The 72,089-nt window shown below is 44.5% G+C and overlaps 2 protein-coding genes across 2 annotated transcripts; both read left to right on the plus strand.

Annotated features, from left to right (window-relative positions):
* Positions 1-10,335: 10,335 nt before the first annotated feature.
* LOC139367759 (nuclear factor 7, brain-like) lies at positions 10,336-17,015 on the plus strand. The gene is made up of 3 exons (XM_071106082.1): positions 10,336-10,609; positions 10,877-11,500; positions 15,341-17,015. Exons 1-3 carry the CDS (start codon positions 10,358-10,360, stop codon positions 15,527-15,529), a joined length of 1,065 nt encoding a protein of 354 aa, XP_070962183.1. The 5' UTR covers positions 10,336-10,357; the 3' UTR covers positions 15,530-17,015.
* Positions 17,016-28,995: 11,980 nt separating this feature from the next.
* LOC139368963 (perforin-1-like) lies at positions 28,996-32,377 on the plus strand. Its single transcript, XM_071108495.1, has 3 exons — positions 28,996-29,084; positions 29,385-29,941; positions 30,854-32,377. Exons 2-3 carry the CDS (start codon positions 29,409-29,411, stop codon positions 31,893-31,895), a joined length of 1,575 nt encoding a protein of 524 aa, XP_070964596.1. The 5' UTR covers positions 28,996-29,084; positions 29,385-29,408; the 3' UTR covers positions 31,896-32,377.
* The last annotated feature ends 39,712 nt before the right edge of the window (positions 32,378-72,089 follow it).

Genomic DNA, 72,089 nt, shown 5'->3' on the forward strand with positions numbered 1-72,089 from the left:
GCCTTGTTCAGGGGCAGAACGACAGATTTTCACCTTGTCAGCTCAGGGGTTCCAATCTTGCAACCACACAGTTAACTAGTCCAACGCTCTAACCATTGCACTCCACGAGTAGCCTGCCTGTTACGCGGATGTAGTAGATGCCAAGGTAAATTGCTAGCTAGCATTAAACGTATCTTATAACTACTGATCCAGTTTAGCAGGCAATATTAACCAGGTGAAATTGTGTCACTTCTCTTGCGTTCATTGCACGCAGAGTCAGGGTATATGCAACAGTTTGGAATGCCTGGCTCAATGCGAACGAATTTGCCAGAATTTTATGTAATTATGACATAACATTGAAGGTTGTGCAATGTAACAAGAATATTTAGACTTAGGGATGCCACCCGTTAGATAAAATACCGAACGGTTCAGTATTTCACTGAAATAATAAACGTTTTGTTTTCGAAATGATAGTTTCCGGATTCGATCATATTAATGACCAAAGGCTCGTATTTCTGTGTGTTATTATGTTATAATTAAGTCTGATTTGATAGAGCAGTCTGACTGAGCAGCAGCAGCAAGCACAGCGCTGTTCATGACTTCAAGCCTATCAGCCTAATGGCTGGTGTAACCAATGTGAAATGGCTAGCTAGTTAGCTGGGTGTGCGCTAATACTGTATCAAACATCACTCGCTTTTAGATTTTGAGTAGTTATTCCCCTTGCTCTGCAAGGGCCGCGGCTTTTGTGGAGCGATGGGTAACGATGCTTCGAGTGTGGCTGTTGTCGATGTGTTCCTGGTTCGAGCCCAGGTAGGGGCGAGGAGGGGGACGGAAGCTATACTGTTACACTGGCAATACTATAGTGCCTATAAGAACATCCAATAGTCAAAGGTATATGAAATACAAATGGTATAGAGAGAAATAGTCCTATAAATACTATATTAACTACAACCTAAAACCTCTTACCTTGGAATATTGAAGTCTCATGTTAAAAGGAACCACCAACTTTCATATGTTCTCATGTTCTGAGCAAGGAACTGAAACGTTAGCTTTTTTACATGGCACATATTACTTTCTTCTCCAACACTTTGTTTTTACATTATTTAAACCAAATTGAACATGTTTCATTATTTATTTGAGGCTAAATTGATGTTATTGATGTTTTATATTAAGTTAAAATAAGTGTTAATTCAGTATTGTTGTAATTGTCATCATTACAAAGAAAAATTTTATAAAAATCGGCCGATTAATCGGTATCGGCTTTTTTGGTCCTCCAATAATCGGTAACGGTATTGAAAAATCATACTCGTTTGACCTCTAATATAGACCCTGTAGTAGGCTACAGAACCTAGGCTACAGACCATAAGATACAGACCCTAGGCTACAGACCCTAGGCTACAGACCCTAGGCTACAGACCCTAGGCTACAGACCCTAGGCTACAGACCCTAGGCTACAACTTTGTATCACAGATATGTGTTGAGTTAGATAGTGGTGCATGGTGTATGACTCACCTTCCACGAGTAAGTATGAGGTTGATATTTTAAGAGGGTTGATATTTAGGCTATTATTCATTGAGCCCGCCTTATAGAGCCCCATAGTGAAGGTGCCATAACACCCATAAAACCTAGTGGTCAAACTGGGAAATGGTTGCAATCATTTTCCCACTATGTAAATACGGGGGAATATGTTGATAAAAGTCACCTTGCCCGAGAGAGATTTACATGATTATCAAAACGTCACACCAGGGTAAACCTACATGAAACACAGCCCTTATTTTAAGTGTTTCTAAAATCCCCTATGGGAAAAATGAATGGTGGAAAAACGATTGGAAAACCAGTTCCTTATGAGTACTTATAGGTATCATGACTCATAGTCTATCTAGGCCTATATCACATGTTTTTGGAATAGTTTAGAACGGGTGCACAGTGCCTCCACACACAGTGACGTTTAGCGACTGCATGCATGTATTGTTGTAATACTTTCATGTTGATCTACATCAAATGAAGCCACACAAGAGACGCAGGTGTCAGTCACTATTTCACCGTGTTTAACCGGAGTTAATGCAATAACATGAAACTATGTTGCGCGCGGGAAATAAGTTGTTTGCGCGAATGCGTAGACAAATGAGGCGAACAGAACCGAAAATCCAGTAGCCTATGTATCAAAAACGTCTAGCCATATATATATATATATATATATATATATAAATAGCCTACATATTGCGCGCTCAAATAGCAGATATGTAGCCTACTATAAACTGACAGTGGGACCAAATAATCCCCGCGGCAGTGGCACTATTATAACGGACTAATAATAACCTACACGTTCGTTTGTAAAACGAGGTAGATAAATTAAGCCATCAGGTTGTTTAGTGTTGTCCTATATACATTTCCGTTTCGTTTTACTCCATTGTATTCCTCAGTGTGACGCCTCAACACACCCTCACGATGGGCAAATCCATGCGCTGAGAACCAAGACATCATGAGAGTAAATGCTCTCATACATAGTAACAGTGTTACATGTCAGTGTTCCCATCAAAGACTGGTTGAACACCCAGCTGGCCAGACCCATCTAATGGTATAACGGTCAATAACATTAATAATAATAATAATAATAATGATAATGATCAAACCGTTTTTTAAATGTTTTTTTATTAGGACTATTGACATAAAAACACCAGGAAATCAACTCAAAGTGATTTTAATCTAGGAAATCTGTTCCCAAGTATTCCCACGCATAGAGAGACGTTTAGTATGTGATTTTATCCGCATGTAATCAAGGTTCGAAATGATTCTCTGGTTTAACTATGTTCCTAGTCCCCCGACCATCCTTTCAAGGAAACATAGTCCAAAGGTTGTAATGTAATTGGGGAACCCTGCTGTAATAACTAACTATACACATAATGCCTTTGTATTGCAGCCGATGGATTAAAGGGAGCAGGTTTGTAAGGGATTAAATAGACTACAGACAGATGTTGATGCAGCACAACGACCCTTTTGTCTATTTATCAACCGTCTTTGAGCCAGATGTGACTGATTAACAACAGTGATTTAAGGAGTTTATCATTCGTGATAAAGATGTAAACTGTGTGGACCTGAGAGTGAATATTTCATTCATGTGTAGGCGTAAAACATGTGCTCGACTGGGTAACGCCACGGCATCCACGTTGCCATTAGGCTACAGTAGTGACAGCCATAGACCGCGAGCATAATGATGATGCTGGCCATCGGGATACAGAACTCCTTGAGAGCATCCATAAACCATAAATACAGAGCATCCATGTACGGAACTGGAAACACTGATGTGTCAGATACAAAATGTAAGATACTTACATGTTAATGTTCTTTTAGGTACCCAACCGTTGTCTCTCGACCTTGATGCCTTCGAGTGGATGAAGTCATGATTCAAATTTCTACGGAAATGTACAATGACATGGAACGTCGTTCGTAATTTGTTGGTCCTCGCAGTTATTCTAGGTCTATGGCGGCAGCGTCGTGTGGCCGCTAAACGCTGCTTGATCCGCACATTCAAAGAGGCTGATGTCGCCCAATGATATCCGCCCCCCTATGGCGCTATCGCGTCTGGACCAATTGGCGTGATGCAGGATCTCGCGAATGAGAGGTGTCGATATGAGTGAGTTGTGGCTTCATGGTGACTTTTTTTTTTTTTTTAACAATATTATGTGGAATTATGAGTCTAGGCTACATGGAGATGTCGTTCATTTCAACAGTGTACATGATGCAATGTTAAATGGGAGAACGTGTAGACTAGAAGAATGAGAATGATTTTGGAGAAGCTTCTACTGTAGCCTACCAATATGTTTAGGGTTTTCCATATTTACAAGTTTACATTTTTCTTTCACTGCTGTTGTGTTGTAGGCTAAGAAGTAGGCTAGTCTGCAACCCTGTCTGGGTGTAATTAAATCCATGTCACGTTTGGGTTGTCATGTTGAGGCCATCTGAGGGTTGCAGTTTGCAGTAGCACCTTCTTCTTCAGGAAGTGATGTTCCCCCGGATGTTAGGCTCTCCTTAGTGGCTGTAGGGTGCGTGTCAGAGGCAGAGCAAGTGCATCCCAGTCTCATACCGCTCGCGTTGCGTGCGCGAGCATTGCAAAATAAATTTAGAAATGCGTTGCCAAGGGCTAAAAAATAGAAGTCATTCCTATTTCTGACAGATTGCGCTGCAAGTCCTGCCTCTCAAATCTCCTCATTGGTTTATAGAAGCAGGTACCCACGTGCCATCTCCTCATTGGTTATACCCACATTGATTGAAAGTTTAGATGCCAATCACCATATAAGCTAAAAGATGAAAAAGCCTGGAAGGAGAGATGACTACAAACGATTCGGTTGACCGTTTTTATGTGTGGATTTGTCGGAGTAGAGGACCTTGTGCATTTCAGGTAAAATAACAACCTAATGTTTATATCTCAGGACAAATTAGCTAGCAACAGCAAGCTAGCTAAATAGGACTAATTAGCTAGCAAGTGTAAGTTAACTAGCTAAATTGTCCCCAAATTAATGTAATTGGTTCAGAGTTTGTTTTGATATTTTAACCTGCGTGTCGTGATCGTGTTTGGTGTAGGGGGACAAAATACATTTATGCACGATGTCGCACCCGCGCAGCCGGTTTGGGTTCCGTGTCAGAGGTTTGTCTGTTTTTGTGGTCAGATGAGAAGTTTTGTTTTCTGCTATAGTTGAGTTCACAAGCAATGCATTTAAAGTTTCTGTTGTTGATGCAATTAAAATATGTGTGCAGAGTCTCTCTCTCTCACTGTCATGTTAATTATCTCTCCCTTATCAGTCATGTTATTTATTGTAACGCTCGTCTGATGAAGAGTGAGGAGTGGACCAAAGCGCAGCGTGGTATGCGTTCATGATTTTGTATTAACTCAGAACACTTTGAACAAAAATAACAAAGAGACAAACCAACAGTTCTGTAAGGTAAACAAACTAAACAAAAAACTACCCACAAAACACAGGTGGGAAAAGGCAAACCTAAGTATGGCTCCCAATCAGAGACAATGATAGACACCTGTCCCTGATTGAGAACCATACCCGGCCAAAACAAAGAAATACAAAACATAGAAATAAAGAAACTAGAATGCCCACCCAAGTCACTCCCTGGCCTAACCAAAATAGAGAATAAAAACCTCTATGGCCAGGGCGTGACACTTCTCTACTTTTATCACTGTCATGTAAATGATCTCTTCCCTTATCACGGTCACGCTCGTCATAACGAGGAGACCAAGGCGCAGTGTGATAAGAATACATACTTCTTTTAATGAAGAATTAACACTGAACAAACTATACAAAACAAAACGAACGTGAAGCTATGAGACACGAGTACTGACAGGCAACTACACATAGACAATAACCCACGAAATACCCAAGGAATATGGCTACCGAAATATGGTCCCCAATCAGAGACAACGATAAACAGCTGCCTCTGATTGGGAACCAATCTAGGCAAGCATAGACGTATAAACACCTAGACATAGAAAAACCCCCAAAACGATACAAAAACTACACAAACCACCCTCGTCACACCCTGTCCTAACCAAAATAAAGAAAACAAAGATAACTAAGGTCAGGGCGTGACAGTACTGTACCCCCCCCCCCCCCCCCCCCAAAGGTGCGGACTCCCGGCCTCAAACCTAAACCTATATGGGAGGGTCTGGGTGGGCATCTAACCTCGGTGGCGGCTCGGTTTCTGGATGCCGCCCCCGTTCTTCACATTGAGTCCTCGCCGTAGGCCCCGGGCTGGGGACCCCCTGCTGCGTGGATCGTAGCCGGATGTTCAGGACTGGGGACCCTCGCTGGAGACCCCGGGCTGGGGACCCTCGCTGCGTGGCCCGTCGCCGGAGACCCTCGCTGCGAGGCCCCGGTCTGTGGCCCCGGTCTGTGGCCCGTCGCCGGAGGCCCCGGACTGTGGCCCCGGTCTGTGGCCCGTCGCCGGAGGCCCCGGACTGTGGCCCGTCGCCGGAGGCCCCGGTCTGTGGCCCGTCGCCGGAGGCCCCGGTCTGTGGCCCGTCGCCGGAGGCCCCGGACTGTGGCCCGTCGCCGGAGGCCCCGGACTGTGGCCCGTCGCCGGAGGCCCCGGTCTGTGGCCCGTCGCCGGAGGCCCCGGACTGTGGCCCGTCGCCGGAGGCCCCGGTCTGTGGCCCGTCGCCGGAGGCCCCGGTCTGTGGCCCGTCGCCGGAGGCCCCGGACTGTGGCCCGTCGCCGGAGGCCCCGGACTGTGGCCCGTCGCCGGAGGCCCCGGTCTGTGGCCCGTCGCCGGAGGCCCCGGACTGTGGCCCGTCGCCGGAGGCCCCGGTCTGTGGCCCGTCGCCGGAGGCCCCGGACTGTGGCCCGTCGCCGGAGGCCCCGGTCTGTGGCCCGTCGCCGGAGGCCCCGGTCTGTGGCCCGTCGCCGGAGGCCCCGGTCTGTGGCCCGTCGCCGGAGGCCCCGGACTGTGGCCCGTCGCCGGAGGCCCCGGTCTGTGGCCCGTCGCCGGAGGCCCCGGTCTGTGGCCCGTCGCCGGAGGCCCCGGACTGTGGCCCGTCGCCGGAGGCCCCGGACTGTGGCCCGTCGCCGGAGGCCCCGGACTGTGGCCCGTCGCCGGAGGCCCCGGACTGTGTCCCGTCGCCGGAGGCCCCGGACTGTGGCCCGTCGCCGGAGGCCCCGGTCTGTGGCCCGTCGCCGGAGGCCCCGGACTGTGGCCCGTCGCCGGAGGCCCCGGTCTGTGGCCCGTCGCCGGAGGCCCCGGACTGTGGCCCGTCGCCGGAGGCCCCGGTCTGTGGCCCGTCGCCGGAGGCCCCGGTCTGTGGCCCGTCGCCGGAGGCCCCGGTCTGTGGCCCGTCGCCGGAGGCCCCGGTCTGTGGCCCGTCGCCGGAGGCCCCGGACTGTGGCCCGTCGCCGGAGGCCCCGGTCTGTGGCCCGTCGCCGGAGGCCCCGGTCTGTGGCCCGTCGCCGGAGGCCCCGGACTGTGGCCCGTCGCCGGAGGCCCCGGACTGTGGCCCGTCGCCGGAGGCCCCGGACTGTGGCCCGTCGCCGGAGGCCCCGGTCTGTGGCCCGTCGCCGGAGGCCCCGGACTGTGGCCCGTCGCCGGAGGCCCCGGACTGTGGCCCGTCGCCGGACGCTCCGGACTGTGGCCCGTCGCCGGACGCTCCGGACTGGGTACCGTCGCCGGACGCTCTGGACTGCCGAGGCGCACTGTAGGCCTGGTGCGTGGTGCCGGAACTGGTGGTACCGGGTTGGGGACACGCACCTCAGGGCGAGTGCGGGGAGGAGGCACAGGATACACTGGACCGTGGAGACGCATTGGAGATCCAGAACATAGAGCTGGCTCAATTATCACAGTGCCATCCGTTTTGTTACTAAAGCACCTTATACCACCCACCACTGTGACCTGTATGCTCTAGTCGGCTGGCCCTCGCTACATATTCGTCACCAGACCCAGGTCATCAGGTCCAGGTCATCTACAAGTCCATGCTAGGTAAAGCTCCACCTTATCTCAGTTCACTGGTCACGATGGCAACACCCACCCATAGCACGCGCTCCAGCAGGTGTATCTCACTGATCATCCCTAAAGCCAACACCTCATTTGGCCGCCTTTCCTTCCAGTTCTCTGCTGCCTGTGACTGGAACAAATTGCAAAAATCGCTGAAGTTGGAGACTTTTATCTCCCTCACCAACTTCAAACATCTGCTATCTGAGCAGCTAACCGATCGCTGCAGCTGTACATAGTCTATCAGTAAATAGCCCACCCAATTGACCTACCTCATCCCCATACTGTTTATATTTATTTACTTTTCTGCTCTTTTGCACACCAGTATCTCTACCTGTACATGACCATCTGATCGTTTATCACTCCAGTGTTAATCTGCAAAATTGTAATTATTCACCTACCTTCTCATGCCTTTTGCACACAATGTATATAGACTTTTTTTCTTTTTTTCTACTGTGTTATTGACTTGTTAATTGTTTACTCCATGTGGAACTCTGTGTTGTCTGTTCACACTGCTATGCTTTATCTTGGCCAGGTCGCAGTTGTAAATGAGAACTTGTTCTCAACTAGCCTACCTGGTTAAATAAAGGTGAAATAAAACAATTACAAATAAAATACGTCCTGGCTGGATGCCCATTCTAGCCCGACAAATGCGAGGAGCATAGAGTGCTTTCGCTGCCTCTATCCCCTCAGGATGGCGATACTCTCCCGGTTGTGTCCAGGGTCCTGCTCCATCTAATATCTCCTCCCAGGTTCATTTCCCCATTAAGCGCAGTTCCTCCTTTTCATGCTGCTTGGTCCTGGTTTGGTGGGTTATTCTGTCACATTCGTCATAACGAGGAGACCAAGGCGCAGCGTGATAAGAATGCATACTTCTTTTAATGAAGAATTAAAACTGAACAAACTAAACAAAACGACCGTGAAGCTATGCGACACGAGTACTGAGGCAACTACACATAGACAATAACCCACAAAATACCCAAGGAATGTGGCTACCGAAATATGGTCCCCAATCAGAGACAATGATAAACAGCTGCCTCTGATTGGGAACCAATCTAGGCAACCATAGACATTTAAACACCTAGACATAGAAGAAACTACACAAACCACCCCCGTCACACCCTGACCTAACCAAAATAATAAAGAAAACAAAGATAACTAAGGTCAGGGCGTGACATCATGTAAATTATCTCTCCCTTATCACTGTCATGTTAATTATCTCTCCCTTACCACTGTCATGTTAATTATCTTTCCCTTACCACTGTCATGTTAATTATCTCCCCCTTACCACTGTCATGTTAGTTATCTCTCACTTACCACTGTCATGTCAGTTAGGTAGGTTAACACATGAAAGGAACACAGTGGTATAAAGGATATTGGGGCCAAAACAACATCTTAGCTTGTACTCCTGTAAGTGTGCTGTGTAACACAGCCTCTGTTTGAAGTGTAGACATTAACCCCAAGGTCCGAAGCCTAGACATTAACACCAAGGTCCGAAGCCTAGACATTAACACCAAGGTCTGAAGCCTAGACATTAACACCAAGGTCCGAAGCCTAGACATTAACACCAAGGTCTGAAGCCTAGACATTAACACCAAGGTCCGAAGCCTAGACATTAACCCCAAGGTCTGAAGCCTAGACATTAACACCAAGGTCTGAAGCCTAGACATTAACAACAAGGTTCGAAGCCTAGACATTAACACCAAGGTCTGAAGCCTAGACATTAACCCCAAGGTGCGAAGCCTAGACATTAACCCCAAGGTTCGAAGCCTAGACATTAACACCTAGGTCTGAAGCCTAGACATTAACACCAAGGTCTGAAGCCTAGACATTAACACCAAGGTCTGAAGCCTAGACATTAACACCAAGGTCTGAAGCCTAGACATTAACACCAAGGTTCGAAGCCTAGACATTAACCCCAAGGTCCAAAGCCTAGACATTAACACCAAGGTCTGAAGCCTAGACATTAACACCTAGGTCTGAAGCCTAGACATTAACCCCAAGGTGCGAAGCCTAGACATTAACACCAAGGTCTGAAGCCTAGACATTAACCCCAAGGTCCGAAGCCTAGACATTAACCCCAAGGTCCGAAGCCTAGACATTAACACCAAGGTCTGAAGCCTAGACATTAACCCCAAGGTCCGAAGCCTAGACATTAACACCAAGGTTTGAAGCCTAGACATTAACACCAAGGTCTGAAGCCTAGACATTAACACCAAGGTACGAAGCCTAGACATTAACCCCAAGGTCCGAAGCCTAGGTATTAACACCAAGGTCTGAAGCCTAGACATTAACACCTAGGTCTGAAGCCTAGACATTAACCCCAAGGTGCGAAGCCTAGACATTAACACCAAGGTCTGAAGCCTAGACATTAACCCCAAGGTCCGAAGCCTAGACATTAACACCAAGGTCTGAAGCCTAGACATTAACCCCAAGGTCCGAAGCCTAGACATTAACATCAAGGTCCGAAGCCTAGACATTAACCCCAAGGTGCGAAGCCTAGACATTAACCCCAAGGTGTGAAGCCTAGGCATTAACACCAAGGTCTGAAGAGAATCTCATATCTCTTCACTGATTAACCAGTAGGGTGTGATGTTGGACTTCTTTACTTTGTTGCTACTTTCAGGTACCTGAAGAATTTCTGGCTGTGCATCAAAGCCGTGATGTACCATGGGTAAATTGTGACCGACTGACTGATCTACAAATAATATTGAGTAGTTATTTATGATGCAAGGTGATTTGTAGATTAGTCAGTCTCTGTGTCTGTAGAGCTGAATGTACACGTAGAGAGGGTGTGGTTAAAGTGTTTCACAACCACGATGAATAGATGTGAAACTAAAAGCTGTTTCCTCATTTTTACACAGGATTAGGTAAGGATAAGGTGTGAGAGATGGCGTCTACAGCGTACGTAGAGGAACTAACCTGTTCTGTGTGTCTCCCTCTCTTCACTGATCCAGTCAGCCTCTCCTGTGGTCACTCATTTTGTCGACAATGTTTTACAAACTTTCGGAGAACACAGAATCTGTGTCCTCATTGCCGGGCTAGAATCTCAACAGCTGAGGGAAATCTCTCAACCAATCACATTCTGAAGAGCTTGGCCGACAAAGCTAAAGAGGAACCAGTACGCGACGAGAAGACAAGGGTGAGTTTTTTACATTTCACATTTTAGCAGATGCTTTTATCCATAGAAACTTACAGGAGCAATTAGGGTTAAATGCCTTGCTTAAGGGCACATGGACATACTTTTCACCTAGTCGGCCCGAGGATTTGAACCAGCAACCTTTACGGAAAATATATTACAAGTCAGCATTTTTGCACATTTCATTAACTACCTGTGTTTTGTATGCTTTATCTGGGATGTTATAGAGAAAATAATAATAATAATTCATTCCACTTATTTTTTTCTAAGGGGACAGAGTGGTTGTGTCCAGACCATGACGAGAAACTGAAACTATTCTGTGAGACAGACCAACAGTTGGTTTGCGTCATATGCCGGGACGGAGAGAAGCATGACGGGCATAAGTTTAAACCTATCAAAGAGGCAGCCTCAGCTAGGAGGAGGGAACTAGATGAGGCCCTTCAGTTCCTCACTAGTGACAACAGCTCCGTGGAGCACCTGGCCAAACAACAGGAAAAAGAGATGACAAAAACCAAGACTAAGTCCTGTCAGCTGAGGACTCAAATCAGCAGCCAGTTTGAAGAGATGCACCAGTTTCTGAAGAAGAGGGAAGATCAGATAAAGAATGAGTTGCAGGAGAAAGAAGAGAAGACCTTGACGAAGATGAGAGGGAATTTAGAGAGTATGGAGTTGATACTGTCAGAGAGGAAAGTGAAGGAGGTGATGATGAAATCTGCTCAGAACATCCCGGACAGTGAGGGTTTCCTACAGTGGTGGAATGAACAGGGCCTGTCTGAGGTGGAGGCACTAAAGAACAGGGACATGCCACCACCAGAACTTCATGGGGAGGACACGACTGAGACGCAAGGAGCCACCAAGGAGCGTCCATACAAGTCCAGGGTGGATGACCTAAAGGTGACACCTGTCTCCGTCTCTCTGGGGCCCTATGAGTCTGACCTAAAGGTGACACCTGTCTCCCTCTCTCTGGGGCCCTATGAGTCTGACCTAAAGGTGACACCTGTCTCCATCTCTCTGGGGCCCTATGAGTCTGACCTAAAGGTGACACCTGTCTCCCTCTCTCTGGGGCCCTATGAGTCTGACCTAAAGGTGACACCTGTCTCCCTCTCTCTGGGGCCCTATGAGTCTGACCTAAAGGTCACACCTGTCTCCGTCTCTCTGGGGCCCTATGAGTCTGACCTAAAGGTGACACCTGTCTCCCTCTCTCTGGGGCCCTATGAGTCTGACCTAAAGGTGACACCTGTCTCCCTCTCTCTGGGGCCCTATGAGTCTGACCTAAAGGTGACACCTGTCTCCCTCTCTCTGGGGCCCTATGAGTCTGACCTAAAGGTGACACCTGTCTCCCTCTCTCTGGGGCCCTATGAGTCTGACCTAAAGGTGACACCTGTCTCCCTCTCTCTGGGGCCCTATGAGTCTGACCTAAAGGTGACACCTGTCTCCGTCTCTCTGGGGCCCTATGAGTCTGACCTAAAGGTGACACCTGTCTCTGTATCTCTGGGGCCCTATGAGTCTGACCTAAAGGTGACACCTGTCTCCCTCTCTCTGGGGCCCTATGAGTCTGACCTAAAGGTGACACCTGTCTCCGTCTCTCTGGGGCCCTATGAGTCTGACCTAAAGGTGACACCTGTCTCCCTCTCTCTGGGGCCCTATGAGTCTGACCTAAAGGTGACACCTGTCTCCGTCTCTCTGGGGCCCTATGAGTCTGACCTAAAGGTGACACCTGTCTCCCTCTCTCTGGGGCCCTATGAGTCTGACCTAAAGGTGACACCTGTCTCCCTCTCTCTGGGGCCCTATGAGTCTGACCTAAAGGTCACACCTGTCTCCGTCTCTCTGGGGCCCTATGAGTCTGACCTAAAGGTGACACCTGTCTCCCTCTCTCTGGGGCCCTATGAGTCTGACCTAAAGGTGACACCTGTCTCCCTCTCTCTGGGGCCCTATGAGTCTGACCTAAAGGTGACACCTGTCTCCGTCTCTCTGGGGCCCTATGAGTCTGACCTAAAGGTGACACCTGTCTCCCTCTCTCTGGGGCCCTATGAGTCTGACCTAAAGGTGACACCTGTCTCCCTCTCTCTGGGACCCTATGAGTCTGACCTAAAGGTGACACCTGTCTCCGTCTCTCTGGGGCCCTATGAGTCTGACCTAAAGGTGACACCTGTCTCCCTCTCTCTGGGGCCCTATGAGTCTGACCTAAAGGTGACACCTGTCTCCCTCTCTCTGGGGCCCTATGAGTCTGACCTAAAGGTCACACCTGTCTCCGTCTCTCTGGGGCCCTATGAGTCTGACCTAAAGGTGACACCTGTCTCCCTCTCTCTGGGGCCCTATGAGTCTGACCTAAAGGTGACACCTGTCTCCCTCTCTCTGGGGCCCTATGAGTCTGACCTAAAGGTGACACCTGTCTCCGTCTCTCTGGGGCCCTATGAGTCTGACCTAAAGGTGACACCTGTCTCCCTCTCTCTGGGGCCCTATGAGTCTGACCTAAAGGTGACACCTGTCTCCCTCTCTCTGGGGCCCTATGAGTCTGACCTAAAGGTGACACCTGTCTCCCTCTCTCTGGGGCCCTATGAGTCTGACCTAAAGGTGACACCTGTCTCCGTCTCTCTGGGGCCCTATGAGTCTGACCTATAGGTGACACCTGTCTCCGTCTCTCTGGGGCCCTATGAGTCTGACCTAAAGGTGACACCTGTCTCCCTCTCTCTGGGGCCCTATGAGTCTGGCCTAAAGGTGACACCTGTCTCCGTCTCTCTGGGGCCCTATGAGTCTGACCTAAAGGTGACACCTGTCTCCCTCTCTCTGGGGCCCTATGAGTCTGACCTAAAGGTGACACCTGTCTCCGTCTCTCTGGGGCCCTATGAGTCTGACCTAAAGGTGACACCTGTCTCCCTCTCTCTGGGGCCCTATGAGTCTGACCTAAAGGTGACACCTGTCTCCCTCTCTCTGGGGCCCTATGAGTCTGACCTAAAGGTCACACCTGTCTCCGTCTCTCTGGGGCCCTATGAGTCTGACCTAAAGGTGACACCTGTCTCCCTCTCTCTGGGGCCCTATGAGTCTGACCTAAAGGTGACACCTGTCTCCGTCTCTCTGGGGCCCTATGAGTCTGACCTAAAGGTGACACCTGTCTCCCTCTCTCTGGGGCCCTATGAGTCTGACCTAAAGGTGACACCTGTCTCCCTCTCTCTGGGGCCCTATGAGTCTGACCTAAAGGTGACACCTGTCTCCCTCTCTCTGGGGCCCTATGAGTCTGACCTAAAGGTGACACCTGTCTCCGTCTCTCTGGGGTCCTATGAGTCTGACCTAAAGGTGACACCTGTCTCCCTCTCTCTGGGGCCCTATGAGTCTGACCTAAAGGTGACACCTGTCTCCCTCTCTCTGGGGCCCTATGAGTCTGACCTAAAGGTGACACCTGTCTCCGTCTCTCTGGGGCCCTATGAGTCTGACCTAAAGGTGACACCTGTCTCCGTCTCTCTGGGGCCCTATGAGTCTGACCTAAAGGTGACACCTGTCTCCCTCTCTCTGGGGCCCTATGAGTCTGACCTAAAGGTGACACCTGTCTCCCTCTCTCTGGGGCCCTATGAGTCTGACCTAAAGGTGACACCTGTCTCCCTCTCTCTGGGGCCCTATGAGTCTGACCTAAAGGTGACACCTGTCTCCGTCTCTCTGGGGCCCTATGAGTCTGACCTATAGGTGACACCTGTCTCCGTCTCTCTGGGGCCCTATGAGTCTGACCTAAAGGTGACACCTGTCTCCCTCTCTCTGGGGCCCTATGAGTCTGGCCTAAAGGTGACACCTGTCTCCGTCTCTCTGGGGCCCTATGAGTCTGACCTAAAGGTGACACCTGTCTCCCTCTCTCTGGGGCCCTATGAGTCTGACCTAAAGGTGACACCTGTCTCCGTCTCTCTGGGGCCCTATGAGTCTGACCTAAAGGTGACACCTGTCTCCCTCTCTCTGGGGCCCTATGAGTCTGACCTAAAGGTGACACCTGTCTCCCTCTCTCTGGGGCCCTATGAGTCTGACCTAAAGGTCACACCTGTCTCCGTCTCTCTGGGGCCCTATGAGTCTGACCTAAAGGTGACACCTGTCTCCCTCTCTCTGGGGCCCTATGAGTCTGACCTAAAGGTGACACCTGTCTCCGTCTCTCTGGGGCCCTATGAGTCTGACCTAAAGGTGACACCTGTCTCCCTCTCTCTGGGGCCCTATGAGTCTGACCTAAAGGTGACACCTGTCTCCCTCTCTCTGGGGCCCTATGAGTCTGACCTAAAGGTGACACCTGTCTCCCTCTCTCTGGGGCCCTATGAGTCTGACCTAAAGGTGACACCTGTCTCCGTCTCTCTGGGGTCCTATGAGTCTGACCTAAAGGTGACACCTGTCTCCCTCTCTCTGGGGCCCTATGAGTCTGACCTAAAGGTGACACCTGTCTCCCTCTCTCTGGGGCCCTATGAGTCTGACCTAAAGGTGACACCTGTCTCCGTCTCTCTGGGGCCCTATGAGTCTGACCTAAAGGTGACACCTGTCTCCCTCTCTCTGGGGCCCTATGAGTCTGACCTAAAGGTGACACCTGTCTCCCTCTCTCTGGGGCCCTATGAGTCTGACCTAAAGGTCACACCTGTCTCCGTCTCTCTGGGGCCCTATGAGTCTGACCTAAAGGTGACACCTGTCTCCCTCTCTCTGGGGCCCTATGAGTCTGACCTAAAGGTGACACCTGTCTCCCTCTCTCTGGGGCCCTATGAGTCTGACCTAAAGGTGACACCTGTCTCCGTCTCTCTGGGGCCCTATGAGTCTGACCTAAAGGTGACACCTGTCTCCCTCTCTCTGGGGCCCTATGAGTCTCACCTGCAGTTCTTTGTGTGGAAGGAGATGCTGCAGGTAATCAATCCTCTACCAGAGAGACTAACACTACAAACAGTGAGTCAGAAACTGACTCTCCAATGACAGACGCAGTGTGTTTTGTACTCCCAGAAATGCGGAATCAGCTCATTCAGCTCGACATCAATCACAACAATCAAAATTACTGAGTAACAGTAAGTTCAGCACTGGACAACACTGCTGGGAAATAGAAGTGGGAAGTGGGGCTTTCTGGGAACTGGGAGTTAAAAAAACTTCGGGGATTTTTGGGTTGAAACTTTTTGGTTCAAAAACAATGTGTCTCAGGTATAGAAATCAAAAATATACTGTTCACGGTATGGGTACTGAAAAACAAATCCTTTTAAGAGATGCACCTCGAAAGATAGCTCTATACCTAAGTTGTGCAACCAAGGAACTCTCTTTCTACAATGCAGATGACATGTCGCTTATCTATACTCTAGTCTGTTATTGGGAAGACGTGTCAGCCTATTTCAACATTGGTGAATGTGATGGAGTAGATTCTGACCCCCTGACAGTCTGCTGGTATTGATCTGCTTATCCTAGACCCCCTGACAGTCTGCTGGTATTGATCTGCTTATCATAGACCCCCTGACAGTCTGATGGTATTGATCTGCTTATCCTAGACCCCCTGACAGTCTGCTGGTATTGATCTGCTTATCATAGACCCCCTGACAGTCTGCTGGTATTGATCTGCTTATCATAGACCCCCTGGCAATCTGCTGGTATTGATCTGCTTATCATAGACCCCCTGGCAATCTGCTGGTATTGATCTGCTTATCATAGACCCCCTGAAAGTCTGGTATTGATCTGCTTATCATAGACTCCCTGACAGTCTGGTATTGATCTGCTTATCATAGACCCTCTGACAGTCTGGTATTGATCTGCTTATCATAGACCCCCTGACAGTATGCTGGTATTGATCTGCTTATCATAGACCCCCTGACAGTTTGGTATTGATCTGCTTATCATAGACCCCCTGACAGTCTGGTATGGATCTGCTTATCATAGATCCAGTCACATCAAAGTAAAACAACCTACAAGTAATTTTGACACACAAAGTGGCAGAAATTATGATATTGGTCATGGGATTGATCAGAATCAAAGGGAGTTTTGACATGCTTCTCTAAATGCTTTCGTTAAATACACATCATTGTGTCTCACATTTTATTTAACATGCCACCTGTACATTGACTTTTAAACCTTTAACTTTTCAAAACTGCATTGAGGGAACTACTGAATGACACTAGGGGGCAGACGTTTTGATTAGGATTCAGATTTCACATTGAGTTAATGAGATTTTACATCAACACAACCCTGTGATATAAACAGTGTGTGTTTTGGGTTTAACACTTTACTATCTTGTAAATATGCATTTTTTGTACATATATCAAATTATTTCATACTTGTTGACTTGTGTTTTTATAATGAACAATGTCTATTTCAGATTAGGGTGAGGCTTTTCATAACGTTTATCATCTTCCTCACCTTCACATATTTATTATAGCTTGTGTGCAGAGAACTTGACAAATAAAATGGTCTATTACTTTACCCTGATTTTGCATAATTGGTGTATGTGCCTTTTAAGACAATTTGATTTACTGTGAACTAGTTGCAGTAGCCAGGTTGGACACTGTTAATAACACAGTCTCGAAATGTTTTGCATGTCAGCAGTCAAGCTGTCAAGATTTTGGACTTTCAAGAAGCAACATGTCTCCAGCCACATCACTGAAATACCAAAAGATTGTTCTGATATTCCCCTTTAATAACTTAGGACTGGACACCTACATGGAATTTTATGTTAGAAACCAGCCACTATCCTAGCTAGGGGGTGTAACTCGTAATATAATAACCAGCCACTATCCTAGCTAGGGGGTGTAACTCGTAATATAATAACCAGCCACTATCCTAGCTAGGGGGTGTAATTCGTAATATAATAACCAGCCACTATCCTAGCTAGGGGGTGTAGCTCGTAATATAATAACCAGCCACTATCCTAGCTAGGGGGTGTAGCTCGTAATATAATAACCAGCCACTATCCTAGCTAGGGGGCGTAGCTCGTAATATAATAAACAGCCACCATCCTAGCTAAGGGGTGTAACTCGTAATATGTAAACTAGTATGCAGACTACTATTACTGATACCAGCTTCTATCCTCTCACCATGCAGACTACTATTACTGATACCAGCTTCTATCTTCTCACCATGCAGACTACTATTACTGATACCAGTTTCTATCCTCTCACCATGCAGACTACTATTACTGATACCAGTTTCTATCCTCTCACCATGCAGACTTCTATTACTGATACCAGCTTCTATCCTCTCACCATTCAGACTACTATTACTGATACCAGCTTCTATCTTCTCACCATGCAGACTACTATTACTGATACCAGCTTCTATCCTCTCACCATGCAGACTACTATTACTGATACCAGTTTCTATCCTCTCACCATGCAGACTACTATTACTGATACCAGCTTCTATCCTCTCACCATGCAGACTACTATTACTGATACCAGTTTCTATCCTCTCACCATGCAGACTACTATTACTGATACCAGCTTCTATCTTCTCACCATGCAGACTGCTATTACTGATACCAGCTTCTATCTTCTCTCCATGCAGACAACTATTACTGATACCAGCTTCTATCCTCTCACCAAGCAGACTACTATTACTGATACCAGTTTCTATCCTCTCACCATGCAGACTACTATTACTGATGCCAGCTTCTATCCTCTCACCATGCTGACTACTATTACTGATACCAGCTTCTATCCTCTCACCATGCAGACTTCTATTACTGATACCAGCTTCTATCCTCTCACCATGCAGACTACTATTACTGATACCAGCTTCTATCCTCTCACCATGCAGACTACTATTACTGATACCAGCTTCTATCCTCTCACCATGCAGACTACTATAACTGATACCAGCTTCTATCCTCTCACCATGCAGACTACTATAACTGATACCAGCTTCTATCCTCTCACCATGCAGACTGCTCAGTACATCCCTTTCTCCTCCCTGAAGTGGCATTCTGTAGATCTATACCATCAACAGTCTCACCACCATTAGGCTTCATGCATTTGGTTAAACATTGTATCTTTTCATCATGTACATTTGTGCTTTTGATGTTGAGGTATTCTGTAGTTAGATATGTGATTATGTAACCTTTGGACTCGTGTAGCTTATATCCTGATAAGATGGATAACTACCTACAGTTGTTTAGAGTCTCTGCACTCTTTATGAGAGAGACAAAGAGCACAGATCATTTTGTGGCGAGAAATGAGACACACAGAGAGAGAGAGAGAGAGAGAGAGAGAGAGAGATAGAAAGAGAGAGAGAGCACCGAGATATTGAAGATCTGTGAGTATTAAAATTAATTTAACGATGGGGAGAGGGAGAACAAATGTAATAATATATATATATATATAAATGTTTTACTATAAATGTTCTTTTTCACAAACGGTAATAGACTACATAAACCATACCACATTTTAATTTTTTTTTGCAAATTAAAAGTCGGAACAGTCTGTAAAATGTTTCCAGACATCATGTCCTTCTCTCTGTATCCTCTGTTAATGGGTCAGTTAATGACAATAAGCGGAGTGATAATCACAGAGACGTTATTTAGTCAATATGTGATAGACAGCGGGATTGAGAAAAACAAAATAGAACAGACACTCTGTGTCGTGAGTTCACCCAACCTGTGTAGTGAGTTCACCCAACCTATGTAGTGAGTTCACCCAACCTGTGTAGTGAGTTCACCCAACCTGTGTAGTGAGTTCACCCAACCTGTGTAGTGAGTTCACCCAACCTGTGTAGTGAGTTCACCCAACCTGTGTAGTGAGTTCACCCAACCTCTCTGCTGATTGCTGCCCCCTGCAGACAGGAAGAGGCAACTAACAACTAACAGTATGTGGACCGTGGGTTTAGTCTGAGGGGTGATGGGATGGCCGAACCAGAGGTTTACGTCAGACTGTGGTGTTCAGGTCAGCACAGGCAGACCCGCTGGATCACCACCTATGATCCACTTTGGCATACACATTTCAACTTTAACTATGTAAACACCCAGTCCTCTCTAGAGCTCCAGGTGTGGGATAAGGACCCAGGGGAACGTGACGATGACCTCCAGGGTGGGTGTTCTGTAAACCTGGAGCAGGGGAGCCACGTGCATAGCTGTGGACTCAGTAATGGGAGTTTCACATTCTCTTACACGTTAACTTGTGACAAACTGGTGATAAATGTGACCAATATTACCCCTCCCCAAACTAGAGGGGAAATCAGTTGTGACATATTGCAGTGGAATTAGGATGTTATATAATATTGCTGAACCATTTAAAAACAAAAATCTCTTCACCTTGAAGAACATCCTACGATTCATGAAAATGAATGAATATACTTTTGTAATTATACATTGTAACCACAACGAATGTAATGTTACCCACAGTGTAATGTTACCCACAGGGTAATGTTACCCACAGTGTAATGTTACCCACAGGGTAATGTTACCCACAGTGTAATGTTACCCACAGTTCACTGTGTAACGAGTTGAGTACAACCCAAATTCATATCTCCAAACAATGTTAAATGACTCTGTAACATACACTGAACAAAAATATAAATGCCACATGCGAGTTCACTGAGTTACAGATCATAGGAAATCAGTCAATTTAAGTATTCATTAGGCCCTAATCTATGGATTTCACATGACTGGGAATAGATTCATTAGGCCCTAATCTATGGATTTCACATGACTGGGAATACAGATATGTTTCTGTTGGTCACAGATACGTTTAAAAAAACAAGTAGGGACCTGGATCAGAAAATCAGTCAGTATTTGGTGTGACTACTATTTGCCTCATTCAGCGCGACACATCATCTTCACATAGTGTTGATTAGGCTGCTGATTGTGGCCTGTGGAATGTTGTCCCAATCCTCTTCAATGGCTGTGTGAAGTTGCTGGATATTGGCGGGAACTGGAACACGCTGTCGTACACGTCAATCCAGAGCATCCTAAACATGCTCAATGGGTGACATGTCTGGTGAGTATGACGTCCATGGAAGAACTGGGACTTTTTCAGCTTCCAGGAATTGTGTACAGATCCGTGCGACATGGGACTGTGCATTATCATGCTGAAACATGAGGTGTTGGCAACGGATCAATTGTCACACCCTGACCTTAGTGTTCTTTGTTTTACTTGTTATTTTGGTTAGGTCAGGGTGTGACATGGGTGATGCATGTGTTTTGTCTTGTCTAGAGGTTTTGTATGTTTATGGGGCTGTATCCTTTCTAGGTGTTTATGTAAGTCTATGGTTGCCTAGATTGGTTCTCAATTAAAGGCAGGTGCTTAATCGTTGTCTCTGATTGGGAACCATATTTAGGCAGCCATGTTCTTTGGGTATTTTGTGGGTGATTGTCTTCTGTCTTTGTGTCTATGCACCAGATAGGACTGTTTTGGGGTTTTCACATTAGTTATTTTGGTATTTTGTAGTGTTCACGTTTTATCGTCTTTATTAAACAAGTTGACTCTAACCACGCTGCGCTTTGGTCCTCTCATTCGTCCACAGAAGAAAGCCGTTGCATGAATGGCACGATAATGTGCCTCAGGATCTCATCACGGTATCTCTGTGCATTCAAATTGCCGTTGATAAAATGCAGTTGTGTTAGTTGTCCGTAGCTTATGTCTGCCCATATCACAACCCCACCGCCACCATGAGGCACTCTGTTCACAACGTTGACATCAGCAAACCGCTCACCCACACGACGCCATACACACTGTCTGCCATCTGCCCGGTATAGTTAAACCGTGAGCTGTGATGAGCACACTTCTCCAGCTTGCCAGTGGCCATCAAAGGTGAGCATTTGCCCACTGAAGTTGGTTCCGCAGTTGGTTACGACGAGGAACAGCAGTCAGGTTAAAACCCTTGTGAGGATGACGAGCACGCAGATGAGATTCCCTGAGACGGTTTCTGACAATTTGTGCAGAAATTCTTCATTTGTGCAAACCCACAGTTTCATCAGCTATCCGGGTGGCTGGTTTCAGATGATCCCTCAGGTGAAGAAGACAGATGTGGAGGTCCTGGGCTGGGGTGGTTAACTGTGGTCTGTGGTTGTGAGGCCGGTTGGACATACTGACAAATTCTCGGCTTATGGTTGACAAATGAACATTCAATTCTCTGGAAACAGCTCTGGTGGACTTTTACCACATTTTGAAACTTTACAGCCTTATTCTAAAATGGATTAAATTGTCCCGTCCCCCCTGCTCATCAATCTACACACAATACCCCATAATGACATCACAATACTCCATAATGACATCACAATACCCCATAATGACATCACAATACTCCATAATGACAAAGAAAAAACATGATAATCCCTTCTCAAAAAAAAAACATGATAATCCCTTCTCACTCTGGCATTCTGTAAACACTGACACACTATGTCGCGTGTGCTTCTGCTCTTCCTCCCGCTCTTCCTCCCGCTCTTCCTCCCCCTCTCCCAGCCTGCTTGCCCAGCGCCCATGTCACGGCCGGCTCACCCAGGCAGGACGTATTGTCACGCCTGTTCCAGCTCTTCCTGCCGCTGGCTCTCAAGGGCTCTCCAAGATTACGCAATCAAGCCACCATCAGTACGCACACCTGCCTCTCCCCGTCACGCGCATCTGCACTCATTGGACTCAGCTGAACTCTATTACTTGTGTTATTGCCTTCCCTGTATCTGTCTGTTCCCTAAGCTCTGTTCCCTGCTTCGGGACTGATGTTTGTCATATGTCCTTGTTCACCCGTGTGCTGACACTGTTCCTGTCGTGTTCTATGTCTGTTCCCTATTACATTTTTGACTCCCCGTACCTGCTTCTCCTGTCCCGCGTCGGTCTTTACACACTCTCCTATTAATAATCTGAAAGGAATAAAAACAACGCTGTCATTCTCATCTGCACATTGTATTGAGATCAAATTATAAGTCAAACATTTGCTATCTTGAGAAGGAGGATAACACTAAGTTTAGTGCTTTTGTTCCTTTCATATAAAAAGAGGGGAGGAGGACATAGAGATCTCTGTGTATGGATAGAAGAGAGAACAGAGATATTATATGGTGACTACTTTGAGGAGGACAGAGATCTCTGTGTATGGATAGAAGAGAGAACAGAGATATTATATGGTGACTACTTTGAGGAGGACAGAGATCTCTGTGTATGGATAGAAGAGAGAACAGAGATATTATATGGTGACTACTTTGAGGAGGGAACAGAGATCTCTGTGTATGGATAGAAGAGAGAACAGAGATATTATATGGTGACTACTTTGAGGAGGACACAGAAATCTCTGTGTATGGATAGAAGAGAGAACAGAGATATTATATGGTGACTACTTTGAGGAGGGAACAGAGATCTCTGTGTATGGATAGCAGAGAGAACAGAGATATTCTATGGTGACTACATTGAGGAGGGAACAGAGATCTCTGTGTATGGATAGCAGAGAGAACAGAGATATTCTATGCTGACTAATTTGGTAACTGATGCAATTTATTACATTGAGACATTTCTTCATTGCAAACAATAACAACAAACACTGCCAACACCACCCACCTTCACAGTACCCTATCAACAACACCCACCCTCACAGTACCATGTCAACAACACCCACCCTCACAGTACCATGTCAACAACACCCACCCTCACAGTACCCTGTCAACAACACCCACCCTCACAATACCATGTCAACACCACCCACCCTCACAGTACCATGTCAACACCACCTACCCTCACAGTACCATGTCAACACCACCCACTCTCACAGTACCATGTCAACACCACCCACCCTCACAGTACCCTGTCAACACCACCTATCCTCACAGTACCCTGTCAACACCACCTACCCTCACAGTAAACTTGCTCTTTCCATCTCCTAGATTCAGGGCCTCCAGTAGAGTCCCAGCGGGACATAGCTTCTCTCCCAAAGGAGTTCAACATAGCTTCTCTCCCAAAGGAGTACACGTCCAACATCAGTGACCCATACCAGCAGTTCAACATAGCTTCTCTCCCAAAGGAGTACACGTCCAACAGCAGTGACCCGTACCAGCAGTTCATTGACACTTATGGAACCCACTACATTCACCTGGTGGACCTTGGGGGGAGGATGAAGAGGGTGACTGGAATCCACACCTACTTGGCCACCCTGAACCAGGTGTCTGTGTCCCAGGTGCAGACATGTCTTAGTATGGGGTTGTCTGATGGCATGGGGTTGTTAAATGTGTTGAGTGGGCAGGGTTCAAAGGTCTTTAATAATGAAGACAGCATTACAGGTTATGACAAGGGTTTCCTGAGTCACAGCACTGAGGTGACAGGTGGGGATGACTGACCCACTGCAATTTGCATACTGTGCCATTAGATCCATGGATGATGCAATCAGCCATCACACTGCACACTGCCCTATCCCATCTGGACAAGAGGAATACCTATGTAAGATCTCTGTTCATTGACTACAGTTCAGCTTTCAACACCATAGTACCCTCCAAGCTCTTCATTAAGCTCGGGGCCCTGGGTCTGAACCCTGGACTTCTTGACGGACTGCCCCCAGCTGGTGAAGGTAGGCAACGACACCTCCACTACAATGATCCTCAACATTGGGGCCTCACAAGGGTGCATGCTCAGCCCCCTCCTGTACTCCCTGTTCAACCGTTAATGTGTGGTCATGCACTCCTCCAACTCAATCATGAAGTTTGCAGTCGACACAACAGTGGTAGGCCTGATTAGCAACAACGACGAGACAGCCTACAGGGAGGAGGTGAGGGCCCTGGCGGAGTAGTGCCAGGCAATAACCTCTCCATCAACATCAACAAAACAAAGGAGCTGATCATCGACTTCAGGAGACATCAGAGGGAGCACGCCCCTATCCACATCAACGGGACCGCGGTGGAGAAGGTGAAAATCCACCAACACACAGACAGCATGGTGAAGAGTGCACAACAGCACCTCTTTAACCACAGGAGGTGGAATAAATTTGGCTTGGCCCCTAAGACCCACACTAACTTTTACAGATGCACCACTGAGAGCATAAGGCTGTATCACCGCCTGGTACGGCAGCGTCGCCGTCCGTAACTGCAGGGCTCTTCAGAGGGTGGTGCGGTCAGCCCAGCGCATCACCTTGGGCACACTTTAGGACATCTACAGCCACTTGGTTTTAGCAGTGGGGGGGGGGGGGCATAAAATATACAGTTGAAGTTGGGAAGTTTACATACACTTAGGTTGGAGTCATTAAAACTCGTTTTTCAACCACTCCACACATTTCTTGTTAATAACAAACTATAGTTTTCCGTGCTCATCCATATATTTATATATTTCAAAATGCCATTCTTTTACTTTTAGATTTGTGTGTATTATTGTGTATTGTTAGATATTTATTGCACTGTTGGAGCGAGGAACCAAAAAGTGTTTTGCTACCCCCACAATAACATCTGCTAAACATGTATTTGATTCAAATGATTTACTTTAATTTGATTTGACCAAACCAGACTCTGAAGGCTTCAAAAAAATATCTGAATAGTCTAGAAAGGATCCCAGACATTCTGTCCTTCACTGGTCTCCCTCTGCGTGACTTGGTTCATGACACCAAGGTGAGGGATAATCTACAAGCAGCTATTGGTCAGAATGTGAAAGACAATGGGATTGAGAAAAACAAGACAGAACAGACACCTTGTGGGGTGAGTTCTCCCAACCTGTCTCCTGATTGCTGCCCCCTGTTGGTAGGGAGAGGCAGACTGACTGTCTTTGTGGACCGTGGGTTCAGTATAAGGGGTGACGAGTGCACCATGGGTATGGTCTGATGGGTGATGAGTGCACCATGGGTATGGTCTGAGGGGTGATGAGTGCACCATGGGTATGGTCTGAGGGGTGATGAGTGCACCATGGGGATGGTCTGAGGGGTGATGAGTGCACCATGGGTATGGTCTGAGGGGTGATGAGTGCACCATGGGTATGGTCTGAGGGTGATGAGTGCACCATGGGTATGGTCTGATGGGTGATGAGTGGACCATGGGGATGGTCTGAGGGGTGATGAGTGCAGGTCAGTACAGGGAAACCCACATTGTTAAAAACACCTGTGATCCATTTTGACATTGACATTTTGACTTTGGCAATGTAAACACCCAGTCCACTCCAGCGCTCCAGGTGTGGTATAAGCCCCTATATAAAGCTCCGCCTTATCTCAGTTCACTGGTCACGATGGCAACACCCACCCGTAGCACGCGCTCCAGCAGGTGTATCTCACTGATCTTCCCTAAAGCCAACACCTCATTCGGCCGCCTTTCCTTCCAGTTCTCTGCTGCCTGTGACTGGAACGAATTGCAAAAATCGTTGAAGTTGGAGACTTTTATCTCCCTCACCAACTTCAAACATCTGCTATCTGAGCAGCTAACCGATCGCTGCAGCTGTACATAGTCTATCGGTAAATAGCCCACCCAATTGACCTACCTCATCCCCATACTGTTTATATTTATTTACTTTTACGCTCTTTACCTGCACATGACCATCTGATCATTTATCACTCCAGTGTTAATCTGCAAAATTGTAATTATTCGCCTACCTCCTCATGCCTTTTGCACACAATGTATATAGACTCTTTAAAAAAATACAAAAATAAAAATAAAAAATTGACTGTGTTATTGACTTGTTTATTGTTTACTCAGTGATATATAAACATACATCATGGGAACCATTATCATCACCGTCTAACACTCCAGGTGTGGTATAAGCCCCTATATAAACACAACCCCCCAGGTCGGTGATATATAAACACACAGCATGGGAACCATTATCATCACTGTGGACTGAACCATGGTACTTTCTCTTTCTCCCTCACATTAACTTGTGACAAACACCTGACTGCTCCTAAGCGTGATCACTATGTCCCCAGCCCAAACTAGAGGGGAACCAATCGAGAGGCGGATTACGGTGAACTGACAACCGGTGTTATTTTATCCTTTGAGGAGGAACCTATCCTACCTATCTCAGTCATGAGTCATATTTCCAAAAGTATATTTTCAGTCATTTCCTTCTTGATGCTTCCATTGGATTCTTTACAACGTACAGGAGTCTGCATTCTGTTTAACGTTTTTATGAATGAACTTGACACAATTGTCAATTTTAACCTCTAGTATCTAGTCCATGCCTTTTAACTTTTTGTTTTAACTATTTTATAATCTTACATTATATATAAAATAACTATTGATCTGTTCAGGATTTCCCTGCCTTTTGTTAAAATCTATACATCTTTCTCCTGTCCTGTAACGTCTTCGTGTCAGATATAATATAAGATGAATAACTCATCATGTCTGTAGTTTCCACCTTGTTTGCCAGAGGCACACACACACACACACACACACACACACACACACACACACACACACACACACACACACACACATTGCTTAATCAGCGTTATTCTGAGTTGAGTGGACGTCAAAAGGACAGACGCTGAGCTAATGTGTGTTTACTCAACAAACTCTGCTCAAAGTCAGTTGAATTTCCACAAGTTTGTTCAGTAAAATATTCCTGTTTGTTCAAAACAGCATTTTCATTGTCCTACTTAACCAGCAGGTTGATTTTCAGAATTGTTTGTTTCAATACCTGTGTTTTTGCATTTACTTTGATTGGTTGATTAATCATGCTACACAATAAATAGCATACCTTTGTTAGTAGATGGACATATTGCACCTGTTACTGAGATGGCTGTTCCAGTCTAAACCAATTATCTAGTCTCAATAACACAGGCGGCTGGCTGGTGGCACCTTAATTGGGGAGGAAGGGCTCATGGTAATGGCTTGAGCGGCATACATGGGATGGCATCGAACACGTTTCCATGTTTTCAACACCATTCCATTCACTCCATTCCAGCCATTTATTATGAGCCATCCTCCCCTCAGTAGCCTCCTGTGGTCAGTAAACAATCTTCCCTGGCAGTCATTCTGAATACTGGTTGCAGGTGAATTAGAAGTTCAAATTGTTGAAAATCCTCACTTTGTGCTGGATTCCGATAGAAATAACACATCACCTTGCAAGCCAGCATAATGTGACTTGCAGGTTTGATGTGACCTGTAAACCAGGAGTTTCAGACCACTGCGTTAGGGTGTAACTAGCCCCTCAAATAATGGCCTTATGATACATGTAATGTATTTTCATAAAGAGTTTAATTTGAAAGATAACGTGTTCACTTCAACACTCACTTGGTGAAGGCTACAGTACTGAAAATCATTGACTACAACAATGATATCTCTGCCACTAACAAATACAGTCACGGGTGTTAACTACAATTCACTCGAAAGGCACTCTGGGTAATATGCGAATAAGGTAGAATGAATTCTCCAACTGACCTACTCAGGGTTGCTTTTGACATGGAGATGCCCTGCAGGCCAATGCCCTCAGAGAGTTTGATTTGCCATGCCCATGAAAAGCAAGTTATCTTGAAAAACCACGTTTGCCATGCCCATGAAAAACACGTTATCTTGAAAAACCACGTTTGCCATGCCCATGAAAAACACGTTATCTTGAAAAACCACGTTTGCCATGCCCATGAAAAACATGTTATCTTGAAAAACCACGTTTGCTATGCCCATGAAAAACATGTTATCTTGAAAAACCACGTTTGCCATGCCCATGAAAAACATGTTATCTTGAAAAACCACGTTTGCCATGCCCATGAAAAACATGTTATCTTGAAAAACCACGTTTGCCATGCCCATGAAAAACATGTTATCTTGAAAAACCACGTTTGCCATGCCCATGAAAAACACAATGCACATGAGGATGGTCCAGAAAATGATCAGTAAAGTCTCTGTAAGTTATAACCACCTCTTTGGGAATCTTTGTGATTATTTATTTATTTTGAACAAACATTCCACTGTTTACAGCAGGCGTCTGGATATTTATTTTGAAGCCCCAGATGTGTATCATTGACCCTAGTTAGATTACAAACAATATGAAAACAGATAATATTGCATCCTCTGTTGAATCAATAAGAAGAGATTTGATGAGATCTTACCACTGTGGGAATAATTCAAACTGGATACAAGTGGATAGAGATTGGGCCAAGTACAGAAAGCATGGGGTGGCAGGGTTAGAGCATTGGACTAGTAACCGGAAGGTTGCAAGTTCAAACCCCTGAGCTGTCGTTCTGCCCCTGAACAGGCTGTTAACCCACTGTTCCAAGGCCGTCATTGAAAATAAGAATTTGTTCTTAACTGACTTGCCTAGTTAAATAAAGGTAAAATAAAATAAAATACATTTTCAACAGGAGATTTACACACAACAACAAAAAAAGTATTCAGCTCTGTATGTGACTGCTGACAGTTTTGTTGGTGAAAACGTAGCAGTTTTTGCTTTAAGATGTCTGTCATGCACATCATTACTCTACACTACGGTTAATCATTATTAATTGTATTTTTCCTGCTGGTTTGCCAGATGTGTAGAATCAATGCATAAACCCCGTTTCCCACCATGCAGTTTGTAACACGATGAGGAGCCAGTCTTTGTTTACTCTGAGAGCTGGTGGGTACAGAGATCATTTCATGTGGACATGAGAGGACAGAGAGATCTGCTGTGGATTTTACGTTGTAAGTATTGACAGCCAACCGGGGAGAGAAGGAACATTTATCAAATCATATTAATAATGGATCTAAAGGTTTGAGTATTTTATGAACAATATACTGTCTAAAATGAACTACTTTCTTTTTTTAAACAAAGTGTTTTGGTTTAAAAGACTGAAGTAATAGTCGTTGTGTTGTGGGAAGTATAGTAGAAGACAGTGGAATCAAAATGATCACCTTCCTTAGCGGAACCTTTTTCTCACTTGTAGAATAAAAAAATAAAAAAAGGAGAGTGACAACCTTCGTTATTTAAATCCTCTCTTCTAGACTGACCAATCAGGAGTGACAACGATGACAGCATCAGTCGTCCGCTCTCCCGTGTTTCACCCGGTGTTCATGGGTTTCCTGGCTCTGTCGAGCTTGGAGGGAGTGTTCACCTGTCGTCTAGGGACCCCAGAAGAATGCGCCAATTGTTCCTTTGTGCCTGGCTACAAACTGGCTGGGATGGGCTATGATGTCGTAACACTGAGACAAAAACGGGCCTCTGTGTTTGATGTCAACAGTTACTTGGCTAACTCCTGCATGGTATGTGTGAACCCACTTATGGGAGGTGAGCTTCAGAAACTCCCCTTGCATATGAAGGACTGGCGCGCCGAAATTGACTGCAAGAGGAAGACTCTGAGTTCCTACTACTACTCTGTCAGCTCTCTTGTGGATGATATAGCCTTCTTTATAGCGAATGACTGGAAGGCGGGGCTAAAGCTGGAGAATGTAGACCTGCAGTTAGCAGGCAGCAAGTCCAAGGTGTCCGGCTTTGCATCCGCACACTCAAACGCAGACAAGTCTTCCTTCTCATTTCAACAATTTACCTGCTCTGTTTACAGGTCAGGCCATGTATCATGATGTTTGTGAGGTCATGTGTATTTAAATTCTAAGTGCTTGAAGCAATTGTGCAGCGCTCTCTCAGCGCTTTCAGCAAACTTTAGCCATAAAATGGCTTTTGAAACACTTAAAAAAAAAATGTGACCATCTAGTTTGCTGTTTCCTAGAGAGCAATAATGTATATATAGTTCCTCCTTGGATTAATTTATCCCATCAACAAGTTCAATATACTTTTGAAAGTTGTCCTTTTTTAGAATTCACTTTGCAAATTCTAAGCAGGCGTTTTCAGCTCTGAGGGTCACAGTCATGCAGATTTTCAGCATGACCTTTTATTAAGCAGAGACATCATTTCCAGGGAGGGACCAGACTTGCTCTCCAGCCAATCAGTAATATTAATTTATCAATTACATACCAGGGCAAAATGAAAACCAGCAGGACTGTGAAACTGTAGGGCCTGAATTGTGCCCTCTGATATATAGGAGATTTGTACATTTCTTATAACTGCCCAGTTAACAGCCACTCTAACCCTCTTTTAGTTTCAGTGTGCCCAGCTAACAGCCACTCTAACCCTCGTTTAGTTTCAGTGTGCCCAGATAACCCCCACTCTAACCCTCTTTTAGTTTCAGTGTGCCCAGATAACCCCCACTCTAACCCTCTTTTAGTTTCAGTGTACCCAGCAAACCCCCACTCTAACCCTCTTTTAGTTTCAGTGTGCCCAGCTAACAGCCACTCTAACCCTCTTTTAGTTTCAGTGTGCCCAGTAAACCCCCACTCTAACCCTCTTTTAGTTTCAGTGTGCCCAGTAAACCCCCACTCTAACCCTCTTTTAGTTTCAGTGTACCCAGATAACCCCCACTCTAACCCTCTTTTAGTTTCAGTGTGCCCAGTAAACCCCCACTCTAACCCTCTTTTAGTTTCAGTGTACCCAGCAAACCCCCACTTAGCCTGGATTTCCAGCGACGCATAGCTTCTCTGCCACACCACTACACATCCAACAGTGAGGCGTACAAGGACATCATTGATACCTACGGAACCCACTACATCAGTGATGGAGACCTCGGAGGGATGATGAAGAGGGTGACTAGCATTCGCACCTGTCTAGCAGCCCTAAACAAGGTCTTTGTGTCCGACGTGGAAACATGTCTGAGTATGGGGTTGGACTTGGACATACCTGTAGGACTGCCCGTTGACTTGGGGCTAAACCTTTTGGGTGGACAATGTTCGAAGGTCGCTACCAACTCTGACAGTGCAACAGGGTACAGCATGGGCTTCTTAAGCCACCACACGGAAGTGAACGGTGGGAGAACCTTAAATGGAGTTGCTTCTATGAGAAAAGCTAATATAGATAGTTTCTTAAAATGGATGAAAAGCCTAAATGAGTTTCCGGAAATGGTATCCTTCTCCCTGCAGCCTCTATATCAACTGGTTGATGACAAACAGACGAGCGCTGATCTACAAACAGCTATTAGTCAGTATGTGATCGACAGCGGGATTAAGAGAATAAAGACAGAGAATCAAGCATGCAGGGATTCACCTGACCTCTCTGCTGATTGCTGCCCCCTGTTGGCAGGGAGAGGCAGACTGACTGTCTTTGTGGACCGTGGGTTTAGTCTGAGGGGTGATGGGATGGCCGAACCAGAGGTTTACGTCAAACTGTGGTGTTCAGGTCAGCACAGGCTGACCCGCTGGATCACCACCTATGATCCACTTTGGCATACACATTTCAACTTTAACTATGTAAACACCCAGTCCTCTCTAGAGCTCCAGGTGTGGGATAAGTCCCCAGGGGAACGTGACGATGACCTCCAGGGTGGGTGTTCTGTAAACCTGGAGCAGGGGAGCCACGTGCATAGCTGTGGACTCAGTAATGGGAGTTTCACATTCTCTTACACATTAACTTGTGACAAACACCTGACTGGTGATAAATGTGACCAATATTACCCCTCCCCAAACTAGAGGGGAAATCAGTGAAGAATCGCAGTTCATCCAGAACTATAATGTTGTGTGAATTGTTACGTACTCTGTCCACGAGAGAGTCATAGTGACAGATTACAGTAGGATAACATTATATACAATTTGACCTTTGAAACATTTTACAATTTTTCTTCTTTAGTCTTTTAGATCATCGTATTTTATGTATGTAACAATCAGTGGTGTAAAAAGTATTAAATTATCATACTTGAGTAGTACTTTAAAATTATTTTTACTTAAACTACTTTACAACACTGATAACAATGTAGGAGAACAGTCATGAAAAATGATTCATGAAAATTATTCATGAAAATGAATGAAAGCACTTCTGTAATGTAGCATTTTTACCACTAGAGGGAAATGTAGTCCTTAGTTATCCTTTAGTTGTATCAGATGTTGCAGTATGTAGTTCTCATGTGATGGGGAATACGACCTACTTACTACATAATAAATTCTTCTTCTTCTGATTGTTTTAGCTTTTGTATTTATTTCAAAGAGGGTTGTAAAGTACACTGAGTGTACAACACATTATGAACATCTCTTTTCATGACATAGACTGACCAGGTGAATCCAGGCGGAAGCTATGGTTCATTCATGATATAATTAGTTGAATCCACTTCAAGTAGTGTAGATGAAGAGGAGGAGACGGGTTAAAGAAGGATTTTTAAGCCTTGACACCATTGAGACATGTATTGTGTGTGTGTATCATTCAGAGGGTGAATGGGCAAGACAAAATATTTAAGTGCCTTTGAATGGGGTGTGGTAGTAGGTGCCAGGCGCATCGGTTTGAGTCAAGAACTGCAACGCTGCTGTGTTTTTCACGCTCAACAATTTCCCATGTGTTTATAAGAATGGTCCACCACCCAAAGGATATCCAGCCAACTTGACACAACTTGTGGAAGCTTTGGGAGTTAACATGGGCCAGCATCCCTGTGGAACGCTTTCAACACCTTGTAGAGTCCATGCCCCCGACGAAATGAGGCTGTTCTGAGGGCAAAATGGGGGCAACTCAATATTAGGAAGGTCTTCTTAATGTTTTGTACACTCGGTGTAAAAGTGAACAACATTTTATGATCACATTTAGTACCAGAGTGAGTTGAAAGAGGAAACATTGAAAGTGGGTAAATTAAGGCAGACAGAGAAACATGTGTCTTTCATCTACTATATGAGACTTGCACCTTAGTTAACAGAGGGTCTGCATTGGTTACACTTGACGTCAGCCACCAGTGTGTGCAGAGGGAGGAGAGAGTAAGTGCCATTGTCTAGGTTGACCCAGATGCTAGGCTAATCAACCAGTCGTAGAAGCCCACAGAATAATTTCTAAACCTGACCCTGCCAACCGCTTCCCCCTGACACCTTGGTCATGTGATTAAAGAATCCCCAGGAGTGTCTTGACACACTGCCCCTATTACTGAGGATGATCTTGCACCAGCTACTCAAGGCTACAAGCCTTCCTCCCCTCAGCAGTCTCCTGTGACGCACACAGTTCCTCACCTCACAGACAGACACCTTGTTGAGAGTGGCCAAGCAGGTGTGGACGGAGGTCACACTCTTCAGCCCTCCTCCCAGGGTTGCCTAAAGAAGTTAAGAGTACATTTCTCTCTCTCTCTCTCTCCCTCTCTCTCTCTCTCTATATATATATATATATTTATATATATAAATTGTCTCTCCACAATAATACAATAGTTTACAATCCAAAAAAACAGATTTAAAAAAACACATTGTGGAAACTCAAATTGTTTTGAGACAATAAAAGCAGTCATAGTCAAACATGGTACAGTATTTCACTTGGAGTGACCACCTGAGGGCTGTCGTGTGTGCCAATTTGTGGTGATGAAAGGCTGGTACATGTGTAGAGTGGTTCTGTTGAGCCTCTGGGGAGGGACAGCGCCTCCTGGTGGAAGTCAGGGTGTAGATGGTTGCTGAAGAGTGTCTCTGAATTTTTTGGGGTTGAAAAAGCGAGATCAATGTAAGAACCGATGCTGGAAATGAGAAGCAGGTACGGAGAGGGAACATTTAATTTTGCACAGACATGGAACCGTACAGGAACAGCGTCAGAACCGGGTAACAAAACGACAATCAAAAATGAATGCAGAAGCGGGGAACAGAACTGGGGAACAGCCAGAAAATAGGTAATATAATAACATGGTGATTGAGTCCAGGTGAGTGCAATGAATCGCTGATACGCGTTAGGGAAGCAGGAGTGCGTAATGAGGGTGGCAGGAGTGCGTAATGAGGGTGGCAGAAGTGCGTAATGCAGAGCAGCCTGGCGCCCTCTAGTGCCAAGGAGAGAGGGTGGGAGCAGGCGTGACAATCAAGGACTTTAAACATGCTGTAAACACACTTTAAACATGCTGTGAACATGCTTTATACATGCTGTAAACATGCTTTAGACATGCTGTAAACATTCTTTAAACATGTTGTAAATATGCTGTTTACATCATTTAAACATGCTGTAAACATGCTTTATACATGCTGTGAACATGCTGTAAACATGCTTTATACAGGCTGTAAACATGCTGTAAACATGTTGTAAACATGCTTTATACATGCTGTGAACATGGTGTAAACATGCTTTATACAGGCTGTAAACATGCTGTAAACACACTTTAAACATGCTGTGAACATGCTTTATACATGCTGCAAACATGCTGTAAACATGCTTTATACATGCTGTGAACATGCTGTAAACATGCTTTATACAGGCTGTAAACATGCTGTAAACATGCTGTAAACATGCTTTATACATGCTGTGAACATGCTGTAAACATGCTTTATACAGGCTGTAAACATGCTGTAAACACACTTTAAATATGCTGTGAACATGCTTTATACATGCTGTAAACATGCTGTAAACATGCTTTATACATGCTGTGAACATGCTGTAAACATGCTTTATACAGGCTGTAAACATGCTGTAAACATGCTGTGAACATCCTTTACACATGCTGTGAACATGCTGTAAACATGCTTTATACAGGCTGTAAACATGATGTAAACATGCTATGAACATCCTTTAAACATGCTGTAAACATGCTGTAAACATGCTGTAAACATCCTTTACACATGCTGTGAACATGCTGTGAACATGCTTTATACATGCTGTAAACATCCTTTATACATGCTGTGAACATGCTTTGTACATGCTGTAAACATGCTGTGAACATGCTGTAAACATGATGTAAACATCCTTTACACATGCTGTGAACATGTTTTATACATGATGTAAACATGCTGTAAACATGCTGTGAACATGCTGTGAACATGCTTTATACATGCTGTAAACATGATGTAAACATCCTTTATACATGCTGTGAACATGCTTCATACATGCTGTAAACATGCTGTAAACATGCTGTGAACATGCTTTGTACATGCTGTAAACATGCTGTGAACATGCTGTGAACATGCTGTGAACATGCTTTATACATGATGTAAACATGCTGTAAACATGCTGTGAACATGCTGTGAACATGCTTTATACATGCTGTAAACATGATGTAAACATCCTTTATACATGCTGTGAACATGCTTCATACATGTTGTAAACATGCTGTAAACATGCTGTGAACATGCTTTGTACATGCTGTAAACATGCTCTAAACATGCTGTAAATGTGCTGTAAATATGCTGTAAACATGCTGTAAACATGCTGTGAACATACTTTGTACATGCTGTAAACATGCTCTATACATGCTGTAAATGTGCTGTAAATATTCTGTAAACATGCTTTATACATGCTGTAAATATGCTGTAAACATCCTTTATACAGGCTGTAAACATGCTGTAAACATCCTTTATACATGCTGTGAACATGCTTTAAACACATAAAAAAAAATCCTACTGTTAAATCAACTTCTGTCACAAAGTCTTATAACAAACACGTATCTCTGCTCTCACATCCAACCAGCTCTATTCTCTCATGTGACAGACTATTACACATGATCCTACTGCAGTAGAAGCAGCTGTTGCAGCGAGAAGAGGGACTCTGTCCGGACACTGAAGACTTCCCTACGGCTGCAGGCTGCCAGCCCCACTGCCGTCCGTCCCCCAGTCATTCTTTATCACAGAGGAGACGCTCTCCACCAAGGAGCTGACAGAGGTATAGGCAAAGCTGGAGTGCTCCAGTCGACCAACCACTGTCGACCAACCACTCATACACAGAGAAGGGCAGCTTCTGAAACCTGGTGCAGTGGGTTCTCACACAGGGTACAGTAGTTGGATGTGGTGGTCAAGTAGCTCTGGGAGTCGATCACGTAGGCCCCTTCGAGCCGCAGCGTGACTTAGTCGAAGCCCTGGACCACTGGGATGTGGCCAGGAACAAAGGCAGCGTTGTTGCACCCCTGGATGGTCCCCTGGGTGGTCCCCTGGATGGTCCCCTGGTTGGTCCCCTGGGGTGGTCCCCTGGATGGTCCCCTGGGTGGTCCCCTGGATGGTCCAATGGATGGTCCCCAGGATGGTCCCCTGGATGGTCCCCTGGTGGGGTCCCAAGGATGGTCCCCTGGGTGGTCCCCAGGATGGTCCCCAGGGTAGTCCCCTGGATGGTCCCCAGGATGGTTCCCTGGGGTGGTCCCCAGGATGGTCCCCAGGATGGTCCCCCGGGGTGGTCCCCAGGATGGTCCCCTGGATGGTCCCCAGGATGGTCCCCTGGGGTGGTCCCCAGGATGGTTCCCAGGATGGTCCCCTGGATGGTCCCCTGGGTGGTCCCCTGTGTGGTCCCCTGGGTGGTCTTCTGGATGGTCCCCTGTGTGGTCCCCTGGCGGCAGTTAGAGACCTCTGACAGGCCCAGGTAAGACCAGGCCAGCAGGCACAGGTGGACCAGGTGAGTGCCAGAGAGTGATGCCATCATCGTGGTATTCTCTATTCCAGTTTACTGCAGTCTGTAAAACAGTTTAGGACCATTAGTGAGAAATAATGTGACAGATGGTAACGGAAATATGCAGGTTTAATAAAAAAAGGAGAGTGGTCGTTGATAAAGTCAATCAAGATCAATCTGGTTCATTACAAGAATTCGGAGAGGACACGTCCAGAACAGAAGCAGAGTAAAAAGCCTTCTATACACAATAATAATCACACATCACCAAATGTTCTGGGAACAACAGCCAGAGTGGCTTGTGGGAAGTCAAAAGATCAGCTGCTACAGAATCACACCATGTCACAGATACGTTGTCAGGGTGTCCTCGAATCCAGTCTGACGTCAAACTTTAACCAGAACATTCAACACTGGCAGACATGTGAACCTGCCAGTTAGAATCAGTGGAAGGGACATTCCCTGGTTTTCAGATAACTTGGCAGGATTATATTGGAAACAAGAATCGTCTCCCGGGCTCAAGCGAGACATATAAATGCTCCTGTTGACTGGGCCTCCTTCAGAGAGCTAAGAAACAAATGTACAGGATTGATCAGGAAGTCCAAATCAGATGACTTTTTTAAATGCAGTCACAGAGAACCTAAACAACCCTACCAAGTTCTGGACGCTAATCGAATCAGAATCAGGTTCTAATGTATCCTCTGACCTTCCTGACCATTTAATGATGGATTATATTGATGTGAAGGATAAAGACCATATTGTAGGGGTTTTTAGCACATCATATCTGCTGGTTCAGTTTTAATAATAGTTGGTCCCAGGCCTCTAATGTCAGCTCTGTTACAGTCAACCATAATATAGGCCCTCATGTAAACCATTTAAACTTTGAGCATGTTTCTTATACTGAGGTATATAAAGCACTAAAGGCAATAGACACTAAAAAAGTCTGCAGGTCCAGACAACCCGGACCCCCTACCTCTTAAAGATAGCAGCTGGTATTATCACTGAACCTGTGGCTCACATTTTCAACTTGAGTCTCTTGACCAATTCCATACCCAGCATTTGGAAATCAGCTCATGTCCTCCCACTGCTAAAGGGTGGAGATCACTCAGATGCTAATAACTATCCTCCTATCTCTAAACTCCCTATCCTAGCCAAAGTCTATGAATCTTTAGTGAACTCACAGTTAAAAAACGTCTTAATTAAGGAGAAAATACTGAGCTGTGTTCAGTCTGGCTTTAGATCGGGGCACAGCACCACAACTGCAGCTATGGCAGTGGCACATGACATAATTAATGCACTTTAAAAAAAGCAACGTTGTGCTCCTCTGTTTGTGGATTTATCAAAGGCCTTTGATTCAGTTGACCATGAATTGTTGCTAGCTAGACTCAGAAACATTGGTCTCAGTGAAGGGACAGTAAACTGGTTTAGGAACTATCTTTCTGACAGAACACAATGTGTTTAATATGCTGTCAATCACAAGTCTAGCTTTCTTGAGATTAATGGAGGTGTGCCCCAGGGTTCCATTTTAGCTCCTGTGTTGTTCTCAATTTGTATTAATGATTTGGGAAATGGGATGCAAACAGCAAACTTAAATCTATATGCAGATGATACAGTTCTATATTCATGTGCTCCTTCTCTGGTTCAGGCTGTTGAAGAGCTCCAGACTGCTTTTCAGTCACTGCAGGCCTCCCTTTATGGTCTCAAACTGGTCTTGAATGTACAAAAAACAAAATTCATGACCTTTACCAGAGCTCACACTCAGCCAGAGAAGGTTAGCATTGTCACATCTGGCGGCTCACCCATTGAAAAAGTGTCATCCTACAAATACCTAGGTATACGGTTGGATGACAAGTTGTCCTTTAAAGTTCATATGGATAATCTTGAAAGGAAGCTTAAATTGAAATTGGGTTTTTATTTTTGTAATAGGACTTGTTTCCTGCTTATGGCTAGAATGAAGCTTGTTCAGACCACTTTTCTTTCTGTAATTGATTATGGTGACTTGTTGTATGTGCATGCAACCTCCTCTGTCTAACAGAGTCTGGACTCTGTTTATCATGCAACCTCCTCTGTCTTACAGAGACTTGACTCTGTTTATCATGCAGCCTCCTCTGTCTGACAGAGACTGGACTCTGTTTATCATGCAACTTCCTCTGTCTTACAGAGTCTGGACTCTGTTTATCATGCAGCCTCCTCTGTCTGACAGAGACTGGACTCTGTTTATCATGCATCCTCCTCTGTCTTACAGAGTCTGGACTCTGTTTATCATGCAGCCTCCTCTGTCTTACAGAGACTGGACTCTGACTGTTTATCATGCAGCCTCCTCTGTCTTACAGAGTCTGGACTCTGACTGTTTATCATGCAGCCTCCTCTGTCTTACAGAGACTGGACTCTGTTTATCATGCAGCCTCCTCTGTCTTACAAAGACTGGACTCTGTTTATCATGCATCCTTGCGCTTTATTACAAATGCCAAGTCACTCACCCACCATTGCACATTGTACCAAATGGTAGGTTGGACCTCACTTTATATGCGCAGAAAGATACATTTGTATGTGTTCATCTACAAAGCCCTTTTGGGTAAACTCCCTCTTTACCTCTGTAGTCTGGTCTCCTTCACCACCAGCAATTATCATACCCAGTCTGCTAGGTGGTTGCTACGGAAGTCCCCAGGACATTCACAGTATTAGGCAAGACTGCCTTCTCTTCTTGTGCACCAGAGGCATGGAATAGTCTACATTTACACAGCTTTTTTTTAGGCTGGATCATGTTGTTGTATTGTATTGTGTTGTATTGTATGTTTTCATTCTGTAATGTATTGATTGTTGCTGCCTTCTTGGCCAGGTCACCCTTGAAAAAGAGACTTTGTGTAACGGTTTTCTTGATGCGAAGGAGAGTCGGACCAAAATGCGGCGTGTAGATTGCGATCCATGTTTATTAAACAAACGTAAAACACGAATCAAAATACAAACACTACAAAATAATAAACGTAATGAAAACCGAAACAGCCTAAACTGGTGCAAACTAACACTAAGGACAATCACCCACGACAAACTCAAAGAATATGGCTGCCTAAATATGGTTCCCAATCAGAGACAACGATAAACACCTGCCTCTGATTGAGAACCACTTCAGACAGCCATAGACTTAACTAGAACACCCCACTAGCTACAATCCCCATACATACACACCACATACAAAAACCCATGCCACACCCTGGCCTGACCAAATAAATAAAGATAAACACAAAATACTTTGACCAGGGTGTGACAGAACCCCCCCCCTAAGGTGCGGACTCCCGAACGCACCTCAAAACAATAGGGAGGGTCCGGGTGGGCGTCTGTCCATGGTGGCGGCTCCGGCGCGGGACGTGGACCCCACTCAATCAATGTCTTAGCCCCTTCTCCTCGCGTCCCTGGATAGTCCACCCTCGCCGCCGACCATGGCCTAGTAGTCCTCACCCAGAACCCCACTGGACTGAGGAGCAGATTGGGACTGAGGGGCAGCTCGGGACTGAGGCAGCTCGGGACTGAGGGGAAGCTCAGGAGTGAGAGGAAGCTCAGGAGTGAGAGGAAGCTCAGGAGTGAGAGGAAGCTCAGGCAGGTTGATGAATCTACCAGATCCTGGCTGGCTGGTGGTTTCGGCAGATCCTGGCTGACTGGCAGATCCTGGTCGACTGGCAGATCTGGAAGATCCTGGTCGACTGGCAGATCTGGAAGAGTCTGGTCGACTGGCAGATCTGGAAGAGTCTGGTCGACTGGCAGATCTGGAAGAGTCTGGTCGACTGGCAGATCTGGAAGAGTCTGGTCGACTGGCAGATCTGGAAGAGTCTGGTCGACTGGCAGATCTGGAAGAGTCTGGTCGACTGGCAGATCTGGAAGAGTCTGGTCGACTGGCAGCTCTGGCTGCTCCATGCTGACTGGCTGCTCCATGCTGACTGACAGCTCTGGCTGCTCCATGCTGACTGGCAGCTCTGGCTGCTCCATGCTGACTGGATGCTCCATGCTGACTGGCAGCTCTGGCTGCTCCATGCTGACTGGCTGCTCCATGCTGACTGGCAGCTCTGGCTGCTCCATGCTGACTGGCTGCTCTGGCTGCTCCATGCTGACTGGCTGCTCCATGCTGACTGGCGGCCCTGGCTGCTCCATGCTGACTGGCGGCCCTGGCTGCTCCATGCTGACTGGCGGCCCTGGCTGCTCCATGCTGACTGGCGGCCCTGGCTGCTCCATGCTGACTGGCGGCCCTGGCTGCTCCTTGCAGACTGGCAGCTCTGGCGGCTCCTTGCAGACTGGCAGCTCTGGCGGCTCCTTGCAGACTGGCAGCTCTGGCGGCTCCTTGCAGACTGGCAGCTCTGGCGGCTCCTTGCAGACTGGCAGCTTTGGCGGCATCCTGCAGACAGGCAGCTCTGGCGGCTCCTTGCAGACTGGCAGCTCCTTGCAGACTGGCAGCTCTATGCTAACTGGCAGCTCTATGCAGACTGGCAGCTCTATGCAGACTGGCAGCTCTATGCTAACTGGCAGCTCTATGCTAACTGGCAGCTCTATGCTAACTGGCAGCTCTATGCTAACTGGCAGCTCTATGCTAACTGGCAGTTCTGAACAGGCGGGAGACTCCGGCAGCGCTGTAGAGAAGGAAGGCTCTAACAGCGCTAAACAGGCGGGAGACTCCGACAGCGCTGGAGAGGAGGAGGGCTCCGACAGCGCTGGACAGGCGAGGCGCACTGTAGGCCTGATGCGTGGTGCTGGCACTGGTGGTACTGGGCCGAGGACACGCACAGGAAGCCTGGTGCGGGGAGCTGCTACCGGAGGGCTGGGGTGTGGAGGTGGCACAGGATGGGTTAGACCGTGAAGGCGTACTGGAGATCTTGAGAGCGGTGCTGGCACAGGACGTGCAAGGCTAGGGAGGTGCACAGGAGGCCTGGTACGTGAGACTGGCACCATCTTCACCAGCCGACTAACACGCACCTCAGGACGAGTATGGAGCGCTGACCCAGGTGCCATCAAATCCCCGACACGCTCCGTCGGGCGAATTCCATGTTTAAAACACCAACACAGCAACTCCCTCATTTCTCTCTCCTCCAATTTCCCCATTAACTCCTTCACAGTCTCTGTTTCGCTCACCTCCAATTTCCCCATTAACTCCTTCACAGTCTCTGTTTCGCTCACCTCCAACACCGGCTCTGGTCTCCTCCTTGGCTCCTCACGATAAACAGGGAGAGTTGGCTCAGGTCTGGCTCCTGACTCTGCCACACTCTCCCTGAGCCCCCCCCCAAGAAATTTTTGGGGCTGACTATGGGGCCTCCGTCCGCGCCGCCTTGCTTGCTTCGCAAACTCCATTCTCCTATATCCTTCCGCGCACTGCTCCATCGAATCCCAGGCGGGCTCCGGCACTCTCCCTGGGTCGACCGCCCACCTGTCTATCTCCTCCCAAGAAGTATAGTCCATACTGTACTCCACTTTGGGCTGTTCTTGCCTGTTGACACGCTGCTTGGTCCCTTTGTGGTGGGTGATTCTGTAACGGTTTTCTTGATGCGAAGGAGAGTCGGACCAAAATGCGGCGTGTAGATTGCGATCCATGTTTATTAAACAAACGTAAAACACGAATCAAAATACAAACACTACAAAATAATAAACGTAATGAAAACCGAAACAGCCTAAACTGGTGCAAACTAACACTAAGGACAATCACCCACGACAAACTCAAAGAATATGGCTGCCTAAATATGGTTCCCAATCAGAGACAACGATAAACACCTGCCTCTGATTGAGAACCACTTCAGACAGCCATAGACTTAACTAGAACACCCCACTAGCTACAATCCCCATACATACACACCACATACAAAAACCCATGCCACACCCTGGCCTGACCAAATAAATAAAGATAAACACAAAATACTTTGACCAGGGTGTGACACTTTGGGTTTCACTGGGCTTTTCCTGGTTAAATAAAGGTTAAATACAAAAATAACATTTAAAAAACAGGTTAAAGTTAAGACACAAATAATTAAAATAGATAAATACAGACTGACAGGTGCATCCATCGCCGATCGACCTTTCATTTTCCATTTGTTTTGTCTTGTCTTCCCACGCACCTGGTTTCAACTCCATCATTACATGTTGTATATTTAACCCTCTGTTCCCCGTGCCTGTGCACGTTATGCTGGTGTGTAAACGGGTTTTGTTTACCCATTGATTTATTGTTCTGTTTACTGTGGTTTTGTTTATTAAACTGCGCCGTTGTAAATCAGTTATTGCTCTCCTGCGCCTGACTTCTCTGCCGCACCCCCTACACCAATCTACACCAATCTACAAAACCGTTGTAACATTTTTAAGGTAACTCACCGGAAAAGTGTTTTACCTTTCTTAGCTACAAATCTAAAATATGAATCTTGCTTGATTTCTGTCTTAATACACAACTATTCACAAACAGATGATTTCTTCTCCTCTCCTTAACTTTTTTAAGGAGTTGGTTATCAGCTCACCTCAATGGGTAAACTTTTCCAGGGAACGTGAGTGGCAATTTATTTTGGTTGAACTATGTTTTATAGGCAATATTCAATCTGTCACAAACATTTTTAGTTCACAACAACAAACATTTAGCTGAAATCAACATATTACAAATTGCTTTAAATTATCATATTTCTTTAATAAACTAATACAAGTCATATAATACAAATGTGTTGTTAACGGCATAGTGCTACAAGTGACGCAAAGGTTAAGGATTGTAATTATGTTTTACATAGAATATGCCTTTATTTGCAAATGACAATTAAAATGTATTTAATTTTCAATATACTTGCGAACATTTCTAAAAACATGTTTTGACTTTGTCACTTTGGGATAATGTGTGTAGATGGTAAAACATGTTTTCACTTTGGGATAATGTGTGTAGATGGTAAAACATGGTTTCACTTTGGGATAATGTGTGTAGATGGTGAAACATGTTGTCACTTTGGGATAATGTGTGTAGATGGTAAAACATGTTGTCACTTTGGGATAATGTGTGTAGATGGTAAAACATGTTGTCACTTTGGGATAATGTGTGTAGATGGTAAAACATGGTTTCACTTTGGGATAATGTGTGTAGATGGTAAAACATGGTTTCACTTTGGGATAATGTGTGTAGATGGTAAAACATGTTGTCACTTTGGGATAATGTGTGTAGATGGTAAAACATGTTGTCACTTTGGGATAATGTGTGTAGATGGTGAAACATGTTGTCACTTTGGGATAATGTGTGTAGATGGTGAAACATGTTGTCACTTTGGGATAATGTGTGTAGATGGTGAAACATGTTGTCACTTTGGGATAATGTGTGTAGATGGTGAAACATGTTGTCACTTTGGGATAATGTGTGTAGATGGTAAAACATGGTTTCACTTTGGGATAATGTGTGTAGATGGTAAAACATGGTTTCACTTTGGGATAATGTGTGTAGATGGTAAAACATGTTGTCACTTTGGGATAATGTGTGTAGATGGTAAAACATGGTTTCACTTTGTCACTTTGGGATAATGTGTGTAGATGGTAAAACATGGTTTCACTTTGGGATGATGTGTGTAGATGGTAAAACATGGTTTCACTTTGGGATAATGTGTGTAGATGGTAAAACATGTTGTCTCTTTGGGATAATGTGTGTAGATGGTAAAACATGTTGTCACTTTGGGATAATGTGTGTAGATGGTAAAACATGTTGTCTCTTTGGGATAATGTGTGTAGATGGTAAAACATGTTGTCACTTTGGGATAATGTGTGTAGATGGTAAAACATGGTTTCACTTTGGGATAATGTGTGTAGATGGTAAAACATGGTTTCACTTTGGGATAATGTGTGTAGATGGTGAAACATGTTGTCACTTTGGGATAATGTGTGTAGATGGTAAAACATGTTTTCACTTTGGGATAATGTGTGTAGATGGTAAAACATGTTGTCTCTTTGGGATAATGTGTGTAGATGGTGAAACATGTTGTCACTTTGGGATAATGTGTGTAGATGGTGAAACATGTTGTCACTTTGGGATAATGTGTGTAGATGGTAAAACATGTTTTCACTTTGGGATAATGTGTGTAGATGGTAAAACATGGTTTCACTTTGGGATAATGTGTGTAGATGGTGAAACATGTTGTCACTTTGTCACTTTGGGATAATGTGTGTAGATGGTAAAACATGTTGTCTCTTTGGGATAATGTGTGTAGATGGTAAAACATGTTTTCACTTTGGGATAATGTGTGTAGATGGTAAAACATGTTGTCTCTTTGGGATAATGTGTGTAGATGGTAAAACATGGTTTCACTTTGGGATAATGTGTGTAGATGGTGAAACATGTTGTCACTTTGTCACTTTGGGATAATGTGTGTAGATGGTAAAACATGTTGTCTCTTTGGGATAATGTGTGTAGATGGTAAAACATGGTTTCACTTTGGGATAATGTGTGTAGATGGTAAAACATGTTGTCTCTTTGGGATAATGTGTGTAGATGGTAAAACATGGTTTCACTTTGGGATAATGTGTGTAGATGGTGAAACATGTTGTCACTTTGTCACTTTGGGATAATGTGTGTAGATGGTAAAACATGTTGTCTCGTTGGGATAATGTGTGTAGATGGTAAAACATGGTTTCACTTTGGGATAATGTGTGTAGATGGTAAAACATGTTGTCACTTTGTCACTTTGGGATAATGTGTGTAGATGGTAAAACATGTTGTCTCTTTGGGATAATGTGTGTAGATGGTAAAACATGTTGTCACTTTGGGATAATGTGTGTAGATGGTAAAACATGGTTTCACTTTGTCACTTTGGGATAATGTGTGTAGATGGTAAAACATGTTGTCTCTTTGGGATAATGTGTGTAGATGGTGAAACATGTTGTCACTTTGGGATAATGTGTGTAGATGGTAAAACATGTTGTCTCTTTGGGATAATGTGTGTAGATGGTAAAACATGTTTTGACTTTGGGATAATGTGTGTAGATGGTAAAACATGTTGTCACTTTGGGATAATGTGTGTAGATGGTAAAACATGTTGTCACTTTGGGATAATGTGTGTAGATGGTGAAACATGTTGTCACTTTGGGATAATGTGTGTAGATGGTGAAACATGTTGTCTCTTTGGGATAATGTGTGTAGATGGTAAAACATGTTTTCACTTTGGGATAATGTGTGTAGATGGTAAAACATGGTTTCACTTTGTCACTTTGGGATAATGTGTGTAGATGGTAAAACATGTTGTCTCTTTGGGATAATGTGTGTAGATGGTAAAACATGGTTTCACTTTGTCACTTTGGGATAATGTGTGTAGATGGTAAAACATGTTTTCACTTTGGGATAATGTGTGTAGATGGTAAAACATGTTGTCTCTTTGGGATAATGTGTGTAGATGGTGAAACATGTTGTCACTTTGGGATAATGTGTGTAGATGGTAAAACATGGTTTCACTTTGGGATAATGTGTGTAGATGGTAAAACATGGTTTCACTTTGGGATAATGTGTGTAGATGGTAAAACATGGTTTCACTTTGGGATAATGTGTGTAGATGGTGAAACATGTTGTCACTTTGGGATAATGTGTGTAGATGGTAAAACATGTTTTCACTTTGGGATAATGTGTGTAGATGGTGAAACATGTTGTCACTTTGGGATAATGTGTGTAGATGGTGAAACATGTTGTCTCTTTGGGATAATGTGTGTAGATGGTAAAACATGTTGTCACTTTGGGATAATGTGTGTAGATGGTAAAACATGGTTTGACTTTGGGATAATGTGTGTAGATGGTAAAAAATGGTTTCACTTTGGGATAATGTGTGTAGATGGTGAAACATGTTGTCTCTTTGGGATAATGTGTGTAGATGGTAAAACATGTTTTCACTTTGGGATAATGTGTGTAGATGGTAAAACATGGTTTGACTTTGGGATAATGTGTGTAGATGGTAAAACATGATTTCACTTTGGGATAATGTGTGTAGATGGTGAAACATGTTGTCACTTTGGGATAATGTGTGTAGATGGTAAAACATGTTGTCACTTTGGGATAATGTGTGTAGATGGTAAAACATGTTGTCACTTTGGGATAATGTGTGTAGATGGTAAAACATGGTTTCACTTTGTCACTTTGGGATAATGTGTGTAGATGGTAAAACATGTTGTCGCTTTGGGATAATGTGTGTAGATGGTAAAACATGTTGTCACTTTGGGATAATGTGTGTAGATGGTAAAACATGTTGTCTCTTTGGGATAATGTGTGTAGATGGTAAAACATGGTTTCACTTTGGGATAATGTGTGTAGATGGTAAAACATGGTTTCACTTTGGGATAATGTGTGTAGATGGTAAAACATGTTGTCACTTCGGGATAATGTGTGTAGATGGTAAAACATGTTGTCACTTTGGGATAATGTGTGTAGATGGTAAAACATGTTGTCACTTTGGGATAATGTGTGTAGATGGTAAAACATGGTTTCACTTTGTCACTTTGGGATAATGTGTGTAGATGGTAAAACATGTTGTCTCTTTGGGATAATGTGTGTAGATGGTAAAACATGTTGTCACTTTGGGATAATGTGTGTAGATGGTAAAACATGTTGTCACTTTGGGATAATGTGTGTCGATGGTAAAACTTGTTGTCACTTTGGGATAATGTGTGTAGATGGTGAAACATGGTTTCACTTTGGGATAATGTGTGTAGATGGTAAAACATGGTTTCACTTTGGGATAATGTATGTAGATGGTTAAACATGTTGTCTCTTTGGGATAATGTGTGTAGATGGTAAAACATGTTGTCACTTTGGGATAATGTGTGTAGATGGTAAAACATGGTTTCACTTTGGGATAATGTGTGTAGATGGTGAAACATGATGTCTCTTTGGGATAATGTGTGTAGATGGTAAAACATGGTTTCACTTTGGGATAATGTGTGTAGATGGTAAAACATGGTTTCACTTTGGGATAATGTGTGTAGATGGTGAAACATGTTGTCTCTTTGGGATAATGTGTGTAGATGGTAAAACATGTTGTCACTTTGGGATAATGTGTGTAGATGGTAAAACATGGTTTCACTTTGGGATAATGTGTGTAGATGGTAAAACATGTTGTCACTTTGGGATAATGTGTGTAGATGGTGAAACATGGTTTCACTTTGGGATAATGTGTGTAGATGGTGAAACATGTTGTCTCTTTGGGATAATGTGTGTAGATGGTGAAACATGTTGTCACTTTGGGATAATGTGTATAGATGGTGAAACATGTTGTCTCTTTGGGATAATGTGTGTAGATGGTAAAACATGTTGTCACTTTGGGATAATGTGTGTAGATGGTAAAACATGGTTTCACTTTGGGATAATGTGTATAGATGGTAAAACATGGTTTCACTTTGGGATAATGTGTATAGATGGTAAAACATGGTTTGGTTTTAACATATTTCAGTTCAGGCTGTAACACAACAAAATATGGAATAAATCAATGGGTACGAATACCTTCATCAATCTACACACAATAACCCATAATGACATCACAATACCCCATAATGACATCACAATACCCCATAATGACATCACAATACCCCATAATGACATCCCAATACCCCATAATGACATCACAATACCCCATAATGACATCACAATACCCCATAATGACATCACAATACCCCATAATGACATCCCAATACCCCATAATGACATCACAATACCCCATAATGACATCACAATACCCCGTAATGACATCACAATACCCCGTAATGACATCACAATACCCCATAATGACATCACAATACCCCATAATGACATCCCAATACCCCGTAATGACATCACAATACTCCATAATGACATCACAATACCCCATAATGACATCCCGATACCCCATAATGACATCCCAATACCCCATAATGACATCACAATACCCCATAATGCCATCACAATACCCCATAATGACATCACAATACCCCATAATGCCATCACAATACCCCATAATGACATCACAATACCCCATAATGACATCCCAATACCCCATAATGACATCACAATACCCCATAATGCCATCACAATACCCCATAATGACAAAGCGAAAACAGGTTTTTATAATTTTATGCACAGTTATTAAAAATACAAAAACAAATACTTTATTTAGCTCAGATGCATCCTGTTTCCATTGATCATCCTTGAGATGTTTCTACAACTTGATTGGAGTCCATCTGTGGTAAATTCAATTGATTGGACATGATTTGGAAAGACACACACCTCTCAGTATAGGATCCCACAGTTGACAGTGAATGTTAGAGCAAAAACCAAGCCATGAGGTCAAAGGAATTGTCAATAGAGCTCTGAGACAGGATTGTGTCGAGGCACAGATCTGGGGAAGGGTACCAAACATTTCTGCAGCATTGAAAGTCCGCAAGAACACAGTGGCCTCGATCATTCTTAAATGGAAGAAGTTTGGAACGACCAAAACTCTTCATAGAGCTGGTCACCCGGACAAACTGAACAATCTGGGGAGAAGGGCCTTGGTCAGGGAGGTGACCAAGAACCCGATGGTCACTCTAACAGAGCTCTAGAGTTCCTCTATGGAGATGGGAGAACCTTCCAGAAGGACAACCATCTCTGTAGCACTCCACACCAATCAGGCCTTTATGGTAGAGTGGCCAGACAGAAGCCACTCCTCAGTAAAAGGCACATGACAGCCCGCTTGGAGTTTGCCAAAAGGCACCTAAAGACTCTCAGACCATGAGAAACAAGATTATCTGGTCTGATGACACCAATATGGAACTCTTTGGCCTGAATGGAAGGTTCACCTTCCAACAGGACAATGACCCTAAGCACACAGCCAAGACAACGCAGGAGTGGCTTCGGGACAAGTCTCTGAATGTCCTTGAGTGGCACAGAGAGATTCCGGACTTGAACCCAATCGAATCGATCTGCAGAGAAGAATGGGTGAAACTCCTCAAATACAGGTGCGCCAAGCTTGTAGCATCATACCCAAGAAGACTCAAAGCTGTAATCACTGGTGCTTCAACAAAATACCGAGTAAAGGGTCTGAATACTTATGTAAATGTGATATTTCAGTTTCATTTGCAAAAAAAATGTATCAACCTGTTTTTGCTTTGTCGTTATGGGTTATTGTGTGTAGATTGATGACGGGGGGGAAAAACAATTTAATCCATTTTAGAATAAGGCTGTAACGTAACAAAATGTGGAAAATATCCACGGGTGTATCGCTTTGTGTTTTGCAGAATGACTCTGGTTCTATGTGATTAATGTCTCCTCACTAGTTAGCTGAGGTCTTGCATGGTGATAAGACTCCTGGTTTATAATAGTGAACCAGGATAGTGTAGTCATTAATCAAAGCAGGAGTCCCTGTCCAGTTAACATTAATCAAGGCTGCATTATGATATTCTGATCAGATGATACGAATTAACTACCTGGGCTGTGATGGTTGGCCAAAAAGAAAGTGCGAGCTGAACAGAAAATAAATCAATGTATTAAAAGGAAAGGCAATTCTCTGCACTACTAAAAGGGTTGCTGCTATAATTAAGTATTTTCTGAGCAGCAGAATTAATTAGTTGGATTTTTCTAAAGCTATAGGCTTCAGGATCCGTCCTCAACCTCACAAATGTCTGAAGACTAGGAGGACAATAGGCCTATGTACTGGAGGTACGCAGGCACGCATAAGCACACCTTTCCATAAAAACTGTTGCTACCTAAGCAGGCCTTTCTTGGTTTGGATTTATGCGAACAATGACGACCACTTTGGTTATTGTTTCAGTGGTGTAAAAATGAAATGGAGCGACGAAGGCATTCTTTATAAGGCCCTGGACTTTCATATGCATTACCTGGTGTGGAAAATGCCCTGTGTTAAAAGTGAAGGATTGCTAACAGTGATGATCTAATGTTTGACAAATAACAGTCACTCATGCATCATATTAACAAAGACCTCTAGCTTACCTCTTCAGATCCACCAGGCCTATTTTCTGGGTTCATGCACACTTCTTTGTCTAGCATGTTATTTGGAGATTTATACCGGGAATTTGTTGAATGAGGATTCCAATGTTTGCTATATAAGCTTTTTCCCAACAGGGGGAGTCAAGAACACATTACAGCAGGGGGAGTCAATTACACATTACAGCAGGGGGAGTCCAGAACACATTACAGCAGGGGGAGTCAATTACACATTACAGCAGGGGGAGTCCAGAACACATTACAGCAGGGGGAGTCAATTACACATTACAGCAGGGGGAGTCAATAACACAATACAGCAGGGGGAGTCCAGAACACATTACAGCAGGGGGAGTCCAGAACACATTACAGCAGGGGGAGTCCAGAACACATTACAGCAGGGGGAGTCCAGAACACATTACAGCAGGGGGAGTCCAGAACACATTACAGCAGGGGGAGTCAATTACACATTACAGCAGGGGGAGTCCAGAACACATTACAGCAGGGGGAGTCAATAACACAATACAGCAGGGGGAGTCAATTACACATTACAGCAGGGGGAGTCCAGAACACATTACAGCAGGGGGAGTCCAGAACACATTACAGCAGGGGGAGTCAATTACACATTACAGCAGGGGGAGTCCAGAACACATTACAGCAGGGGGAGTCCAGAACACATTACAGCAGGGGGAGTCCAGAACACATTACAGCAGGGGGAGTCAATAACACATTACAGCAGGGGGAGTCAATAACACAATACAGCAGGGGGAGTCAATTACACATTACAGCAGGGGGAGTCCAGAACACATTACAGCAGTGGGAGTCAATAACACAATACAGCAGGGGGAGTCAATTACACATTACAGCAGGGGGAGTCCAGAACACATTACAGCAGGGGGAGTCCAGAACACATTACAGCAGGGGGAGTCCAGAACACATTACAGCAGGGGGAGTCAATTACACATTACAGCAGGGGGAGTCCAGAACACATTACAGCAGGGGGAGTCAATAACACATTACAGCAGGGGGAGTCCAGAACACATTACAGCAGGGGGAGTCCAGAACACATTACAGCAGGGGGAGTCCAGAACACATTACAGCAGGGGGAGTCCAGAACACATTACAGCAGGGGGAGTCAATTACACATTACAGCAGGGGGAGTCAATTACACATTACAGCAGGGGGAGTCAATTACACATTACAGCAGGGGGAGTCCAGAACACATTACAGCAGTGGGAGTCAATAACACATTACAGCAGGGGGAGTCAATTACACATTACAGCAAGAGGAGTCAATTACACATTACAGCAGTGGGAGTCAATTACACATTACAGCAGGGGGAGTCAATAACAGATTACAGCAGGGGGAGTCAATTACACATTACAGCAGGGGGAGTCAATTACACATTACAGCAGGGGGAGTCCAGAACACATTACAGCAGGGGGAGTCAATAACACATTACAGCAGGGGGAGTCCAGAACACATTACAGCAGGGGGAGTCCAGAACACATTACAGCAGGGGGAGTCAATAACACATTACAGCAGGGGGAGTCCAGAACACATTACAGCAGGGGGAGTCAATAACACATTACAGCAGGGGGAGTCAATAACACATTACAGCAGGGGGAGTCCAGAACACATTACAGAATGGGGAGTCAATAACACATTAAAGCAGGGGGAGTCCAGAACACATTACAGCAGGGGGAGTCAATAACACAATACAGCAGGGGGAGTCCAGAACACATTACAGCAGGGGGAGTCAATAACACATTACAGCAGGGGGAGTCAATAACACATTACAGCAGGGGGAGTCCAGAACACATTACAGCAGGGGGAGTCAATAACACATTACAGCAGGGGGAGTCAATAACACATTACAGCAGGGGGAGTCCAGAACACATTACAGCAGGGGGAGTCAATAACACATTAAAGCAGGGGGAGTCCAGAACACATTACAGCAGGGGGAGTCAATAACACAATACAGCAGGGGGAGTCCAGAACACATTACAGCAGGGGGAGTCAATAACACATTACAGCAGGGGGAGTCCAGAACACATTACAGCAGGGGGAGCCAATAACACATTACAGCAGGGGGAGTCAATAACACATTACAGCAGGGGGAGTCCAGAACACATTACAGCAGGGGGAGTCAATTACACATTACAGCAGGGGGAGTCAATAACACATTACAGCAGGGGGAGTCCAGAACACATTACAGCAGGGGGAGTCCAGAACACATTACAGCAGGGGGAGTCCAGAACACATTACAGCAGGGGGAGTCAATAACACATTACAGCAGGGGGAGTCAATAACACATTACAGCAGGGGGAGTCCAGAACACATTACAGCAGGGGGAGTCCAGAACACATTACAGCAGGGGGAGTCAATAACACAATACAGCAGGGGGAGTCAATTACACATTACAGCAGGGGGAGTCAATAACACATTACAGCAGGGGGAGTCAATAACACATTACAGCAGGGGGAGTCAATAACACATTACAGCAGGGGGAGTCAATAACACATTACAGCAGGGGGAGTCAATAACACATTACAGCAGGGGGAGTCCGGAATTACAAGACCAAGTTGTTTCTTCACAGCAATGATGATTTAAAATGTGAAGGCATTGACATGAATAAATATTTTTGAGGTAAATTTAAAAAAAAAATCTTAGCTACAGAAGGGAACACAAGGAATTAAAACCATCAGAAATATCCTACAATACAGCAGACAGAGGCAACTGTAGTGAAGGTCCTGCTCCCTGCTCTGACCAGGGTGTTTATCGACAAGTCAACCAGTCAATCTCTACTTCTGCGTACTGGCCAATCACCTCCCTAGCCCCATCTCCTTGGGCGTCAGTTGAATTTCTTTAAAGAGTGTGCGAAATGGGCATTTGGTTCGGTCAACAGCGTAGAAGCAGAGATTAAAGAGGAAGAGAGATACCCCACTCACTGAATTTCTCTGGTTCAATGATGGTCCATCTTTGGTGCAACTGTATTAGAACCAGCATCAAAATCCGGTCTAGTTCCTGAATTGGGGATCTTTGTCTCAACAACAGAACAATCGGGATGGTTCCCTGTAGCCCGGTCACCAGACACAGCGTATTCTCTTCTTTATCTTCATGGTCACGATGAAGTGTCCACTGCACCCCCCCCCCCCCCCCCCCCCAAAAAAAAATACAATGCAGCAATTCCACCTTTACACCATCCGGTTCACTAGGCTCGAGTCATCCAGCCTGTCTGGCAGTGTTCCACTCCACAGAGAGATTAGTTGTCCATTGACAATACTTAATGATTTTTTTTTCTGTACTTTGCAATTAGAACAGTTCTCAGAGGAGGACAGTGGATGATGCAGTGTGTAGCCTATTTACAAAGCTATTTGAATCATTGCAAAACACACGTCTTTAGCGTTAACTCGGGGGAAATATTGCTTCGACATTGATCTTGGTAAGAGATGTGTTTGTTCTGTAATAGTAACTGCTGATTTATAAAATAATAAAAAAAGTCAATTAGTGGAGGTCATGCTGCAGATCCATCAGTTTACATGAATACACTGTTTAAGCTTCAGCTTGATCATACAGGGTGTGTGTGTGTGTGTGTGGGTGGGGGGGGGGGGGGGGGGTCTGGAACATTTATAGAGACTGCCACTGGTCTCAGCTTCACAGAGGGAGACAAAGAGAGACAAAGAGAGAGAGAGCGGGAGAGAGCGTGAGAGAAAGAGAGAGAGAGAGAGAGAGCATGTGTGCTTTGTCCTTACATTGTACACATACATTTTATCTGCACATTGCATCACCCCCCCCCCCCCCCCCCTCTTCTCTCTCCTCTCTCCAGTGGGAAGGAGGTTATCCCTAAACTGATTAGAGCAGGTGCAGTCCATTGCAATTCCATTCAGTGTTGCTGTCACAGCGATTCTGTTCCATTGAATTAAGTGGGGGTCAATCCTACAAATCAAGAGATTACACTGAGGAGAAAGAGATGACCAAATGCACTCACACACACACACTTACTCACATACACGCTGTCACACGTGCACACACAGAAATTCACATACATGCTATCCCACGTGCACACACAGAAATTCACATACACGCTGTCACAACCCCTCTTTTACACTGCTGCTACTGTTTATCATATATGCATAGTCACTGTAACTATACATGAATGTACATACTACCTCAATTGGCCCAACCAACCAGTGCCCCCGCACATTGGCTAACCGGGCTATCTGCATTGTGTCCCACCATCCACCACCCCCTCTTTTACGCTACTGCTACTCTCTGTTCATCATATATGCATAGTCACTTTATCTACATGTACATACTACCTCAATCAGCCTGACTAACCGGTGTCTGTATGTAGCCTCACTACTGTATATAGCCTCACTACTTTTATAGCCTGTCTTTTTACTGTTGTTTTATTTCTTTACTTACTTATTGTTCACCTAACACCTTTTTTGCACTATTGGTTAAGTAAGTAAGCATTTCAACTGTAATACCTGTTGTATTCGGCGCACGTGACAAATAAACTTGGATTAGATTTGATACGCGCTGGCACACACTGATTGCGGACTAGAGGAAAAAGAGGATTCATTCATCGACGGGGCCGTAGTGGAGCGGGTCGAGAGTTTCATGTTCCTTGGTGTCCACATCACCAACAAACTATCATGGTCCAAACACACCAAGACAGTCGTGAAGAGGGCACGACAAAACCTATTCCCCCCTCAGGAGAGTGAAAAGATTTGGCATGGGCCCTCAGATCCTCAAAAGGTTCTACAGCTGCACCATCGAGAGCATCACCGCCTGGTGTGGCAACTGCCTCCGCACTACAGAGGATCGGTACCCCCCTGTACATAGTCTTGTTGTATTGTTTATTTTACTGCTGCTCTTTAATGACTTGTTACTTTTATCTCTTATTCTTATCTGTACTTTTTTGAAACTGCATTATTGGCTAGGGGCTCATAAGAAAGTATTTCACTGTCTACTACACCTGTTGTATTCAGCATTTCACTGTCTACTACACCTGTTGTATTCAGCATTTCACTGTCTACTACACCTGTTGTATTCAGCATTTCACTGTCTACTACACCTGTTGTATTCAGCATTTCACTGTCTACTACACCTGTTGTATTCAGCATTTCACTGTCTACTACACCTGTTGTATTCAGCATTTCACTGTCTACTACACCTGTTGTATTCAGCATTTCACTGTCTACTACACCTGTTGTATTCAACATTTCACTGTCTACTACACCTGTTGTATTCAGCATTTCACTGTCTACTACACCTGTTGTATTCAACATTTCACTGTCTACTACACCTGTTGTATTCAACATTTCACTGTCTACTACACCTGTTGTATTCAGCATTTCACTGTCTACTACACCTGTTGTATTCAGCATTTCACTGTCTACTACACCTGTTGTATTCAGCATTTCACTGTCTACTACACCTGTTGTATTCAGCATTTCACTGTCTACTACACCTGTTGTATTCAGCATTTCACTGTCTACTACACCTGTTGTATTCAGCATTTCACTGTCTACTACACCTGTTGTATTCAGCATTTCACTGTCTACTACACCTGTTGTATTCAGCATTTCACTGTCTACTACACCTGTTGTATTCAACATTTCACTGTCTACTACACCTGTTGTATTCAGCATTTCACTGTCTACTTCACCTGTTGTATTCAGCATTTCACTGTCTACTACACCTGTTGTATTCAGCATTTCACTGTCTACTACACCTGTTGTATTCAGCATTTCACTGTCTACTACACCTGTTGTATTCAGCATTTCACTGTCTACTTCACCTGTTGTATTCAGCATTTCACTGTCTACTACACCTGTTGTATTCAGCATTTCACTGTCTACTACACCTGTTGTATTCAGCATTTCACTGTCTACTACACCTGTTGTATTCAACATTTCACTGTCTACTACACCTGTTGTATTCAGCATTTCACTGTCTACTACACCTGTTCTATTCAGCATTTCACTGTCTACTACACCTGTTGTATTCAGCATTTCACTGTCTACTACAACTGTGACTATTTGATTTGATTTTGACATACACGCTGTCACACGTCCACACACACACACACACACAAGCTCTACCTTGCTTGACAGTCCGATCACAGGCATCTAGAGCTGATAATGAGATGTAGTTGTGATTGTGCTGAGCGGGATTGAGTTTGGGGACCTTGGCATTCGTCACACACACACACACACACACACACACACACACACACACACACACACACACACACACACACACACACACACACACACACACACACACACACACACACACACACACACACACACACACACACACGCCCAGTGGCTCAGACTTCCCTTAATTATGGCCTGGCTAATCGATCGCATACGGCTAATCCTATTGCATCCTCTTAAATTCATTTGAGCCAGTGCCACATCTAATGCAGGCACGGTGATTTACATATGTACGTGGGTAATAGTGGGTGTGTGTGTGTGAGCGTGTGTGTGTGTGTGTGGGGGGGTGTGTGTGTGTGAGCATGCGTGTGTGTGTGTGTGTTTCAAAGCTTTTGTCTTAAAGCCAATGCAGTTTCCACAAGGTTTCGTCCAGTTGTTTTTGGACGCTAGTTCAGAGGGAACACATTCTTCAATGTTCTCCTGAGCTTTGCTGTTCCATCTCCTTCCTCAGGGGACTGCAGTGCACATCGCTGCTGTTCCATCTCCTTCCTCAGGGGACTGCAGTGCACATCCCTGTTCCATCTCCTTAATCAGGGGACTGCAGTGCACATCGCTGCTGTTCCATCTCCTTCCTCAGGGGACTGCAGTGCACATCGCTGCTGTTCCATCTCCTTCCTCAGGGGACTGCAGTGCACATCCCTGTTCCATCTCCTTCTTCAGGGGACTGCAGTGCACATCGCTGTTCCATCTCCTTCCTCAGGGGACTGCAGTGCACATCGCTGCTGCTCCATCTCCTTCCTCAGGGGACTGCAGTGCACATCGCTGCTGCTCCATCTCCTTCCTCAGGGGACTGCAGTGCACAACGCTGTTCCATCTCCTTCCTCAGGGGACTGCAGTGCACATCGCTGCTGCTCCATCTCCTTCCTCAGGGGACTGCAGTGCACATCGCTGCTGCTCCATCTCCTTCCTCAGGGGACTGCAGTGCACATTGCTGTTCCATCTCCTTCCTCAGGGGACTGCAGTGCACATCGCTGCTGCTCCATCTCCTTCCTCAGGGGACTGCAGTGCACATCGCTGCTGTTCCATCTCCTTCCTCAGGGGACTGCAGTGCACATCACTGCTGTTCCATCCCCTTCCTCAGGGGACTGCAGTGCACATCGCTGCTGTTCCATCTCCTTCCTCAGGGGACTGCAGTGCACATCGCTGCTGTTCCATCTCCTTCCTCAGGGGACTGCAGTGCACATCGCTGCTGTTCCATCTCCTTCCTCAGGGGACTGCAGTGCACATCGCTGCTGCTCCATCTCCTTCCTCAGGGGACTGCAGTGCACATCGCTGCTGTTCCATCTCCTTCCTCAGGGGACTGCAGTGCACATCGCTGCTGTTCCATCTCCTTCCTCAGGGGACTGCAGTGCACATCGCTGTTCCATCTCCTTCCTCAGGGGACTGCAGTGCACATCGTTGCTGTTCCATCTCCTTCCTCAGGGGACTGCAGTGCACATTGTTGCTGTTCATTCTCTCTCACTCATATCAATTATAGGAGTCGTTCAGACTGTGTATTCGATGATTTCAGTGCTGTGAACTTCAAACACCATTAGGGCTCCCGAGTGGCGCAGCAGTCTAAGGCACTGCATCTCAATGCTAGAGGTGTCACTACAGACCCTGGTTTGAATCCAGGCTGTATCACAACTGGCTGTGATTGGGAGTCCCATAGGGTCGCGCACAATTGGCCCAGTGTCGTCCAGGTTTGGCCGTCATCGTGAATAAGAATTTGTTCTTAACTGACTTGACTAGTTAAATAAAGGTTAAATAATTAAACAAAAATGCTGGGTGTTTTAATGAAGAGTGATACACTAGGTTGATGTGTTTCCTTTCCACTTCCTGTCTCTATATTGTGGTTGGTGTGTAATGTGCTGTGTGTCTTAATGATGAACACAGTGTTGTCTCTGTTTGACTGTGTAACGTCGAGCGCTCGGCACCGGTGTATTGAGTGAGTGGTCGGTGGGGTGATTAGGACACTGTGTGAGATGTAACTGAAACGGTCTGGCTGGCAGAAAAAGCTTTTGGGGCCACAGCCAAATGACTTCAGTACTAAGTGTTTCCAAAATTGCGCTTACCCTCCAACTCCCTCTCTCTCGTGTTGTTTTCCCATCTACGTCACTCACTCTTCCTCTGTCTCCAGTACTGGTTCTATCCACTCCTTTCTGCACAACTCAACATTGCTTATGCACAGGAACCACAACACATTCTGCTCATTATGTTTAAACACATAACAACTATTTAGTCTTAGTATTGTCTTCTGTATTAGGGTGCAAATCATTTGACATATTGCAAAGAACAAATCCCTGCTGCTATGCAGTGAGTTATTGGTCTGAAAACCGCAGGACGATTTATATCCACTAATACAGCCTTCAGAAAGAATACTTGTGCCTCAGTATTTTACCACACAGTACAAAACAGAAGCCGAAGAAATGGCTTTAATAATAATAATGATATTAATAATACATTTGTAGAGCATTTTTAATTTACAGACAAAATGCTCTGACGAAGGCCTTGAGGCCAAAGCTAAATAAAGAGCAGCGTCTGGTTGGGCAGCATCTGGGTAGGGCAGCGTGTGGGTAGGGAGGCATCTGGGTAGGACAGCGTCTGGGTAGGACAGCGTGTGGGTAGGGAAGCGTCTGGGTAGGACAGCGTCTGGGTAGGGAAGCGTCTGGGTAGGACAGCGTCTGGGTAGGGCAGCATCTGGGTAGGGCAGCGTCTGGGTAGGGCAGCGTCTGGGTAGGGAGGCATCTGGGTAGGGAAGCGTCTGGGTAGGACAGCGTGTGGGTAGGGAAGCGTCTGGGTAGGGCAGCGTCTGGGTAGGGAATATCTGGGTAGGGCAGCGTGTGGGTAGGGCAGCGTCTGGGTGGGGCAGCATCTAGGTAGGGCAGCGTGTGGGTAGGGCAGCGTCTGGGTAGGGCAGCATCTGGGTAGGGCAGCATCTGGGTAGGGCAGCATCTGGGTAGGGCAGCGTCTGGGTAGGGAAGCATCTGGGTAGGGAAGCATCTGGGTAGGGCAGCGTGTGGGTAGGGAAGCGTCTTGGTAGGGAAGCGTCTGGGTAGGGCAGCGTCTGGGTAGGGAAGCATGTGGTTAGGGATTCACTCAAATGGCTTCCCTGTAAACCGGTTTCATCCGGATTCGGTTGTGCTGTAACACACGGTCCAATGTAGACAAGCCCACCTGGTGAATGCTATTGAATATTGTATTGTCTGCAATTATGTGGTTCTGGATTTCTCCTAGTCTAATGGTGTTGTTTGCCACCACCATGTTCACACTAGCGGTCTCCTGTTCTGGTGTGAACGGAGTCTTCCACCACGGCCTGGTCATCTCTCAGTTCTGCAGAAGATCCATAAATATGATATTATTGGTTACAGTAAGCTAAAATAATCTATTTTCTTTCAATATGAGATGACATTACTGTAACGTTGGCCAACAATCACTGAGTAAAATAGGCCTACTGATATGTCGGACTACAGTAAACATACCATACATAAAGAGCATAGTGTAGATGGTGGATAACTTACTGCTTGTCATTTCTGAATGTACAGATGATAGATGTAACTGTGTAGCGGCTCAGGTTGAACTCTCTGCCCAGCCTCCCTCATACTCAATCCACGGATGAGCACATGGTCAACCAATGTGACCCTGATCTCATCTGAGACAACTGTCCTTCCTCGTCCTCATCCTCCTCTTCCTCTCACTCCTTCACCTATAGCTCTTGCTTCACCATTGACTTCCATTTTCCTCCAGAACAGGAGAGCTCATCTGTGGAAAAGCACTGATTTCTAATGAACAATTCAACAACTAGTGTTTACACCTGTGATGAGGAGTGGGTGTTGCCAATTGGTGCATAGAGCTTGGCATTGTGATTGGCGTAGCTTTCCAAAGGGACTAAAGATATTTTTAATTGTGAATGTTGTGCCTAATGTAGAGAACTGTGTGTAGTGTTTTGCAAAAAAATGTGATATAGAGTTGAAAACTGAGTGTAAAGCAGGAATCATGCAGACTTGGGGTTTAGGGATTTGGTACATGAGTTTCAGGTTTCGGTGATTGTGTTTCAAGTTCCAATTTTAGTGTGCAAAACAAACAAAAAAAAACGAATCAGATCTATAGTTTGCCCATAACATGACCCATAATTCAGCTGATGATTTGCTCCCCTGAGCAGAGCTCTCACAAAATAAACATTGTGATAATAATGTGAGTGAGCGCTCCACATGAGAGAGATGATGGGAGTTATACAACAGGCTGATTGAGGGATCACCACTCTTTGCAATATGGCCCGAGCTTTTACTGTGAAGCTGTGGTAAACAACGACCCGCGCTGTGAATGCACACTCAAACGCCCCAGACCAGGAAGGAACGTTGGACGTTGACTTTGAGAATAATGTGTCATTAGCTTAGTGCTAACGCAGGGTTGAGGTCCTGGGCTAGCGCTGCACAATTTATTAGATTCCATGCCAGTGATTATTTCAGATTGAAATTGATGTGAACCCTTATTGTTCTGCGCTGTTAAACTGTGCCGAGTGAGTAATGGCGCTGCAGTGGAGAAGGGGGAGGAGTAGAGTGGACAGGATAGCGGGAGACAGAGACGGACAGACAGAGAGAGAGATAGAGGGAGAAACAGAGAGAGAGAGAGAGAGAGAGAGAGAGAGAGAGAGAGAGAGAGAGAGGGAGAAACAAAGAGAGAGAGAGATAGAGGGAGAAATAGAGAGAGATATAGGGAGAAACAGAGAGAGAAAGAGAGAGAGATAGAGGGAGAAATAGAGAGAGATATAGGGAGAAACAGAGAGAGAAAGAGAGAGAGATAGAGGGAGAAACAGAGAGAGAGAGAGAGAGAGAGAGAGAGAGAGAGGGAGGGAGAAACAAAGAGAGAGAGAGATAGAGGGAGAAATAGAGAGAGATATAAGGAGAAACAGAGAGAGAAAGAGAGAGAGAGAGAGGGAGAAACAGAGAGAGAGAGAGAGATGGGGAGAGAGAGAGAGGGAGAAACAGAGAGAGAGAGAGATTGAGGGGGAGAAACAGAGAGAGAGAGAGAGAGAGAGAGAGAGAGAGGGAGAAAACAGAGAGAGAAAGAGATTGAGGGGGAGAAACAGAGAGAGAGAGAGAGAGAGTGAGGGAGAAAACAGAGAGAGAGAGATTGAGGGAGAAACAGAGAGAGAGAGAGAGAGGGGGAGAAACAGAGAGAGAGAGAGAGAGAGAGAGAGAAAGAGAGGGAGAAACATAGAGAGAGAGATAGAGGGAGAAACATAGAGAGGGAGAGAGAGAGAGAGAGAGAGAGAGAGAGAGAGAGAGAGAAAGAGAGAGAGAGAGAGAGGGAGAAACAGAGAGAGCGAGAGAGAGAGAGAGAGAGAGAGGGAGAAACAGAGAGAGCTCACAGCCAGCAGATGGTTACGGTAGAGCAGCCAGGACACAGCTAGCTAGCTAACATCACTGTGATTGTGGAACTCCTCAAAGGCTTTGGGAATGTGGTATAGACCCCTTATGTAATGTTTTTCTGTTAGTTTTGCTGGGTGGTTAATTAACGTGTGACGGTTTGTTAGCTATTTTCAGTGTGAGTGTTATTAAATTGTTTGTCTGGGTGACAGAACAAGATAGGTGTGTGTTTGAGTAAATGTCTGGGTGTGTGAATGACTGGGTGTCTGGGTGTGTAAATGACTGGGTGTCTGGGTGTGTGAATGACTGGGTGTCTGGGCGTGTGAATGACTGGGTGTCTGGGTGGGTGAATGACTGGGTGTCTGGGTGGGTGAATGACTGGGTGTCTGGGTGGGTGAATGACTGGGTGTTTGGGTGTGTGAATGACTGGGTGTCTGGGTGGGTGAATGACTGGGTGTCTGGGTGGGTGAATGACTGGGTGTCTGGGTGTGTGAATGACTGGGTGTCTGGGTGTGTGAATGACTGGGTGTCTGGGTGGGTGAATGACTGGGTGTCTGGGTGTGTGAATGACTGGGTGTCTGGGTGTGTGAATGACTGGGTGTCTGGGTGGGTGAATGACTGGGTGTCTGGGTGGGTGAATGACTGGGTGTCTGGGTGTGTGAATGACTGGGTGTCTGGGTGTGTGAATGACTGGGTGTCTGGGTGGATGAATGACTGGGTGTCTTGGTGGGTGAATGACTGGGTGTCTGGGTGTGTGAATGACTGGGTGTCTGGGTGTGTGAATGACTGGGTGTCTGGGTGGGTGAATGACTGGGTGTTTGGGTGTGTGAATGACTGGGTGTCTGGGTGGGTGAATGACTGGGTGTCTGGGTGGGTGAATGACTGGGTGTCTGGGTGGGTGAATGACTGGGTGTCTGGGTGTGTGAATGACTGGGTGTCTGGGTGGGTGAATGACTGGGTGTCTGGGTGTGTGAATGACTGGGTGTCTGGGTGTGTGAATGTTAAATCAAAATCAAATCAAATGTTATTGGTCACATCCATATATTTAGCGGATGTGTTTGCGGGTGTAGCAAAATGATAATGTTCCTAGATCCAGCTGTGCAGTAATTCTAACAATTCACAACAATACACACAAATGTACAGTAAAATAATGGAATTTAAAAATATGTAAATATTAGGATGAGCAATGTCGGTGTCATTGACTAATTTAGTCAATTAGAATACAGTATTTACATATGAAATCTGTAAAGCAGTATGTAAACATTAACAGTTTGTTCAATTGCTAACGAGCATCAGTCAATACTGAATCCACTTTTTCAAAATTCTTCACACAGTCTGCATTACCCAACATGCATCTTGACCAAACAGTTAATCTCACCTCCAAAACTCACTCAAACCACCATAACACTTCATATATGTCTCAAAATAAGCTTGTTGGACCAGAACACTGGCAACAATTCTCGCTCAGAAAGCATAACATTGTCACTCATACACACCGACCTAAAAAACACTAACAGGGAGCATTACATAAATTAACTTTTCTCTTTGAGGTTTGAATGATTTTTCACATGAATCAGTATTTCATTATAGAATAAGAATAACATATTTTCACTTTATTGACTGTACTGAAGTATATGTAACAAGAATGAATCAGAAATGCAGCAGTTTGCTTCAATAGCCTTGATTTTTTTTCTATATCTTTGCATATAGTAGTTTACTTGTGAAAAATAAAAAGTTGAAACAAAAAAACGAATTCCTGAAATTCCTGGACTGCAATAATAACTACAAAAGGTATAGTATAATCACTCATACTGTCCAGTACTGTGAGGGTTCTAGTTCTCATCAACATGTCTAGTATAATCACTCATACTGTACAGTACTGTGAGGGTTCTAGTTCTCATCAACATGTATAGTATAATCACTCATACTGTCCACTACTGTGAGGGTTCTAGTTCTCATCAACATGTATAGTATAATCACTCATACTGTCCAGTACTGTGAGGGTTCTAGTTCTCATCAACATGTATAGTATAATCACTCATACTTTAGAGCACTGTGAGGGTTCTAGTTCTCATCAACATGTATAGTATAATCACTCATACTGTCCAGTACTGTGAGGGTTCTAGTTCTCATCAACATGTCTAGTATAATCACTCATACTGTACGGTACTGTGAGGGTTCTAGTTCTCATCAACATGTCTAGTATAATCACTCATACTGTCCAGTACTGTGAGGGTTCTAGTTCTCATCAACATGTATAGTATAATCACTCATACTGTCCAGTACTGTGAGGGTTCTAGTTCTCATCAACATGTATAGTATAATCACTCATACTGTCCACTACTGTGAGGGTTCTAGTTCTCATCAACATGTCTAGTATAATCACTCATACTGTCCAGTACTGTGAGGGTTCTAGTTCTCATCAACATGTATAGTATAATCACTCATACTGTCCAGTACTGTGAGGGTTCTAGTTCTCATCAACATGTCTAGTATAATCACTCATACTGTCCAGTACTGTGAGGGTTCTAGTTCTCATCAACATGTCTAGTATAATCACTCATACTGTCCAGTACTGTGAGGGTTCTAGTTCTCATCAACATGTATAGTATAATCACTCATACTGTCCAGTAATGTGAGGGTTCTAGTTCTCATCAACATGTATAGTATAATCACTCATACTGTCCAGTACTGTGAGGGTTCTAGTTCTCATCAACATGTATAGTATAATCACTCATACTGTCCAGTACTGTGAGGGTTCTAGTTCTCATCAACATGTGTAGTATAATCACTCATACTGTCCAGTACTGTGAGGGTTCTAGTTCTCATCAACATGTCTAGTATAATCACTCATACTGTCCAGTACTGTGAGGGTTCTAGTTCTCATCAACATGTCTAGTATAATCACTCATACTGTACGGTACTGTGAGGGTTCTAGTTCTCATCAACATGTATAGTATAATCACTCATACTGTCCAGTACTGTGAGGGTTCTAGTTCTCATCAACATGTATAGTATAATCACTCATACTGTACGGTACTGTGAGGGTTCTAGTTCTCATCAACATGTCTAGTATAATCACTCATACTGTCCAGTACTGTGAGGGTTCTAGTTCTCATCAACATGTCTAGTATAATCACTCATACTGTACAGTACTGTGAGGGTTCTAGTTCTCATCAACATGTCTAGTATAATCACTCATACTGTCCAGTATTGTGAGGGTTCTAGTTCTCATCAACATGTCTAGTATAATCACTCATACTGTACAGTACTGTGAGGGTTCTAGTTCTCATCAACATGTCTAGTATAATCACTCATACTGTCCAGTACTGTGAGGGTTCTAGTTCTCATCAACATGTATAGTATAATCACTCATACTGTCCAGTACTGTGAGGGTTCTAGTTCTCATCAACATGTATAGTATAATCACTCATACTGTCCGCTACTGTGAGGGTTCTAGTTCTCATCAACATGTATAGTATAATCACTCATACTGTCCAGTACTGTGAGGGTTCTAGTTCTCATCAACATGTCTAGTATAATCACTCATACTGTACGGTACTGTGAGGGTTCTAGTTCTCATCAACATGTATAGTATAATCACTCATACTGTCCAGTACTGTGAGGGTTCTAGTTCTCATCAACATGTATAGTATAATCACTCATACTGTCCAGTACTGTGAGGGTTCTAGTTCTCATCAACATGTGTAGTATAATCACTCATACTGTCCAGTACTGTGAGGGTTCTAGTTCTCATCAACATGTCTAGTATAATCACTCATACTGTCCAGTACTGTGAGGGTTCTAGTTCTCATCAACATGTCTAGTATAATCACTCATACTGTACGGTACTGTGAGGGTTCTAGTTCTCATCAACATGTATAGTATAATCACTCATACTGTCCAGTACTGTGAGGGTTCTAGTTCTCATCAACATGTATAGTATAATCACTCATACTGTACGGTACTGTGAGGGTTCTAGTTCTCATCAACATGTCTAGTATAATCACTCATACTGTCCAGTACTGTGAGGGTTCTAGTTCTCATCAACATGTCTAGTATAATCACTCATACTGTACAGTACTGTGAGGGTTCTAGTTCTCATCAACATGTCTAGTATAATCACTCATACTGTCCAGTACTGTGAGGGTTCTAGTTCTCATCAACATGTCTAGTATAATCACTCATACTGTACAGTACTGTGAGGGTTCTAGTTCTCATCAACATGTCTAGTATAATCACTCATACTGTCCAGTACTGTGAGGGTTCTAGTTCTCATCAACATGTATAGTATAATCACTCATACTGTCCAGTACTGTGAGGGTTCTAGTTCTCATCAACATGTATAGTATAATCACTCATACTGTCCGCTACTGTGAGGGTTCTAGTTCTCATCAACATGTATAGTATAATCACTCATACTGTCCAGTACTGTGAGGGTTCTAGTTCTCATCAACATGTCTAGTATAATCACTCATACTGTACGGTACTGTGAGGGTTCTAGTTCTCATCAACATGTCTAGTATAATCACTCATACTGTCCAGTACTGTGAGGGTTCTAGTTCTCATCAACATGTATAGTATAATCACTCATACTGTCCAGTACTGTGAGGGTTCTAGTTCTCATCAACATGTATAGTATAATCACTCATACTGTCCACTACTGTGAGGGTTCTAGTTCTCATCAACATGTCTAGTATAATCACTCATACTGTCCAGTACTGTGAGGGTTCTAGTTCTCATCAACATGTTTAGTATAATCACTCATACTGTCCAGTACTGTGAGGGTTCTAGTTCTCATCAACATGTCTAGTATAATCACTCATACTGTCCAGTACTGTGAGGGTTCTAGTTCTCATCAACATGTCTAGTATAATCACTCATACTGTCCAGTACTGTGAGGGTTCTAGTTCTCATCAACATGTATAGTATAATCACTCATACTGTCCAGTAATGTGAGGGTTCTAGTTCTCATCAACATGTATAGTATAATCACTCATACTGTCCAGTACTGTGAGGGTTCTAGTTCTCATCAACATGTATAGTATAATCACTCATACTGTCCAGTACTGTGAGGGTTCTAGTTCTCATCAACATGTCTAGTATAATCACTCATACTGTCCAGTACTGTGAGGGTTCTAGTTCTCATCAACATGTATAGTATAATCACTCATACTGTCCAGTAATGTGAGGGTTCTAGTTCTCATCAACATGTATAGTATAATCACTCATACTGTCCAGTACTGTGAGGGTTCTAGTTCTCATCAACATGTATAGTATAATCACTCATACTGTCCAGTACTGTGAGGGTTCTAGTTCTCATCAACATGTGTAGTATAATCACTCATACTGTCCAGTACTGTGAGGGTTCTAGTTCTCATCAACATGTCTAGTATAATCACTCATACTGTCCAGTACTGTGAGAGTTCTAATTCTCATCAACATGTCTAGTATAATCACTCATACTGTACGGTACTGTGAGGGTTCTAGTTCTCATCAACATGTATAGTATAATCACTCATACTGTCCAGTACTGTGAGGGTTCTAGTTCTCATCAACATGTATAGTATAATCACTCATACTGTACGGTACTGTGAGGGTTCTAGTTCTCATCAACATGTCTAGTATAATCACTCATACTGTCCAGTACTGTGAGGGTTCTAGTTCTCATCAACATGTCTAGTATAATCACTCATACTGTACAGTACTGTGAGGGTTCTAGTTCTCATCAACATGTCTAGTATAATCACTCATACTGTCCAGTACTGTGAGGGTTCTAGTTCTCATCAACATGTCTAGTATAATCACTCATACTGTACAGTACTGTGAGGGTTCTAGTTCTCATCAACATGTCTAGTATAATCACTCATACTGTCCAGTACTGTGAGGGTTCTAGTTCTCATCAACATGTATAGTATAATCACTCATACTGTCCAGTACTGTGAGGGTTCTAGTTCTCATCAACATGTATAGTATAATCACTCATACTGTCCGCTACTGTGAGGGTTCTAGTTCTCATCAACATGTATAGTATAATCACTCATACTTTAGAGCACTGTGAGGGTTCTAGTTCTCATCAACATGTATAGTATATTCACTCATACTGTCCAGTACTGTGAGGGTTCTAGTTCTCATCAACATGTATAGTATAATCACTCATACTGTCCAGTACTGTGAGGGTTCTAGTTCTCATCAACATGTATAGTATAATCGCTCATACTGTACAGTACTGTGAGGGTTCTAGTTCTCATCAACATGTATAGTATAATCACTCATACTGTCCAGTACTGTGAGGGTTCTAGTTCTCATCAACATGTATAGTATAATCACTCATACTGTACGGTACTGTGAGGGTTCTAGTTCTCATCAACATGTCTAGTATAATCACTCATACTGTCCAGTACTGTGAGGGTTCTAGTTCTCATAAACATGTCTAGTATAATCACTCATACTGTACAGTACTGTGAGGGTTCTAGTTCTCATCAACATGTCTAGTATAATCACTCATACTGTCCAGTACTGTGAGGGTTCTAGTTCTCATCAACATGTATAATATAATCACTCGTACTGTCCAGTACTGTGAGGGTTCTAGTTCTCATCAACATGTATAGTATAATCGCTCATACTGTACAGTACTGTGAGGGTTCTAGTTCTCATCAACATGTCTAGTATAATCACTCATACTGTCCAGTACTGTGAGGGTTCTAGTTCTCATCAACATGTCTAGTATAATCACTCATACTGTACGGTACTGTGAGGGTTCTAGTTCTCATCAACATGTATAGTATAATCACTCATACTGTCCAGTACTGTGAGGGTTCTAGTTCTCATCAACATGTATAGTATAATCACTCATACTGTACGGTACTGTGAGGGTTCTAGTTCTCATCAACATGTCTAGTATAATCACTCATACTGTCCAGTACTGTGAGGGTTCTAGTTCTCATCAACATGTCTAGTATAATCACTCATACTGTACAGTACTGTGAGGGTTCTAGTTCTCATCAACATGTCTAGTATAATCACTCATACTGTCCAGTACTGTGAGGGTTCTAGTTCTCATCAACATGTCTAGTATAATCACTCATACTGTACAGTACTGTGAGGGTTCTAGTTCTCATCAACATGTCTAGTATAATCACTCATACTGTCCAGTACTGTGAGGGTTCTAGTTCTCATCAACATGTATAGTATAATCACTCATACTGTCCAGTACTGTGAGGGTTCTAGTTCTCATCAACATGTATAGTATAATCACTCATACTGTCCGCTACTGTGAGGGTTCTAGTTCTCATCAACATGTATAGTATAATCACTCATACTGTCCAGTACTGTGAGGGTTCTAGTTCTCATCAACATGTCTAGTATAATCACTCATACTGTACGGTACTGTGAGGGTTCTAGTTCTCATCAACATGTCTAGTATAATCACTCATACTGTCCAGTACTGTGAGGGTTCTAGTTCTCATCAACATGTATAGTATAATCACTCATACTGTCCAGTACTGTGAGGGTTCTAGTTCTCATCAACATGTATAGTATAATCACTCATACTGTCCACTACTGTGAGGGTTCTAGTTCTCATCAACATGTCTAGTATAATCACTCATACTGTCCAGTACTGTGAGGGTTCTAGTTCTCATCAACATGTTTAGTATAATCACTCATACTGTCCAGTACTGTGAGGGTTCTAGTTCTCATCAACATGTCTAGTATAATCACTCATACTGTCCAGTACTGTGAGGGTTCTAGTTCTCATCAACATGTCTAGTATAATCACTCATACTGTCCAGTACTGTGAGGGTTCTAGTTCTCATCAACATGTATAGTATAATCACTCATACTGTCCAGTAATGTGAGGGTTCTAGTTCTCATCAACATGTATAGTATAATCACTCATACTGTCCAGTACTGTGAGGGTTCTAGTTCTCATCAACATGTATAGTATAATCACTCATACTGTCCAGTACTGTGAGGGTTCTAGTTCTCATCAACATGTCTAGTATAATCACTCATACTGTCCAGTACTGTGAGGGTTCTAGTTCTCATCAACATGTATAGTATAATCACTCATACTGTCCAGTAATGTGAGGGTTCTAGTTCTCATCAACATGTATAGTATAATCACTCATACTGTCCAGTACTGTGAGGGTTCTAGTTCTCATCAACATGTATAGTATAATCACTCATACTGTCCAGTACTGTGAGGGTTCTAGTTCTCATCAACATGTGTAGTATAATCACTCATACTGTCCAGTACTGTGAGGGTTCTAGTTCTCATCAACATGTCTAGTATAATCACTCATACTGTCCAGTACTGTGAGAGTTCTAATTCTCATCAACATGTCTAGTATAATCACTCATACTGTACGGTACTGTGAGGGTTCTAGTTCTCATCAACATGTATAGTATAATCACTCATACTGTCCAGTACTGTGAGGGTTCTAGTTCTCATCAACATGTATAGTATAATCACTCATACTGTACGGTACTGTGAGGGTTCTAGTTCTCATCAACATGTCTAGTATAATCACTCATACTGTCCAGTACTGTGAGGGTTCTAGTTCTCATCAACATGTCTAGTATAATCACTCATACTGTACAGTACTGTGAGGGTTCTAGTTCTCATCAACATGTCTAGTATAATCACTCATACTGTCCAGTACTGTGAGGGTTCTAGTTCTCATCAACATGTCTAGTATAATCACTCATACTGTACAGTACTGTGAGGGTTCTAGTTCTCATCAACATGTCTAGTATAATCACTCATACTGTCCAGTACTGTGAGGGTTCTAGTTCTCATCAACATGTATAGTATAATCACTCATACTGTCCAGTACTGTGAGGGTTCTAGTTCTCATCAACATGTATAGTATAATCACTCATACTGTCCGCTACTGTGAGGGTTCTAGTTCTCATCAACATGTATAGTATAATCACTCATACTTTAGAGCACTGTGAGGGTTCTAGTTCTCATCAACATGTATAGTATATTCACTCATACTGTCCAGTACTGTGAGGGTTCTAGTTCTCATCAACATGTATAGTATAATCACTCATACTGTCCAGTACTGTGAGGGTTCTAGTTCTCATCAACATGTATAGTATAATCGCTCATACTGTACAGTACTGTGAGGGTTCTAGTTCTCATCAACATGTATAGTATAATCACTCATACTGTCCAGTACTGTGAGGGTTCTAGTTCTCATCAACATGTATAGTATAATCACTCATACTGTACGGTACTGTGAGGGTTCTAGTTCTCATCAACATGTCTAGTATAATCACTCATACTGTCCAGTACTGTGAGGGTTCTAGTTCTCATAAACATGTCTAGTATAATCACTCATACTGTACAGTACTGTGAGGGTTCTAGTTCTCATCAACATGTCTAGTATAATCACTCATACTGTCCAGTACTGTGAGGGTTCTAGTTCTCATCAACATGTATAATATAATCACTCGTACTGTCCAGTACTGTGAGGGTTATAGTTCTCATCAACATGTATAGTATAATCACTCATACTTTAGAGCACTGTGAGGGTTCTAGTTCTCATCAACATGTCTAGTATAATCACTCATACTGTCCAGTACTGTGAGGGTTCTAGTTCTCATCAACATGTCTAGTATAATCACTCATACTGTACAGTACTGTGAGGGTTCTAGTTCTCATCAACATGTCTAGTATAATCACTCATACTGTCCAGTACTGTGAGGGTTCTAGTTCTCATCAACATGTCTAGTATAATCACTCATACTGTACAGTACTGTGAGGGTTCTAGTTCTCATCAACATGTCTAGTATAATCACTCATACTGTCCAGTACTGTGAGGGTTCTAGTTCTCATCAACATGTATAGTATAATCACTCATACTGTCC

The sequence above is a fragment of the Oncorhynchus clarkii genome, chromosome 16 (assembly GCF_045791955.1).
Source record: "Oncorhynchus clarkii lewisi isolate Uvic-CL-2024 chromosome 16, UVic_Ocla_1.0, whole genome shotgun sequence".
Taxonomy (NCBI): Eukaryota; Metazoa; Chordata; class Actinopteri; order Salmoniformes; family Salmonidae; genus Oncorhynchus; species Oncorhynchus clarkii.

Excerpts from the sequence above, each read along its gene's own strand:
- LOC139367759 (XM_071106082.1), top strand. The coding sequence starts at position 10,358 with ATGGCGTCTACAGCGTACGTAGAGGAACTAACCTGTTCTGTGTGTCTC. Across the intron at positions 10,610-10,876 it reads TACGCGACGAGAAGACAAGG|GGGACAGAGTGGTTGTGTCC; the intron begins GTGAGTTTTTTA and ends TTTTTTTCTAAG. Across the intron at positions 11,501-15,340 it reads CCAGGGTGGATGACCTAAAG|GTGACACCTGTCTCCGTCTC; the intron begins GTGACACCTGTC and ends TCTGACCTAAAG.
- LOC139368963 (XM_071108495.1), top strand. The coding sequence starts at position 29,409 with ATGACAGCATCAGTCGTCCGCTCTCCCGTGTTTCACCCGGTGTTCATG. Across the intron at positions 29,942-30,853 it reads TTTACCTGCTCTGTTTACAG|TTTCAGTGTACCCAGCAAAC; the intron begins GTCAGGCCATGT and ends ACCCTCTTTTAG.